This window comes from Rhipicephalus microplus, chromosome 3 (genome assembly GCF_043290135.1).
Source record: "Rhipicephalus microplus isolate Deutch F79 chromosome 3, USDA_Rmic, whole genome shotgun sequence".
NCBI classification, from domain to species: domain Eukaryota; kingdom Metazoa; phylum Arthropoda; class Arachnida; order Ixodida; family Ixodidae; genus Rhipicephalus; species Rhipicephalus microplus.
The window spans coordinates 291,823,057-291,895,145 of NC_134702.1; positions in this window are offsets into that span (position 1 = coordinate 291,823,057).

Genomic DNA, 72,089 nt, shown 5'->3' on the forward strand with positions numbered 1-72,089 from the left:
GAAAAAAAAGCGCCATACCACCACAGGGTGGGCTCGAACTTCCGACCTTTTGGTTAACAGCCAATCGCGCTAGCCAATTGCGCCATGTAGACAGTCCTGCTCCACTCTCACCACCATCAGAACATATCTTCAAAGCTATCAGCCCAAAGAAAAAAAAGCACCGCACCACCACCGGGTGGGCTCGAACCTCCAACTTTTCGGTTAACAGCCGATCACGCTAGCCAATTGCGCCACGGAGACAGCCCTGCTCCACTCTCACCACCATCAGAACATATCTTCAAAGCTATCAGCCCACAGAAAAAAAAGCGCCGCACAACCACCGGGTAGGCTCGAACCACCAACTTTTCGGTTAACAGCAGATGGCGCTAGCCAATTGCGCCACGGAGACAGTCCTGCTCCACTCTCACCACCATAAGAACATATCTTCAAAGCTATCAGCCCAAAGAAAAAAAGCGCCGCACCACCACTGGGTGGGCTCGAACCTCCGACCTTTTGGTTAACAGCCGATCGCGGTAGCCAATTGCGCCACGGAGACAGTCCTGCTCCACTCTCACCACCATCAGAACATATTTTCAAAGCTATCAGCCCACAGAAAAAAAAGCGCCGCACAACCACCGGGTAGGCTCGAACCTCCAACTTTTCGGTTAACAGCCGATCGCGCTAGCCAATCGCGCCACGGAGACAGACCTGCTCCGCTCTCACCACCATAAGAACATATCATCAAAGCTATCAGCCCGAAGAAAAAAAAGCGCCACACCACCACTGGGTGGGCTCGAACCTCCGACCTTTTGGTTAACAGCCGATCGCGCTAGCCAATTGCGCCACGGAGACAGTCCTGCTCCACTCTCACCACCGTCAGAACATTTCTTCAGAGCTATCAGCCCAAAGAAAAAAAAGCGCTGCACCACCACCGGATGGGCTCGAACCTCCAACCTTACGGTTAACAGCCGATCGCGCTAGCCTATTGCGCCACGGAGACAGTCTTGCTCCACTCTCACCACCATCAGAACATATCTTCAAAGCTATCAGCGCAAAGAAAAAAGCAACACACCACTCCCGGGAGGGCTCGAAACTCCAACCTTTCGGTCAACAGCCGATCGCGCTAGCCCATTGCGCCACGGAGACAGTCTTGCTCCCTTCTCACCACCATCAGAACATAACTTCAAAGCTATCAGCCGAAGAAAAAAAAGCACCGCACCACCACCGTGTGGGCTCGAACCTCCAACCTTTTGGTTAACAGCCGATCGCGCTAGCCAATTGCGCCACGGAGACAGTCATGCTTCACTCTCACCACCATCAGAACATATTTTCAAAGCTATCAGCAAAGAAAAAAGCAAAACACCACTCCCGGGAGGGCTCGAACCTCCAACTTTCCGGTTAACAGCCAATCAAGCTAGCCAATTGCGCCACGGAGAAAGTCCTGCTCCACTCTCACCACCGTCAGACCATTTCTTCAGAGCTATCACCCCAAAGAAAAAAAAAGCGCCGCACCACCACCGGGTGGGCTCGAACCACCAAACCTTTCGGTTAACAGCCGATCGTGCTAGCCAACTGACCCACGGTGACAGTCGTGCTCCACTCTCACCACCATCAGAACATATCTTCAAAGCTATCAGCCCATAGAAAAAAAAGCGCCGCACCACCACCGGGTGGGCTCGAACCTCCAACTTTTCGGTTAACAGCCGATTGCGCTAGCCAATTGCGCCACGGGGACCGTCCTTGTCCACTCTCACCAACGTCAGACCATTTATTCAGAGCTATCGCCCCAAAGAAAAAAAAGCGCCGCACCACCACCGGGTGGGCTCGAACCTCTGACCTTTCGGGTAACAGCCGATCGCGCTAGCCAATTGCCCCACGGAGACAGTCGTGCTCCACTCTCACCACCGTCAGAACATTTCTTCAGAGCTATCACCCCAAAGAAAAAAAAGCGCCGCACCACCACCGGTTGGGCTAGAACCTCCAACCTTTCCGTTAACAGCCGATCGCGCTAGCCCATTGCGCCACGAAGACAGTCCTGCTCCACTCTCACCACCATCAGAACATATCTTCAAAGCTACTACCGCAAAGAAAAAAGCAACACACCACTCCCGGGAGGGCTCAAAACTTCAACCTTTCGGTTAACAGCCGATTGCGCTAGCCCATTGCGCCACGGAGACAGTCTTGCTCCACTCTCACCACCATCAGAACATATCTTCAAAGCTATCATCGCAAAGAAAAAAGCAACACACCACTCCCGGGAGGGCTCGAAACTCCAACCTTTCGGTCAACAGCCGATCGCGCTAGCCCATTGCGCCACGGAGACAGTCTTGCTCATCTCTCACCACCATCAGATCATATCATCAAAGCTATCAGCCCAAAGAAAAAAAAGCACCGCACCACCACCGGGTGGGATCGAACCTCCAACTTTTCGGTTAACAGCCGATCACGCTGGCCAATTGCGCCACGGAGACAGTCCTGCTGCACTCTCACCACCATAACAACATATCTTCAAAGCTATCAGCCCAAAAAAAAAAGCGCCGCACCACCACTGGGTGGGCTCGAACCTCCGACCTTTTGGTTAGCAGCCGATCGCGGTAGCCAATTGCGCCACGGAGACAGTCGTGCTCCACTCTCACTACCATCAGAACATATCTTCAAAGCTATCAGCCCATAGAAAAAAAAGCGCCGCACCACCACCGGGTGGGCTCGAACCTCCAACTTTTCGGTTAACAGCCGATTGCGCTAGCCAATTGCGCCAAGGGGACCGTCCTGCTCCACTCTCACCACCGTCAGACCATTTTTTCAGAGCTATCACCCCAAAGAAAAAAAAAGCGCCGCACCACCACCGGGTGGGCTCGAACCTCCAACCTTTCGGGTAACAGCCGATCGCGCTAGCCAATTGCCCCACGGAGACAACTCGTGCTCCACTCTCACCACCGTCAGAACATTTCTTCAGAGCTATCACCCCAAAGAAAAAAAAGCGCCGCACCACCACCGGTTGGGCTAGAACCTCCAACCTTTCGGTTAACAGCCGATCGCGCTAGCCAATTGCGCCACGAAGACAGTCCTGCTCCACTCTCACCACCATCAGAACATATCTTCAAAGCTATTACCGCAAAGAAAAAAGCAACACACCACTCCCGGGAGGGCTTATAACTCCAACCTTTCGGTTAACAGCCGATCGCGCTAGCCCATTGCGCCACGGAGACAGTCCTGCTCCACTCTCCCCACAATTAGAACATATCTTCAAAGCTATCAGCCCAAAGAAAAAAAAGCGCCGCACCACCACCGGGTGGGCTCGAACCTCCAACCTTTCTGTTAACAGCAGATTGCGCTAGCCAATTGCGCCACGGAGACAATCGTGCTCCACTCTCACCACCATCAGAACATATCTTCAAAGCTATCAGCGCAAAGAAAAAAATGCGCCGCACCACCACCGAGTGGGCTCGAACCTCCAACCTTTCGGTTAACAGCCGATCGCGCAAGCCAATTTCGCCATGGAGACAGTTTTGCTCCACTCTCACCACCATCAGAACATATCTTCAAAGGTATCAGCCCAAAGAAAAAAAAGCGCCGCACCACCACTGGGTGGGCTCGAACCTCCGACTTTTCGGTTAACAGCCGATCGCGCTAGCCAATTGCGCCAGGGAGACAGTCCTGCTCCACTCTCACCACCATATCTTCAAAACTATCAGCCCAAAGAAAAAAACCACCGCACCACCACCGGGTGGGCTCGAACCTCCAACCTTTCGGTTAACAGGCAATCGCGCTAGCCAATTGCGCCACAGAGACAGTCCTGCTCCACTCTCACCACCATCAGAACATATCTTCAAAGGTATCAGCCCAAAGAAAAAAAAGCGCCGCACCACCACTGGGTGGGCTCGAACCTCCGACTTTTCGGTTAACAGCCGATCGCGCTAGCCAATTGCGCCACGGAGACAGTCCTGCTGTACTCTCACCACCATATCTTCAAAGCTATCAGCCCAAAGAAAAAAACCACCGCACCACAACCGGGTGGGCTCGAACCTCCAACCTTTCGGTTAACAGGCAATCGCGCTAGCCAATTGCGCCACGGAGACAGTCCTGCTCCACTCTCACCACCATCAGAACATATCTTCAAAGCTATCAGCACAAAGAAAAAAAGCGCCGCACCACCACCGGGTGGGCTCGAACCTCCAACCTTTCGGTTAACAGCCGATTGCGCTAGCCAATTGCGCCACGGAGACAGTCCTGCTTCACTCTCACCACCATAAGAACATATCTTCAAAGCTATCAGCCCAAAGAAAAAAAAGCGCCATACCACCACAGGGTGGGCTCGAACCTCCGACCTTTTGGTTAACAGCCGATCGCGCTAGCCAATTGCGCCATGGAGACAGTCCTGCTCCACTCTCACCACCATCAGAACATATCTTCAAAGCTATCAGCCCAAAGAAAAAAAAGCACCGCACCACCACCGGGTGGGCTCGAACCTCCAACTTTTCGGTTAACAGCCGATCACGCTAGCCAATTGCGCCACGGAGACAGTCCTGCTCCACTCTCACCACCATCAGAACATGTCTTCAAAGGTATCAGCCCAAAGAAAAAAAGCGCCGCACCACCACTGGGTGGGCTCGAACCTCCGACTTTTCGGTTAACAGCCGATCGCACTAGCCAATTGCGCCACGGAGACAGTCCTGCTCCACTCTCACCACCATATCTTCAAAGCTATCAGCCCAAAGAAAAAAACCACCGCACCACCACCGGGTGGGCTCGAACCTCCAACCTTTCGGTTAACAGGCAATCGCGCTAGCCAATTGCGCCACGGAGACAGTCCTGCTCCACTCTCACCACCATCAGAACATATCTTCAAAGCTATCAGCCCACAGACAAAAAAGCGCCGCACAACCACCGGGTAGGCTCGAACCTCCAACTTTTCGGTTAACAGCCGATCGCGCTAGCCAATTGCGCCACGGAGACAGACCTGCTCCACTCTCACCGCCATAAGAACATATCATCAAAGCTATCAGCCCGAAGAAAAAAAAGCGCCACACCACCACTGGGTGGGCTCGAACCGCCGACCTTTTGGTTAACAGCCGATCGTGCTATAGCCAATTGCGCCACGGAGACAGTCCTGCTCCACTCTCACCACCGTCAGAACATTTCTTCAGAGCTATCAGCCCAAAGAAAAAAAAAGCGCTGCACCACCACCGGGTGTGCTCGAACCTCCAATCTTACGGTTAACAGCCGATCGCGCTAGCCCATTGCGCCACGGAGACAGTCTTGCTCCACTCTCACCACCATCAGAACATATCTTCAAAGCTATCTGCGCAAAGAAAAAAGCAACACACCACTCCCGGGAGGGCTCGAAACTCCAACCTTTCGGTCAACAGCCGATCGCGCTAGCCAATTGCGCCACGGAGACAGTCCTGCTTCACTCTCACCACCATAAGAACATATCTTCAAAGCTATCAGCCCAAAGAAAAAAAAGCGCCATACCACCACAGGGTGGGCTCGAATCTCCGACCTTTTGGTTAACAGCCGATCGCGCTAGCCAATTGCGCCATGGAGACAGTCCTGCTCCACTCTCACCACCATCAGAACATATCTTCAAAGCTATCAGCCCAAAGAAAAAAAAGCACCGCACCACCACCGGGTGGGCTCGAACCTCCAACTTTTCGGTTAACAGCCGATCACGCTAGCCAATTGCGCCACGGAGACAGTCCTGCTCCACTCTCACCACCATCAGAACATATCTTCAAAGGTATCAGCCCAAAGAAAAAAAGCGCCGCACCACCACTGGGTGGGCTCGAACCTCCGACTTTTCGGTTAACAGCCGATCGCGCTAGCCAATTGCGCCACGGAGACAGTCCTGCTCCACTCTCACCACCATATCTTCAAAGCTATCAGCCCAAAGAAAAAAACCACCGCACCACCACCGGGTGGGCTCGAACCTCCAACCTTTCGGTTAACAGGCAATCGCGCTAGCCAATTGCGCCACGGAGACAGTCCTGCTCCACTCTCACCACCATCAGAACATATCTTCAAAGCTATCAGCCCACAGACAAAAAAGCGCCGCACAACCACCGGGTAGGCTCGAACCTCCAACTTTTCGGTTAACAGCCGATCGCGCTAGCCAATTGCGCCACGGAGACAGACCTGCTCCACTCTCACCGCCATAAGAACATATCATCAAAGCTATCAGCCCGAAGAAAAAAAAGCGCCACACCACCACTGGGTGGGCTCGAACCGCCGACCTTTTGGTTAACAGCCGATCGTGCTATAGCCAATTGCGCCACGGAGACAGTCCTGCTCCACTCTCACCACCGTCAGAACATTTCTTCAGAGCTATCAGCCCAAAGAAAAAAAAAGCGCTGCACCACCACCGGGTGTGCTCGAACCTCCAACCTTACGGTTAACAGCCGATCGCGCTAGCCCATTGCGCCACGGAGACAGTCTTGCTCCACTCTCACCACCATCAGAACATATCTTCAAAGCTATCTGCGCAAAGAAAAAAGCAACACACCACTCCCGGGAGGGCTCGAAACTCCAACCTTTCGGTCAACAGCCGATCGCGCTAGCCCATTGCGCCACGGAGACAGTCTTGCTCCCTTCTCACCACCATCAGAACATAACTTCAAAGCTATCAGCCCAAAGAAAAAAAAGCACCGCACCACCATCGTGTGGGCTCGAACCTCCAACCTTTTGGTTAACAGCCGATCGCGCTAGCCAATTGCGCCACGGAGACAGTCGTGCTTCACTCTCACCACCATCAGAACATATCTTCAAAGCTATCAGCGCAAAGAAAAAAGCAAAACACCATTCCCGGGAGGGCTCGAACCTCCAACTTTTCGGTTAACAGCCGATCGCGCTGGCCAATTGCGCCACGGAGAAAGTCCTGCTCCACTCTCACCACCGTCAGACCATTTCTTCAGAGCTATCACCCCAAAGAAAAAAAAGCGCCGCACCACCACCGGGTGGGCTCGAACCTCCAACCTTTCGGTTAACAGCCGATCGTGCTAGCCAATTGCCCCACGGTGCCAGTCGTGCTCCACTCTCACCACCATCAGAACATAACCTCAAAGCTATCAGCCCATAGAAAAAAAAGCGCCGCACCACCACCGGGTGGGCTCGAACCTCCAACTTTTCGGTTAACAGCCGATTGCGCTAGCCAATTGCGCCACGGGGACCGTCCTGCTCCACTCTCACCACCGTCAGACCATTTTTTCAGAGCTATCACCCCAAAGAAAAAAAAAGCGCCGCACCACCACCGGGTGGGCTCGAACCTCCAACCTTTCGGGTAACAGCCGATCGTGCTAGCCAATTGCCCCACGGAGACAACTCGTGCTCCACTCTCACCACCGTCAGAACATTTCTTCATAGCTATCACCCCAAAGAAAAAAAAGCGCCGCACCACCACCGGTTGGGCTAGAACCTCCAACCTTTCGGTTAACAGTCGATCGCGCTAGCCAGTTGCGCCACGAAGACAGTCCTGCTCCACTCTCACCACCATCAGAACATATCTTCAAAGCTATCAGCCCAAAGAAAAAAAAGCGCCGCACCACCACTGGGTGGGCTCGAACCTCCGACCTTTTGGTTAACACTGATCGCGCTCACCAATTGCGCCTTGGAGACAGTCCTGCTCCACTCTCACCACCATCAGAACATATCTTCAAAGCTATCAGCCCACAGAAAAAAAGCGCCGCACAACCACCGGGTAGGCTCGAACGTCCGACTTTCCGGTTAACAGCCGATCGCGCTAGCCCATTGCGCCACGGAGACAGTCCTGCTCCACTCTCACCACCATAAGAAGCTATCTTCAAAGCTATCAGCCCAAAGAAAAAAAAGCGCCGCACCACCACTGGGTGGGCTCGAACCTCCGACCTTTTGGTTAACAGCCGATCGCGCTAGCCAATTGCGCCACGGAGACAATCCTGCTCCACTCTCACCACCATCAGAACATATCTTCAAAGCTATCAGCCCAAAGAAAAAAAAGCGCCGCACCACCACCGGGTGGGCTCGAACCTCCAACTTTCCGGTTAACAGCCGATCACGCTAGCTAATTGCGCCACGGAGACAGTCCTGCTCCACTCTCACCACCACCAGAACATATCTTCAAAGCTATCAGCCCACAGAAAAAAAAGCGCCGCACAACCACCGGGTAGGCTCGAGCCTCCGACTTTTCGGTTAACAGCCGATCGCGCTAGCCAATTGCGCCACGGAGACAGTCCTGCTCCACTCTCACCACCATAAGAACATATCTTCAAAGCTATCAGCCCAAAGAAAAAAAAGCGCCGCACCACCACTGGGTGGGCTCGAACCTCCGACCTTTTGGTTAACAGCCGATCGCGCTAGCCAATTGCGCCACGGAGACAATCCTGCTCCACTCTCACCACCATAAGAACATACCTTCAAAGCTATCAGCCCGAAGAAAAAAGCAACACACCACACACGGGAGGGCTCAAAACTCCAACCTTTCGGTCAACAGCCGATCGCGCTAGCCAATTGCCCCACGGAGACAGTCGTGCTCCACTCTCACCACCGTCAGAACATTTCTTCAGAGCTATCACCCCAAAGAAAAAAAAAGCGCCGCACCACCACCGGTTGGGCTAGAACCTCCAACCTTTCGGTTAACAGCCGATCGCGCTAGCCAATTGCGAAACGAAGACAGTCCTGCTCCACTCTCACCACCATCAGAACATATCATCAAAGCTATTACCGCAAAGAAAAAAGCAACACACCACTCCCGGGAGGGCTCAAAACTCCAACCTTTCGGTTAACAGCCGATCGCGCGAGCCCATTGCGCCACGGAGACAGTCTTGCTTCACTCTCACCACCATCAGAACATATCTTCAAAGCTATCATCGCAAAGAAAAAAGCAACACACCACTCCCGGAAGGGCTCGAAACTCCAACCTTTCGGTCAACAGCCGATCGCGCTAGCCCATTGCGCCACGGAGACAGTCTTGCTCATCTCTCAACACTATCAGATCATATCATCAAGGCTATCAGCTCAAAGAAAAAAAAGCACCGCACCACCACTGGGTGGGCTCGAACCTCCAACTTTTCGGTTAACAGCCGATCGCGCTGGCCAATTGCGCCACGGAGACAGTCCTGCTCCACTCTCCCCACAATTAGAACATATCTTCAAAGCTATCAGCCCAAAGAAAAAAAAGCGCCGCACCACCACCGGGTGGGCTCGAACCTCCAACCTTTCGGCTAACAGCAGATCGCACTAGCCAATTGCGCCACGGAGACAATCGTGCTCCACTCTCACCACCATCAGAACATATCTTCAAAGCTATCAGCACAAAGAAAAAAAGCGCCGCACCACCAACGGGTGGGCTCGAACCTCCAACCTTTCGGTTAACAGCCGATCGCGCTAGCCAATTGCGCCACGGAGACAGTCCTGCTTCACTCTCACCACCATAAGAACATATCTTCAAAGCTATCACCCAAAAGAAAAAAAAGCGCCATACCACCACAGGGTGGGCTCGAACTTCCGACCTTTTGGTTAACAGCCGATCGCGCTAGCCAATTGCGCCATGGAGACAGTCCTGCTCCACTCTCACCACCATCAGAACATATCTTCAAAGCTATCAGCCCAAAGAAAAAAAAGCACCGCACCACCACCGGGTGGGCTCGAACCTCCAACTTTTCGGTTAACAGCCGATCACGCTAGCCAATTGCGCCACGGAGACAGCCCTGCTCCACTCTCACCACCATCAGAACATATCTTCAAAGCTATCAGCCCACAGAAAAAAAAGCGCCGCACAACCACCGGGTAGGCTCGAACCACCAACTTTTCGGTTAACAGCAGATCGCGCTAGCCAATTGCGCCACGGAGACAGTCCTGCTCCACTCTCACCACCATAAGAACATATCTTCAAAGCTATCAGCCCAAAGAAAAAAAGCGCCGCACCACCACTGGGTGGGCTCGAACCTCCGACCTTTTGGTTAACAGCCGATCGCGGTAGCCAATTGCGCCACGGAGACAGTCCTGCTCCACTCTCACCACCATCAGAACATATTTTCAAAGCTATCAGCCCAATGAAAAAAAAGCGCCGCACCACCACCGGGTGGGCTCGAACCTCCAACTTTCCGGTTAACAGCCGATCAAGCTAGCCAATTGCGCCACGGAGACAGTCCTGCTCCACACTCACCACCATCAGAACATATCTTCAAAGCTATCAGCCCACAGAAAAAAAAGCGCCGCACAACCACCGGGTAGGCTCGAACCTCCAACTTTTCGGTTAACAGCCGATCGCGCTAGCCAATCGCGCCACGGAGACAGACCTGCTCCGCTCTCACCACCATAAGAACATATCATCAAAGCTATCAGCCCGAAGAAAAAAAAGCGCCACACCACCACTGGGTGGGCTCGAACCTCCGACCTTTTGGTTAACAGCCGATCGCGCTAGCCAATTGCGCCACGGAGACAGTCCTGCTCCACTCTCACCACCGTCCCGTCAGAACATTTCTTCAGAGCTATCAGCCCAAAGAAAAAAAAGCGCTGCACCACCACCGGATGGGCTCGAACCTCCAACCTTACGGTTAACAGCCGATCGCGCTAGCCTATTGCGCCACGGAGACAGTCTTGCTCCACTCTCACCACCATCAGAACATATCTTCAAAGCTATCAGCGCAAAGAAAAAAGCAACACACCACTCCCGGGAGGGCTCGAAACTTCAACCTTTCGGTCAACAGCCGATCGCGCTAGCTAATTGCGCCACGGAGACAGTCTTGCTCCCTTCTCACCACCATCAGAACATAACTTCAAAGCTATCAGCCGAAGAAAAGAAAGCACCGCACCACCACCGTGTGGGCTCGAACCTCCAACCTTTTGGTTAACAGCCGATCGCGCTAACCAATTGCGCCACGGAGACAGTCATGCTTCACTCTCACCACCATCAGAACATATTTTCAAAGCTATCAGCAAAGAAAAAAGCAAAACACCACTCCCGGGAGGGCTCGAACCTCCAACTTTCCGGTTAACAGCCAATCAAGCTAGCCAATTGCGCCACGGAGAAAGTCCTGCTCCACTCTCACCACCGTCAGACCATTTCTTCAGAGCTATCACCCCAAAGAAAAAAAAGCGCCGCACCACCACCGGGTGGGCTCGAACCACCAAACCTTTCGGTTAACAGCCGATCGTGCTAGCCAACTGCCCCACGGTGACAGTCGTGCTCCACTCTCACCACCATCAGAACATTCAGAACATATCTTCAAAGCTATCAGCCCATAGAAAAAAAAGCGCCGCACCACCACCGGGTGGGCTCGAACCTCCAACTTTTCGGTTAACAGCCGATTGCGCTAGCCAATTGCGCCACGGGGACCGTCCTTCTCCACTCTCACCACCGTCAGACCATTTATTCAGAGCTATCGCCCCAAAGAAAAAAAAGCGCCGCACCACCACCGGGTGGGCTCGAACCTCTGACCTTTCGGGTAACAGCCGATCGCGCTAGCCAATTGCCCCACGGAGACAGTCGTGCTCCACTCTCACCACCGTCAGAACATTTCTTCAGAGCTATCACCCCAAAGAAAAAAAAGCGCCGCACCACCACCGGTTGGGCTAGAACCTCCAACCTTTCCGTTAACAGCCGATCGCGCTAGCCAATTGCGCCACGAAGACAGTCCTGCTCCACTCTCACCACCATCAGAACATATCTTCAAAGCTATTACCGCAAAGAAAAAAGCAACACACCACTCCCGGGAGGGCTCAAAACTTCAACCTTTCGGTTAACAGCCGATTGCGCTAGCCCAATGAACCACGGAGACAGTCTTGCTCCATTCTCACCACCATCAGAACATATCTTCAAAGCTATCATCGCAAAGAAAAAAGCAACACACCACTCCCGGGAGGGCTCGAAACTCCAACCTTTCGGTCAACAGCCGATCGCGCTAGCCCATTGCGCCACGGAGACAGTCTTGCTCATCTCTCACCACCATCAGATCATATCGTCAAAGCTATCAGCCCAAAGAAAAAAAAGCACCGCACCACCACCGGGTGGGATCGAACCTCCAACTTTTCGGTTAACAGCCGATCACGCTGGCCAATTGCGCCACGGAGACAGTCATGCTCCACTCTCACCACCATAACAACATATCTTCAAAGCTATCAGCCCAAAGAAAAAAAGCGCCGCACCACCACTGGGTGGGCTCGAACCTCCGACCTTTTGGTTAACAGCCGATCGCGGTAGCCAATTGCGCCACGGAGACAGTCCTGCTCCACTCTCACCACCATCAGAACATATTTTCAAAGCTATCAGCCCAATGAAAAAAAAGCGCTGCACCACCACCGGGTGGGCTCGAACCTCCAACTTTCCGGTTAACAGCCGATCAAGCTAGCCAATTGCGCCACGGAGACAGTCCTGCTCCACTCTCACCACCATCAGAACATATCTTCAAAGCTATCAGCCCACAGAAAAAAAAGCGCCACACAACCACCGGGTAGGCTCGAACCTCCAACTTTTCGGTTAACAGCCGATCGCGCTAGCCAATCGCGCCACGGAGACAGACCTGCTCCGCTCTCACCACCATAAGAACATATCATCAAAGCTATCAGCCCGAAGAAAAAAAAGCGCCACACCACCACTGGGTGGGCTCGAACCTCCGACCTTTTGGTTAACAGCCGATCGCGCTAGCCAATTGCGCCACGGAGACAGTCCTGCTCCACTCTCACCACCGTCAGAACATTTCTTCAGAGCTATCAGCCCAAAGAAAAAAAAAGCGCTGCACCACCACCGGGTGGGCTCGAACCTCCAACCTTACGGTTAACAGCCGATCGCGCTAGCCCATTGCGCCACGGAGACAGTCTTGCTCCACTCTCACCACCATCAGAACATATCTTCAAAGCTATCAGCGCAAAGAAAAAAGCAACACACCACTCCCGGGAGGGCTCGAAACTCCAACCTTTCGGTCAACAGCCGATCGCGCTAGCCCATTGCGCCACGGAGACAGTCTTGCTCCCTTCTCACCACCATCAGAACATAACTTCAAAGCTATCAGCCGAAGAAAAAAAAGCACCGCACCACCACCGTGTGGGCTCGAACCTCCAAACTTTTGGTTAACAGCCGATCGCGCTAGCCAATTGCGCCACGGAGACAGTCATGCTTCACTCTCACCACCATCAGAACATATTTTCAAAGCTATCAGCAAAGAAAAAAGCAAAACACCACTCCCGGGAGGGCTCGAACCTCCAACTTTCCGGTTAACAGCCAATCAAGCTAGCCAATTGCGCCACGGAGAAAGTCTTGCTCCACTCTCACCACCGTCAGACCATTTCTTCAGAGCTATCACCCCAAAGAAAAAAAAAGCGCCGCACCACCACCGGGTGGGCTCGAACCTCCAACCTTTCGGTTAACAGCCGATCGTGCTAGCCAACTGCCCCACGGTGACAGTCGTGCTCCACTCTCACCACCATCAGAACATATCTTCAAAGCTATCAGCCCATAGAAAAAAAAGCGCCGCACCACCACCGGGTGGGCTCGAACCTCCAACTTTTCGGTTAACAGCCGATTGCGCTAGCCAATTGCGCCACGGGGACCGTCCTGCTCCACTCTCACCACTGTCAGACCATTTATTCAGAGCTATCACCCCAAAGAAAAAAAAGCGCCGCACCACCACCGGGTGGGCTCGAACCTCTGACCTTTCGGGTAACAGCCGATCGCGCTAGCCAATTGCCCCACGGAGACAGTCGTGCTCCACTCTCACCACCGTCAGAACATTTCTTCAGAGCTATCACCCCAAAGAAAAAAAAGCGCCGCACCACCACCGGTTGGGCTAGAACCTCCAACCTTTCGGTTAACAGCCGATCGCGCTAGCCAATTGCGCCACGAAGACAGTCCTGCTCCACTCTCACCACCATCAGAACATATCTTCAAAGCTATTACCGCAAAGAAAAAAGCAACACACCACTCCCGGGAGGGCTCAAAACTTCAACCTTTCGGTTAACAGCCGATTGCGCTAGCCCATTGCGCCACGGAGACAGTCTTGCTCCACTCTCACCACCATCAGAACATATCTTCAAAGCTATCATCGCAAAGAAAAAAGCAACACACCACTCCCGGGAGGGCTCGAAACTCCAACCTTTCGGTCAACAGCCGATCGCGCTAGCCCATTGCGCCACGGAGACAGTCTTGCTCATCTCTCACCACCATCAGATCATATCATCAAAGCTATCAGCCCAAAGAAAAAAAAGCACCGCACCACCACCGGGTGGGATCGAACCTCCAACTTTTCGGTTAACAGCCGATCGCGCTGGCCAGTTGCGCCACGGAGACAGTCCTGCTACACTCTCACCACAATTAGAACATATCTTAAAAGCTATCACCCAAAGAAAAAAAAGCGCCGCACCACCACCGGGTGGGCTGGAACCTCCAACCATTTGGTTAACAGCAGATCGCGCTAGCCAATTGCGCCACGGAGAGAATCGTGCTCCACTCTCACCACCATCAGAACATATCTTCAAAGCTATCAGCGCAAAGAAAAAAAAGCGCCGCACCACCACTGGGTGGGCTCGAACCTCCAACCTTTCGGTTAACAGCCGATCGCGCAAGCCAATTTTGCCATGGAGACAGTCCTGCTCCACTCTCACCACCATCAGAACATATCTTCAAAGGTATCAGCTCAAAAAAAAGCGCCGCACCACCACTGGGTGGGCTCGAACCTCCGACTTTTCGGTTAACAGCCGATCGCGCTAGCCAATTGCGCCACGGAGACAGTCCTGCTCCACTCTCACCACCATCAGAACATATCTTCAAAGCTATCAGCCCAAAGAAAAAAAACCACCGCACCACCACCAGGTGGGCTCGAACCTCCAAAATTTCGGTTAACAGCCAATCGCGCTAGCCAATTGCGCAACGGAGACAGTCCTTCTCCACTCTCACCACCATCAGAACATATCTTCAAAGCTATCAGCCCAAAGAAAAAAAGCACCGCACCACCACCGGGTGGGCTCGAACCTCCAACTTTTAGGTTAACAGCCGATCACGCTAGCCAATTGCGCCACGGAGACAGTCCTGCTTCACTCTCACCACCATCAGAACATATCTTCAAAGCTATCAACCCACAGAAAAAAAAGCGCCACACAACCACCGGGTAGGCTCCAACCTCCGAATTTTCGGTTAACAGCCGATCGCGCTAGCCAATTGCGCCACGGAGACAGTCCTGCTCCACTCTCACCACCATAAGAACATATCTTCAAAGCTATCAGCCCAAAGAAAAAAAAGCGCCACACCACCACTGGGTGGGCTCGAACGGCCGACCTTTTGGTTAACAGTCGTTCGCGCTAGCCATTGCGCCACGGAGACAATCCTGCTCCACTCTCACCACCATCAGAACATATCTTCAAAGCTATCAGCCCGAAGAAGAAAAAGCGACGCACCACCACAGGGTGGGCTCGAACCTCCAACTTTCCGGTTAACAGCCGATCACGCAAGCCAATTGCGCCACGGAGACAGTCCTGCTCCACTCTCACCACCATCAGAACATATCTTCAAAGCTATCAGCCCACAGAAAAAAAGCGCCGCACAACCACCGGGTAGGCTCGAAGCTCCAACTTTTCGGTTAACAGCCGATCGCGGTAGCCAATTGCGCCACGGAGACAGTCCTGCTCCACTCTCACCACCATAAGAACATATCTTCAAAGCTATCAGCCCGAAGAAAAAAGCAACACACCGCTCCCGGGAGGGCTCGAAACTCCAACCTTTCGGTCAACAGCCGATCGCGCTAGCCCATTGCGCCACGGAGACAGTCTTGCTCATCTCTCACCACCATCAGATCATATCATCAAAGCTATCAGCCCAAAGAAAAAAAAGCACCGCACCACCACCGGGTGGGCTCGAACCTCCAACTTTTCGGTTAACAGCCGATCGCGCTAGCCAATTGCGCCATGGAGACAGTCTTGCTCCGCTCTCACCACCATCAGAACATATCTTCAAAGCTATCATCGCAAAGAAAAAAGCAACACACCACTCCCGGGAGGGCTCGAAACTCCAACCTTTCGGTCAACAGCCGATCGCGCTAGCCCATTGCGCCACGGAGACAGTCTTGCTCATCTCTCACCACCATCAGATCATATCATCAAAGCTATCAGCCCAAAGAAAAAAAAGCACCGCACCACCACCGGGTGGGCTGGAACCTCCAACCTTTCGGTTAACAGCAGATCGCGCTAGCCAATTGCGCCACGGAGACAATCGTGCTCCACTCTCACCACCATCAGAACATATCTTTAAAGCTATCAGCACAAAGAAAAAAAAGCGCCGCACCACCACTGGGTGGGCTCGAACCTCCAACCTTTCGGTTAACAGCCGATCACGCAAGCCAATTTTGCCATGGAGACAGTCCTGCTCCACTCTCACCACCATCAGAACATATCTTCAAACCTATCAGCCCAAAGAAAAAAAAGCGCCGCACCACCACTGGGTGGGCTCGAACCTCCGACCTTTTGGTTAACAGCCGATCGCGCTAGCCAATTGCGCCACGGAGACAATCCTGCTCCATTCTCACCACCATCAGAACATATCTTCAAAGCTATCAGCCCAAAGAAAAAAAAGCGCCGCACCACCACCGGGTGGGCTCGAACCTCCAACTTTCCGGTTAACAGCCGATCACGCTAGCTAATTGCGCCACGAAGACAGTCCTGCTCCACTCTCACCACCACCAGAACATATCTTCAAAGCTATCAGCCCACAGAAAAAAAAGCGCCGCACAACCACCGGGTAGGCTCGAGCCTCCGACTTTTCGGTTAACAGCCGATCGCTCTAGCCAATTGCGCCACGGAGACAGTCCTGCTCCACTCTCACCACCATAAAAACATATCTTCAAAGCTATCAGCCCAAAGGAAAAAAAGCGCCGCACCACCACTGGGTGGGCTCGAACCTCCGACCTTTTGGTTAACAGCCGATCGCGCTAGCCAATTGCGCCACGGAGACAATCCTGCTCCACTCTCACCACCATAAGAACATACCTTCAAAGCTATCAGCCCGAAGAAAAAAGCAACACACCACTCCCGGGAGGGCTCAAAACTCCAACCTTTCGGTCAACAGCCGATCGCGCTAGCCAATTGCGCCACGGAGACAGTCCTGCTCCACTCTCACCACCATAAGAACATATCTTCAAAGCTATCAGCCCAAAGGAAAAAAGCGCCGCACCACCACCGGGTGGGCTCGAACCTCCAACCTTTCGGTTAACAGCCGATCGCGCTAGCCAATTGCACCACGGAGACAGTCGTGCTCCACTCTCACCACCATCAGAACATATCTTCAAAGCTATCAGCGCAAAGAAAAAAGCAAAACACCACTCCCGGGAGGGCTCGAAACTCCAACCTTTCGGTCAACAGCCGATCGCGCTAGCCAATTGCCCCACGGAGACAGTCGTGCTCCACTCTCACCACCGTCAGAACATTTCTTCAGAGCTATCACCCCAAAGAAAAAAAAAGCGCGGCACCACCACCGGTTGGGCTAGAACTTAAAACCTTTCGGTTAACAGCCGATCGCGCTAGCCAATTGCGCAACGAAGACAGTCCTGCTCCACTCCCACAACCATCAGAACATATCATCAAAGCTCTTACCGCAAAGAAAAAAGCAACACACCACTCCCGGGAGGGCTCAAAACTCCAACCTTTCGGTTAACAGCCGATCGCGCGAGCCCATTGCGCCACGGAGACAGTCTTGCTCCACTCTCACCACCACCAGAACCTATCTTCAAAGCTATCATCGCAAAGAAAAAAGCAACACACCACTCCCGGAAGGGCTCGAAACTCCAACCTTTCGGTCAACAGCCGATCGCGCTAGCCCATTGCGCCACGGAGACAGTCTTGCTCCACTCTCACCACCATCAGAACATATCTTCAAAGCTATCAGCGCAAAGAAAAAAGCAACACACCACTCCCGGGAGGGCTCGAAACTCCAACCTTTCGGTCAACAGCCGATCGCGCTAGCCCATTGCGCCACGGAGACAGTCTTGCTCCCTTCTCACCACCATCAGAACATAACTTCAAAGCTATCAGCCGAAGAAAAAAAAGCACCGCACCACCACCGGGTGGGCTCGAACCTCCAACCTTACGGTTAACAGCCGATCGCGCTAGCCCATTGCGCCACGGAGACAGTCTTGCTCCACTCTCACCACCATCAGAACATATCTTCAAAGCTATCAGCGCAAAGAAAAAAGCAACACACCACTCCCGGGAGGGCTCGAAACTCCAACCTTTCGGTCAACAGCCGATCGCGCTAGCCCATTGCGCCACGGAGACAGTCTTGCTCCCTTCTCACCACCATCAGAACATAACTTCAAAGCTATCAGCCGAAGAAAAAAAAGCACCGCACCACCACCGTGTGGGCTCGAACCTCCAAACTTTTGGTTAACAGCCGATCGCGCTAGCCAATTGCGCCACGGAGACAGACATGCTTCACTCTCACCACCATCAGAACATATTTTCAAAGCTATCAGCAAAGAAAAAAGCAAAACACCACTCCCGGGAGGGCTCGAACCTCCAACTTTCCGGTTAACAGCCAATCAAGCTAGCCAATTGCGCCACGGAGAAAGTCCTGCTCCACTCTCACCACCGTCAGACCATTTCTTCAGAGCTATCACCCCAAAGAAAAAAAAAGCGCCGCACCACCACCGGGTGGGCTCGAACCTCCAACCTTTCGGTTAACAGCCGATCGTGCTAGCCAACTGCCCCACGGTGACAGTCGTGCTCCACTCTCACCACCATCAGAACATATCTTCAAAGCTATCAGCCCATAGAAAAATAAGCGCCGCACCACCACCGGGTGGGCTCGAACCTCCAACTTTTCGGTTAACAGCCGATTGCGCTAGCCAATTGCGCCACGGGGACCGTCCTGCTCCACTCTCACCACCGTCAGACCATTTATTCAGAGCTATCACCCCAAAGAAAAAAAGCGCCGCACCACCACCGGGTGGGCTCGAACCTCTGACCTTTCGGGTAACAGCCGATCGCGCTAGCCAATTGCCCCACGGAGACAGTCGTGCTCCACTCTCACCACCGTCAGAACATTTCTTCAGAGCTATCACCCCAAAGAAAAAAAAGCGCCGCACCACCACCGGTTGGGCTAGAACCTCCAACCTTTCGGTTAACAGCCGATCGCGCTAGCCAATTGCGCCACGAAGACAACTGCTCCACTCTCACCACCATTAGAACATATCTTCAAAGCTATTACCGCAAAGAAAAAAGCAACACACCACTCCCAGGAGGGCTCAAAACTTCAACCTTTCGGTTAACAGCCGATTGCGCTAGCCCATTGCGCCACGGAGACAGTCTTGCTCCACTCTCACCACCATCAGAACATATCTTCAAAGCTATCATCGCAAAGAAAAAAGCAACACACCACTCCCGGGAGGGCTCGAAACTCCAACCTTTCGGTCAACAGCCGATCGCGCTAGCCCATTGCGCCACGGAGACAGTCTTGCTCATCTCTCACCACCATCAGATCATATCATCAAAGCTATCAGCCCAAAGAAAAAAAAGCACCGCACCACCACCGGGTGGGATCGAACCTCCAACTTTTCGGTTAACAGCCGATCGCGCTGGCCAGTTGCGCCACGGAGACAGTCCTGCTACACTCTCACCACAATTAGAACATATCTTAAAAGCTATCACCCAAAGAAAAAAAAGCGCCGCACCACCACCGGGTGGGCTGGAACCTCCAACCATTTGGTTAACAGCAGATCGCGCTAGCCAATTGCGCCACGGAGAGAATCGTGCTCCACTCTCACCACCATCAGAACATATCTTCAAAGCTATCAGCGCAAAGAAAAAAAAGCGCCGCACCACCACTGGGTGGGCTCGAACCTCCAACCTTTCGGTTAACAGCCGATCGCGCAAGCCAATTTTGCCATGGAGACAGTCCTGCTCCACTCTCACCACCATCAGAACATATCTTCAAAGGTATCAGCCCAAAAAAAAGCGCCGCACCACCACTGGGTGGGCTCGAACCTCCGACTTTTCGGTTAACAGCCGATCGCGCTAGCCAATTGCGCCACGGAGACAGTCCTGCTCCACTCTCACCACCATCAGAACATATCTTCAAAGCTATCAGCCCAAAGAAAAAAAACCACTGCACCACCCCCGGGTGGGCTCGAACCTCCAACCTTTCGGTTAACAGCCGATCGCGCTAGCCAACTGCGCCACGGAGACAGTCGTGCTCCACTCTCACCACCATCAGAACATATCTTCAAAGCTATCAGCGCAAAGAAAAAAGCAACACACCACTCGCGGGAGGGATCGAAACTCCAACCTTTCGGTTAACAGCCGATCGCGCTAGCCAATTGCGCCACGGAGACAGTCCTGCTCTACTCTCACCACCATCAGAACATAACTTCAAAGCCATCAGCCCAAAGAAAAAAAAGCGCCGCACCACCGCCGGGTGGGCTCGAAACTCCTACCTTTCGGTTAACAGCCGATCGCGCTAGCCAATTGCGCCACGGAGACAGTCCTGCTTCACTCTCACCACCATCAGAACATATCTTCAAAGCTATCAGCCCAAAGAAAAAAAAGCGCCATACCACCACCGGGTGGGCTCGAACCTCCGACCTTTTGGTTAACACCGATCGCGCTCGCCAATTGCGCCATGGAGACAGTCCTGCTCCACTCTCACCACCATCAGAAGATATCTTCAAAGCTATCAGCCCAAAGAAAAAAAGCACCGCACCACCACCGGGTGGGCTCGAACCTCCAACTTTTAGGTTAACAGCCGATCACGCTAGCCAATTGCGCCACGGAGACAGTCCTGCTCCACTCTCACCACCATCAGAACATATCTTCAAAGCTATCAACCCACAGAAAAAAAAGCGCCACACAACCACCGGGTAGGCTCCAACCTCCGAATTTTCGGTTAACAGCCGATCGCGCTAGCCAATTGCGCCACGGAGACAGTCCTGCTCCACTCTCACCACCATAAGAACATATCTTCAAAGCTATCAGCCCAAAGAAAAAAAAGCGCCGCACCACCACTGGGTGGGCTCGAACGGCCGACCTTTTGGTTAACAGCCGTTCGCGCTAGCCATTGCGCCACGGAGACAATCCTGCTCCACTCTCACCACCATCAGAACATATCTTCAAAGCTATCAGCCCGAAGAAGAAAAAGCGACGCACCACCACAGGGTGGGCTCGAACCTCCAACTTTCCGGTTAACAGCCGATCACGCAAGCCAATTGCGCCACGGAGACAGTCCTGCTCCACTCTCACCACCATCAGAACATATCTTCAAAGCTATCAGCCCACAGAAAAAAAGCGCCGCACAACCACCGGGTAGGCTCGAAGCTCCAACTTTTCGGTTAACAGCCGATCGCGGTAGCCAATTGCGCCACGGAGACAGTCCTGCTCCACTCTCACCACCATAAGAACATATCTTCAAAGCTATCAGCCCGAAGAAAAAAGCAACACACCGCTCCCGGGAGGGCTCGAAACTCCAACCTTTCGGTCAACAGCCGATCGCGCTAGCCCATTGCGCCACGGAGACAGTCTTGCTCATCTCTCACCACCATCAGATCATATCATCAAAGCTATCAGCCCAAAGAAAAAAAAGCACCGCACCACACCGGGTGGGCTCGAACCTCCAACTTTTCGGTTAACAGCCGATCGCGCTAGCCAATTGCGCCATGGAGACAGTCTTGCTCCGCTCTCACCACCATCAGAACATATCTTCAAAGCTATCATCGCAAAGAAAAAAGCAACACACCACTCCCGGGAGGGCTCGAAACTCCAACCTTTCGGTCAACAGCCGATCGCGCTAGCCCATTGCGCCACGGAGACAGTCTTGCTCATCTCTCACCACCATCAGATCATATCATCAAAGCTATCAGCCCAAAGAAAAAAGCAACACACCACTCCCGGGAGGGCTCGAAACTCCAACCTTTCGGTCAACAGCCGATCGCGCCTGCCCATTGCGCCACGGAGACAGTCTTGCTCCCCTCTCACCACCGTCAGACCATTTCTTCAGAGCTATCACCCCAAAGAAAAAAAAAGCGCCGCACCACCACCGGGTGGGCTCGAACCTCCAACCTTTCGGTTAACAGCCGATCGTGCTAGCCAACTGCCCCACGGTGACAGTCGTGCTCCACTCTCACCACCATCAGAACATATCTTCAAAGCTATCAGCCCATAGAAAAATAAGCGCCGCACCACCACCGGGTGGGCTCGAACCTCCAACTTTTCGGTTAACAGCCGATTGCGCTAGCCAATTGCGCCACGGGGACCGTCCTGCTCCACTCTCACCACCGTCAGACCATTTATTCAGAGCTATCACCCCAAAGAAAAAAAGCGCCGCACCACCACCGGGTGGGCTCGAACCTCTGACCTTTCGGGTAACAGCCGATCGCGCTAGCCAATTGCCCCACGGAGACAGTCGTGCTCCACTCTCACCACCGTCAGAACATTTCTTCAGAGCTATCACCCCAAAGAAAAAAAAGCGCCGCACCACCACCGGTTGGGCTAGAACCTCCAACCTTTCGGTTAACAGCCGATCGCGCTAGCCAATTGCGCCACGAAGACAACTGCTCCACTCTCACCACCATTAGAACATATCTTCAAAGCTATTACCGCAAAGAAAAAAGCAACACACCACTCCCAGGAGGGCTCAAAACTTCAACCTTTCGGTTAACAGCCGATTGCGCTAGCCCATTGCGCCACGGAGACAGTCTTGCTCCACTCTCACCACCATCAGAACATATCTTCAAAGCTATCATCGCAAAGAAAAAAGCAACACACCACTCCCGGGAGGGCTCGAAACTCCAACCTTTCGGTCAACAGCCGATCGCGCTAGCCCATTGCGCCACGGAGACAGTCTTGCTCATCTCTCACCACCATCAGATCATATCATCAAAGCTATCAGCCCAAAGAAAAAAAAGCACCGCACCACCACCGGGTGGGATCGAACCTCCAACTTTTCGGTTAACAGCCGATCGCGCTGGCCAGTTGCGCCACGGAGACAGTCCTGCTACACTCTCACCACAATTAGAACATATCTTAAAAGCTATCACCCAAAGAAAAAAAAGCGCCGCACCACCACCGGGTGGGCTGGAACCTCCAACCATTTGGTTAACAGCAGATCGCGCTAGCCAATTGCGCCACGGAGAGAATCGTGCTCCACTCTCACCACCATCAGAACATATCTTCAAAGCTATCAGCGCAAAGAAAAAAAAGCGCCGCACCACCACTGGGTGGGCTCGAACCTCCAACCTTTCGGTTAACAGCCGATCGCGCAAGCCAATTTTGCCATGGAGACAGTCCTGCTCCACTCTCACCACCATCAGAACATATCTTCAAAGGTATCAGCCCAAAAAAAAGCGCCGCACCACCACTGGGTGGGCTCGAACCTCCGACTTTTCGGTTAACAGCCGATCGCGCTAGCCAATTGCGCCACGGAGACAGTCCTGCTCCACTCTCACCACCATCAGAACATATCTTCAAAGCTATCAGCCCAAAGAAAAAAAACCACTGCACCACCCCCGGGTGGGCTCGAACCTCCAACCTTTCGGTTAACAGCCGATCGCGCTAGCCAACTGCGCCACGGAGACAGTCGTGCTCCACTCTCACCACCATCAGAACATATCTTCAAAGCTATCAGCGCAAAGAAAAAAGCAACACACCACTCGCGGGAGGGATCGAAACTCCAACCTTTCGGTTAACAGCCGATCGCGCTAGCCAATTGCGCCACGGAGACAGTCCTGCTCTACTCTCACCACCATCAGAACATAACTTCAAAGCCATCAGCCCAAAGAAAAAAAAGCGCCGCACCACCGCCGGGTGGGCTCGAAACTCCTACCTTTCGGTTAACAGCCGATCGCGCTAGCCAATTGCGCCACGGAGACAGTCCTGCTTCACTCTCACCACCATCAGAACATATCTTCAAAGCTATCAGCCCAAAGAAAAAAAAGCGCCATACCACCACCGGGTGGGCTCGAACCTCCGACCTTTTGGTTAACACCGATCGCGCTCGCCAATTGCGCCATGGAGACAGTCCTGCTCCACTCTCACCACCATCAGAAGATATCTTCAAAGCTATCAGCCCAAAGAAAAAAAGCACCGCACCACCACCGGGTGGGCTCGAACCTCCAACTTTTAGGTTAACAGCCGATCACGCTAGCCAATTGCGCCACGGAGACAGTCCTGCTCCACTCTCACCACCATCAGAACATATCTTCAAAGCTATCAACCCACAGAAAAAAAAGCGCCACACAACCACCGGGTAGGCTCCAACCTCCGAATTTTCGGTTAACAGCCGATCGCGCTAGCCAATTGCGCCACGGAGACAGTCCTGCTCCACTCTCACCACCATAAGAACATATCTTCAAAGCTATCAGCCCAAAGAAAAAAAAGCGCCGCACCACCACTGGGTGGGCTCGAACGGCCGACCTTTTGGTTAACAGCCGTTCGCGCTAGCCATTGCGCCACGGAGACAATCCTGCTCCACTCTCACCACCATCAGAACATATCTTCAAAGCTATCAGCCCGAAGAAGAAAAAGCGACGCACCACCACAGGGTGGGCTCGAACCTCCAACTTTCCGGTTAACAGCCGATCACGCAAGCCAATTGCGCCACGGAGACAGTCCTGCTCCACTCTCACCACCATCAGAACATATCTTCAAAGCTATCAGCCCACAGAAAAAAAGCGCCGCACAACCACCGGGTAGGCTCGAAGCTCCAACTTTTCGGTTAACAGCCGATCGCGGTAGCCAATTGCGCCACGGAGACAGTCCTGCTCCACTCTCACCACCATAAGAACATATCTTCAAAGCTATCAGCCCGAAGAAAAAAGCAACACACCGCTCCCGGGAGGGCTCGAAACTCCAACCTTTCGGTCAACAGCCGATCGCGCTAGCCCATTGCGCCACGGAGACAGTCTTGCTCATCTCTCACCACCATCAGATCATATCATCAAAGCTATCAGCCCAAAGAAAAAAAAGCACCGCACCACACCGGGTGGGCTCGAACCTCCAACTTTTCGGTTAACAGCCGATCGCGCTAGCCAATTGCGCCATGGAGACAGTCTTGCTCCGCTCTCACCACCATCAGAACATATCTTCAAAGCTATCATCGCAAAGAAAAAAGCAACACACCACTCCCGGGAGGGCTCGAAACTCCAACCTTTCGGTCAACAGCCGATCGCGCTAGCCCATTGCGCCACGGAGACAGTCTTGCTCATCTCTCACCACCATCAGATCATATCATCAAAGCTATCAGCCCAAAGAAAAAAAAGCACCACACCACCACCGGGTGGGCTGGAACCTCCAACCTTTCGGTTAACAGCAGATCGCGCTAGCCAATTGCGCCACGGAGACAATCGTGCTCCACTCTCACCACCATCAGAACATATCTTTAAAGCTATCAGCACAAAGAAAAAAAAGCGCCGCACCACCACTGGGTGGGCTCGAACCTCCAACCTTTCGGTTAACAGCCGATCACGCAAGCCAATTTTGCCATGGAGACAGTCCTGCTCCACTCTCACCACCATCAGAACATATCTTCAAAGCTATCAGCCCAAAGAAAAAAAAGCGCCGCACCACCACTGGGTGGGCTCGAACCTCCGACCTTTTGGTTAACAGCCGATCGCGCTAGCCAATTGCGCCACGGAGACAATCCTGCTCCATTCTCACCACCATCAGAACATATCTTCAAAGCTATCAGCCCAAAGAAAAAAAAGCGCCGCACCACCACCGGGTGGGCTCGAACCTCCAACTTTCCGGTTAACAGCCGATCACGCTAGCTAATTGCGCCACGAAGACAGTCCTGCTCCACTCTCACCACCACCAGAACATATCTTCAAAGCTATCAGCCCACAGAAAAAAAAGCGCCGCACAACCACCGGGTAGGCTCGAGCCTCCGACTTTTCGGTTAACAGCCGATCGCTCTAGCCAATTGCGCCACGGAGACACTCCTGCTCCACTCTCACCACCATAAGAACATATCTTCAAAGCTATCAGCCCAAAGGAAAAAAAGCGCCGCACCACCACTGGGTGGGCTCGAACCTCCGACCTTTTGGTTAACAGCCGATCGCGCTAGCCAATTGCGCCACGGAGACAATCCTGCTCCACTCTCACCACCATAAGAACATACCTTCAAAGCTATCAGCCCGAAGAAAAAAGCAACACACCACTCCCGGGAGGGCTCAAAACTCCAACCTTTCGGTCAACAGCCGATCGCGCTAGCCAATTGCGCCACGGAGACAGTCCTGCTCCACTCTCACCACCATAAGAACATATCTTCAAAGCTATCAGCCCAAAGGAAAAAAAGCGCCGCACCACCACCGGGTGGGCTCGAACCTCCAACCTTTCGGTTAACAGCCGATCGCGCTAGCCAATTGCACCACGGAGACAGTCGTGCTCCACTCTCACCACCATCAGAACATATCTTCAAAGCTATCAGCGCAAAGAAAAAAGCAAAACACCACTCCCGGGAGGGCTCGAAACTCCAACCTTTCGGTCAACAGCCGATCGCGCTAGCCAATTGCCCCACGGAGACAGTCGTGCTCCACTCTCACCACCGTCAGAACATTTCTTCAGAGCTATCACCCCAAAGAAAAAAAAAGCGCGGCACCACCACCGGTTGGGCTAGAACTTACAACCTTTCGGTTAACAGCCGATCGCGCTAGCCAATTGCGCAACGAAGACAGTCCTGCTCCACTCTCACAACCATCAGAACATATCATCAAAGCTCTTACCGCAAAGAAAAAAGCAACACACCACTCCCGGGAGGGCTCAAAACTCCAACCTTTCGGTTAACAGCCGATCGCGCGAGCCCATTGCGCCACGGAGACAGTCTTGCTCCACTCTCACCACCACCAGAACCTATCTTCAAAGCTATCATCGCAAAGAAAAAAGCAACACACCACTCCCGGAAGGGCTCGAAACTCCAACCTTTCGGTCAACAGCCGATCGCGCTAGCCCATTGCGCCACGGAGACAGTCTTGCTCATCTCTCACCACTATCAGATCATATCATCAAGGCTATCAGCTCAAAGAAAAAAAAGCACCGCACCACCACCGGGTGGGCTCGAACCTCCAACTTTTCGGTTAACAGCCGATCGCGCTGGCCAATTGCGCCACGGAGACAGTACTGCTCCACTCTCCCCACAATTAGAACATATCTTCAAAGCTATCAGCCCAAAGAAAAAAAAAGCGCCGCACCACCACCGGGTGGGCTCGAACCTCCAACCTTTCGGCTAACAGCAGATCGCGCTAGCCAATTGCGCCACGGAGACAATCGTGCTCCACTCTCACCACCATCAGAACATATCTTCAAAGCTATCAGCACAAAGAAAAAAAGCGCCGCAACACCACCGGGTGGGCTCGAACCTCCAACCTTTCGGTTAACAGCTGATCGCGCTAGCCAATTGCGCCACGGAGACAGTCCTGCTTCGCTCTCACCACCATAAGAACATATCTTCAAAGCTATCAGCCCAAAGAAAAAACCCGCCATACCTCCACAGGGTGGGCTCGAACTTCCGACCTTTTGGTTAACAGCCGATCGCGCTAGCCAATTGCGCCATGGAGACAGTCCTGCTCCACTCTCACCACCATCAGAACATATCTTCAAAGCTATCAGCCCACAGAAAAAAAAGCGCCGCACAACCACCGGGTAGGCTCGAACCTCCGACTTTTCGGTTAACAGCAGATCGCGCTAGCCAATTGCGCCACGGAGACAGTCCTGCTCCACTCTCACCACCATAAGAACATATCTTCAAAGCTATCAGCCCAAAGAAAAAAAGCGCCGCACCACCACTGGGTGGGCTCGAACCTCCGACCTTTTGGTTATCAGCCGATCGCGCTAGCCAATTGCGCCACGGAGACAGTCCTGCTCCACTCTCACCACCATCAGAACATATTTTCAAAGCTATCAGCCCAAAGAAAAAAAAGCGCCGCACCACCACCGGGTGGGCTCGAACCTCAAACTTTCCGGTTAACAGCCGATCAAGCTAGCCAATTGCGCCACGGAGACTGTCCTGCTCCACTCTCACCACCATCAGAACATATCTTCAAAGCTATCAGCCCACAGAAAAAAAAGCGCCGCACAACCACCGGGTAGGCTCGAACCTCCAACTTTTCGGTTAACAGCCGATCGCGCTGGCCAATTGCGCCACGGAGATAGACCTGCTCCACTCTCACCACCATAAGAACATATCATCAAAGCTATCAGCCCGAAGAAAAAAAAGCGCCACACCACCACTGGGTGGGCTCGAACCTCCGACCTTTTGGTTAACAGCCGATCGCGCTAGCCAATTGCGCCACGGAGACAGTCCTGCTCCACTCTCACCACCGTCAGAACATTTCTTCAGAGCTATCAGCCCAAAGAAAAAAAAAGCGCTGCACCACCACCGGGTGGGCTCGAACCTCCAACCTTATGGTTAACAGCCGATCGCGCTAGCCCATTGCGCCACGGAGACAGTCTTGCTCCACTCTCACCACCATCAGAACATATCTTCAAAGCTATCAGCGCAAAGACAAAAGCAACACACCACTCCCGGGAGGGCTCGAAACTCCAACCTTTTGGTCAACAGCCGATCGCGCTAGCCCATTGCGCCACGGAGACAGTCTTGCTCCCTTCTCACCACCATCAGAACATAACTTCAAAGCTATCAGCACAAAGAAAAAAAGCACCGCACCACCATCGTGTGGGCTCGAACCTCCAACCTTTTGGTTACCAGCCGATCGCGCTAGCCAATTGCGCCACGGAGACAGTCGTGCTTCACTCTCACCACCATCAGAACATATCTTCAAAGCTATCAGCGCAAAGAAAAAAGCAAAACACCACTCCCGGGAGGGCTCGAACCTCCAACTTTTCGGTTAACAGCCGATCGCGCTGGCCAATTGCGCCACGGAGAAAGTCCTGCTCCACTCTCACCACCGTCAGACCATTTCTTCAGAGCTATCACCCCAAAGAAAAAAAAAGCGCCGCACCACCACCGGGTGGGCTCGAACCTCCAACCTTTCGGTTAACAGCCGATCGTGCTAGCCAATTGCCTCACGGTGACAGTCGTGCTCCACTCTCACCACCATCAGAACATATCTTCAAAGCTATCAGCCCATAGAAAAAAAAGCGCCGCACCACCACCGGGTGGGCTCGAACCTCCAACTTTTCGGTTAACAGCCGATTGCGCCAGCCAATTGCGCCACGGGGACCGTCCTTCTGCACTCTCACCACCGTCAGACCATTTCTTCAGAGCTATCACCCCAAAGAAAAAAAAAGCGCCGCACCACCACCGGGTGGGCTCGAACCTCCAACCTTTCGGGTAACAGCCGATTGCGCTAGCCAATTGCCCCACGGAGACAGTCCTGCTCCACTCTCACCACCATCAGAACATATCTTCAAAGCTATTACCGCAAAGAAAAAAGCAACACACCACTCCCGGGAGGGCTCAAAACTCCAACCTTTCGGTTAACAGCCGATCGCGCTAGCCTATTGCGCCACGGAGACAGTCTTGCTCCACTCTCACCACCATCAGAACATATCTTCAAAGCTATCATCGCAAAGAAAAAAGCAACACACCACTCCCGGGAGGGCTCGAAACTCCAACGTTTCGGTCAACAGCCGATCGCGCTAGCCCATTGCGCCACGGAGACAGTCTTGATCATCTCTCACCACCATCAGATCATATCATCAAAGCTATCAGCTCAAAGAAAAAAAGCACCGCACCAACACCGGGTGAGATCGAACCTCCAAATTTTCGGTTAACAGCCGATCGCGCTGGCCAATTGCGCCACGGAGACAGTCCTGCTCCACTCTCACCACAATTAGAACATATCTTCAAAGCTATCAGCCCAAAGAAAAAAAAGCGCCGCACCACCACCGGGTGGGCTGGAACCTTCAACCTTTCAGTTAACAGGAGATCGCGCTAGCCAATTGCGCCACGGAGACAATCGTGCTCCACTCTCACCACCATCAGAACATATCTTCAAAGCTATCAGCGCAAAGAAAAAAAAAGCGCCGCACCACCACTGGGTGGGCTCGAACCTCCAACTATTCGGTTAACAGCCGATCGCGCAAGCCAATTTTGCCATGGAGACAGTCCTGCTCCACTCTCACCACCATCAGAACATTTCTTCAAAGCTATCAGCCCAAAGAAAAAAAAGCGCCATACCACCGCAGGGTGGGCTCGAACCTCCGACCTTTTGGTTAACAGCCGATCGCGCTAGCCAATTGCGCCATGGAGACAGTCCTGCTCCACTCCCACCACCATCAGAACATATCTTCAAAGCTATCAGCCCAAAGAAAAAAAAGCACCGCACCACCACCGGGTGGGCTCGAACCTCCAACTTTCCGGTTAACAGCCGATCACGCTAGCCAATTGCGCCACGAAGACAGTCCTGCTCCACTCTCACCACCATCAGAACATATCTTCAAAGCTATCAGCCCACAGAAAAAAAAGCGCCGCACAACCAACGGGTAGGCTCGAACCACCGACTTTTCGGTTAACAGCCGATCGCGCTAGCCAATTGCGCCACGAAGACAGTCCTGCTCCACTCTCACCACCATAAGAACATATCTTCAAAGCTATCAGCCCAAAGAAAAAAAGCGCCGCACCACCACTCGGTGGGCTCGAACCTCCGCCCTTTTGGTTAACAGCCGATCGCGCTAGCCAATTGCGCCACGGAGACAGTCCTGCTCCACTCTCACCACCATCAGAACATATTTTCAAAGCTATCAGCCCAAAGAAAAAAAAGCGCCGCACCACCACCGGGTGGGCTCGAACCTCCAACTTTCCGGTTAACAGCCGATCAAGCTAGCCAATTGCGCCACGGAGACAGTCCTGCTCCACTCTCACCACCATCAGAACATATCTTCAAAGCTATCATCGCAAAGAAAAAAGCAACACACCACTCCCGGAAGGGCTCGAAACTCCAACCTTTCGGTCAACAGCCGATCGCGCTAGCCCATTGCGCCACGGAGACAGTCTTGCTCATCTCTCACCACTATCAGATCATATCATCAAGGCTATCAGCTCAAAGAAAAAAAAGCACCGCACCACCACCGGGTGGGCTCGAACCTCCAACTTTTCGGTTAACAGCCGATCGCGCTGGCCAATTGCGCCACGGAGACAGTACTGCTCCACTCTCCCCACAATTAGAACATATCTTCAAAGCTATCAGCCCAAAGAAAAAAAAAGCGCCGCACCACCACCGGGTGGGCTCGAACCTCCAACCTTTCGGCTAACAGCAGATCGCGCTAGCCAATTGCGCCACGGAGACAATCGTGCTCCACTCTCACCACCATCAGAACATATCTTCAAAGCTATCAGCACAAAGAAAAAAAGCGCCGCAACACCACCGGGTGGGCTCGAACCTCCAACCTTTCGGTTAACAGCTGATCGCGCTAGCCAATTGCGCCACGGAGACAGTCCTGCTTCGCTCTCACCACCATAAGAACATATCTTCAAAGCTATCAGCCCAAAGAAAAAACCCGCCATACCACCACAGGGTGGATTCGAACTTCCGACCTTTTGGTTAACAGCCGATCGCGCTAGCCAATTGCGCCATGGAGACAGTCCTGCTCCACTCTCACCACCATCAGAACATATCTTCAAAGCTATCAGCCCACAGAAAAAAAAGCGCCGCACAACCACCGGGTAGGCTCGAACCTCCGACTTTTCGGTTAACAGCAGATCGCGCTAGCCAATTGCGCCACGGAGACCGTGCTGCTCCACTCTCACCACCATAAGAACATATCTTCAAAGCTATCAGCCCAAAGAAAAAAAGCGCCGCACCACCACTGGGTGGGCTCGAACCTCCGACCTTTTGGTTATCAGCCGATCGCGCTAGCCAATTGCGCCACGGAGACAGTCCTGCTCCACTCTCACCACCATCAGAACATATTTTCAAAGTTATCAGCCCAAAGAAAAAAAAGCGCCGCACCACCACCGGGTGGGCTCGAACCTCAAACTTTCCGGTTAACAGCCGATCAAGCTAGCCAATTGCGCCACGGAGACAGTCCTGCTCCACTCTCACCACCATCAGAACATATCTTCAAAGCTATCAGCCCACAGAAAAAAAAGCGCCGCACAACCACCGGGTAGGCTCGAACCTCCAACTTTTCGGTTAACAGCCGATGGCGCTGGCCAATTGCGCCACGGAGACAGACCTGCTCCACTCTCACCACCATAAGAACATATCATCAAAGCTATCAGCCCGAAGAAAAAAAAGCGCCACACCACCACTGGGTGGGCTCGAACCTCCGACCTTTTGGTTAACAGCCGATCGCGCTAGCCAATTGCGCCACGGAGACAGTCCTGCTCCACTCTCACCACCGTCAGAACATTTCTTCAGAGCTATCAGCCCAAAGAAAAAAAAAGCGCTGCACCACCACCGGGTGGGCTCGAACCTCCAACCTTATGGTTAACAGCCGATCGCGCTAGCCCATTGCGCCACGGAGACAGTCTTGCTCCACTCTCACCACCATCAGAACATATCTTCAAAGCTATCAGCGCAAAGACAAAAGCAACACACCACTCCCGGGAGGGCTCGAAACTCCAACCTTTTGGTCAACAGCCGATCGCGCTAGCCCATTGCACCACGGAGACAGTCTTGCTCCCTTCTCACCACCATCAGAACATAACTTCAAAGCTATCAGCACAAAGAAAAAAAGCACCGCACCACCATCGTGTGGGCTCGAACCTCCAACCTTTTGGTTACCAGCCGATCGCGCTAGCCAATTGCGCCACGGAGACAGTCGTGCTTCACTCTCACCACCATCAGAACATATCTTCAAAGCTATCAGCGCAAAGAAAAAAGCAAAACACCACTCCCGGGAGGGCTCGAACCTCCAACTTTTCGGTTAACAGCCGATCGCGCTGGCCAATTGCGCCACGGAGAAAGTCCTGCTCCACTCTCACCACCGTCAGACCATTTCTTCAGAGCTATCACCCAAAAGAAAAAAAAAGCGCCGCACCACCACCGGGTGGGCTCGAACCTCCAACCTTTCGGTTAACAGCCGATCGTGCTAGCCAATTGCCTCACGGTGACAGTCGTGCTCCACTCTCACCACCATCAGAACATATCTTCAAAGCTATCAGCCCATAGAAAAAAAAGCGCCGCACCACCACCGGGTGGGCTCGAACCTCCAACTTTTCGGTTAACAGCCGATTGCGCCAGCCAATTGCGCCACGGGGACCGTCCTTCTCCACTCTCACCACCGTCAGACCATTTCTTCAGAGCTATCACCCCAAAGAAAAAAAAAGCGCCGCACCACCACCGGGTGGGCTCGAACCTCCAACCTTTCGGGTAACAGCCGATTGCGCTAGCCAATTGCCCCACGGAGACAGTCCTGCTCCACTCTCACCACCATCAGAACATATCTTCAAAGCTATTACCGCAAAGAAAAAAGCAACACACCACTCCCGGGAGGGCTCAAAACTCCAACCTTTCGGTTAACAGCCGATCGCGCTAGCCTATTGCGCCACGGAGACAGTCTTGCTCCACTCTCACCACCATCAGAACATATCTTCAAAGCTATCATCGCAAAGAAAAAAGCAACACACCACTCCCGGGAGGGCTCGAAACTCCAACGTTTCGGTCAACAGCCGATCGCGCTAGCCCATTGCGCCACGGAGACAGTCTTGCTCATCTCTCACCACCATCAGATCATATCATCAAAGCTATCAGCTCAAAGAAAAAAAGCACCGCACCAACACCGGGTGAGATCGAACCTCCAACTTTTCGGTTAACAGCCGATCGCGCTGGCCAATTGCGCCACGGAGACAGTCCTGCTCCACTCTCACCACAATTAGAACATATCTTCAAAGCTATCAGCCCTAAGAAAAAAAAGCGCCGCACCACCACCGGGTGGGCTGGAACCTTCAACCTTTCAGTTAACAGGAGATCGCGCTAGCCAATTGCGCCACGGAGACAATCGTGCTCCACTCTCACCACCATCAGAACATATCTTCAAAGCTATCAGCGCAAAGAAAAAAAAAGCGCCGCACCACCACTGGGTGGGCTCGAACCTCCAACCTTTCGGTTAACAGCCGATCGCGCAAGCCAATTTTGCCATGGAGACAGTCCTGCTCCACTCTCACCACCATCAGAACATTTCTTCAAAGCTATCAGCCCAAAGAAAAAAAAGCGCCATACCACCGCAGGGTGGGCTCGAACCTCCGACCTTTTGGTTAACAGCCGATCGCGCTAGCCAATTGCGCCATGGAGACAGTCCTGCTCCACTCCCACCACCATCAGAACATATCTTCAAAGCTATCAGCCCAAAGAAAAAAAAGCACCGCACCACCACCGGGTGGGCTCGAACCTCCAACTTTCCGGTTAACAGCCGATCACGCTAGCCAATTGCGCCACGAAGACAGTCCTGCTCCACTCTCACCACCATCAGAACATATCTTCAAAGCTATCAGCCCACAGAAAAAAAAGCGCCGCACAACCAACGGGTAGGCTCGAACCACCGACTTTTCGGTTAACAGCCGATCGCGCTAGCCAATTGCGCCACGAAGACAGTCCTGCTCCACTCTCACCACCATAAGAACATATCTTCAAAGCTATCAGCCCAAAGAAAAAAAGCGCCGCACCACCACTCGGTGGGCTCGAACCTCCGCCCTTTTGGTTAACAGCCGATCGCGCTAGCCAATTGCGCCACGGAGACAGTCCTGCTCCACTCTCACCACCATCAGAACATATTTTCAAAGCTATCAGCCCAAAGAAAAAAAAGCGCCGCACCACCACCGGGTGGGCTCGAACCTCCAACTTTGCGGTTAACAGCCGATCAAGCTAGCCAATTGCGCCACGGAGACAGTCCTGCTCCACTCTCACCACCATCAGAACATATCTTCAAAGCTATCAGCCCACAGAAAAAAAGCGCCGCACAACCACCGGGTAGGCTCGAACCTCCAACTTTTCGGTTAACAGCCGATCGCGCTAGCCAATTGCGCCACGGAGCCAGACCTGCTCCACTCTCACCACCATAAGAACATATCATCAAAGCTATCAGCCCGAAGAAAAAAAAGCGCCACACCACCACTGGGTGGGCTCGAACCTCCGACATTTTGGTTAACAGCCAATCGCGCTAGCCAATTGCGCCACGGAGACAGTCCTGCTCCACTCTCACCACCGTCAGAACATTTCTTCAGAGCTATCAGCCCAAAGAAAAAAAGAGCGCTGCACCACCACCGGGTGGGCTCGAACCTCCAACCTTACGGTTAACAGCCGATCGCGCTAGCCCATTGCGCCACGGAGACAGTCTTGCTCCACTCTCACCACCATCAGAACATTTCTTCAAAGCTATCAGCGCAAAGAAAAAAGCAACACACCACTCCCGGGAGGGCTCGAAACTCCAACCTTTCGGTCAACAGCCGATCGCGCTAGCCCATTGCGCCACGGAGACAGTCTTGCTCCCTTCTCACCACCATCAGAACATACCTTCAAAGCTATCAGCCGAAGAAAAAAAAGCACCGCACCACCAACGTGTGGGCTCGAACCTCCAACCTTTTGGTTAACAGCCGATCGCGCTAGCCAATTGCGCCACGGAGACAGTCATGCTTCACTCTCACCACCATCAGAACATATTTTCAAAGCTATCAGCGCAAAGAAAAAAGCAAAACACCACTCCCGGGAGGGCTCGAACCTCCAAATTTCCGGTTAACAGCCAATCAAGCTAGCCAATTGCGCCACGGAGAAAGTCCTGCTCCACTCTCACCACCGTCAGACCATTTCTTCAGAGCTATCACCCCAAAGAAAAAAAAAGCGCCGCACCACCACCGGGTGGGCTCGAACCTCCAACCTTTCGGTTAACAGCCGATCGTGCTAGCCAATTGCCCCACGGTGACAGTCGTGCTCCACTCTCACCACCATCAGAACATATCTTCAAAGCTATCAGCCCATAGAAAAAAAAGCGCCGCACCACCACCGGGTGGGCTCGAACCTCCAACTTTTCGGTTAACAGCCGATTGCGCAAGCCAATTGCGCCACGGGGACCGTCCTGCTCCACTCTCACCACCGTCAGACCATTTATTCAGAGCTATCACCCCAAAGAAAAAAAAGCGCCGCACCACCACCAGGTGGGCTCGAACCTCTGACCTTTCGGTTAACAGCCGATCGCGCTAGCGCATTGCGCCACGGAGACAGTCTTGCTCCACTCTCACCACCATCAGAACATATCTTCAAAGCTATCATCGCAAAGAAAAAAGCAACACACCACTCCCGGGAGGGCTCGAAACTCCAACCTTTCGGTCAACAGCCGATCGCGCTAGCCCATTGCGCCACGGAGACAGTCTTGCTCATCTCTCACCACCATCAGATCATATCATCAAAGCTATCAGCCCAAAGAAAAAAAAGCACCGCACCACCACCGGGTGGGATCGAACCTCCAACTTTTCGGTTAACAGCCGATCGCGCTGGCCAGTTGCGCCACGGAGACAGTCCTGCTCCACTCTCACCACAATTAGAACATATCTTAAAAGCTATCAGCCCAAAGAAAAAAAAGCGCCGCACCACCACCGGGTGGGCTGGAACCTCCAACCTTTCGGTTAACAGCAGATCGCGCTAGCCAATTGCGCCACGGAGACAATCGTGCTCCACTCTCACCACCATCAGAACATATCTTCAAAGCTATCAGCGCAAAGAAAAAAAAGCGCCGCACCACCACTGGGTGGGCTCGAACCTCCAACCTTTCGGTTAACAGCCGATCGCGCAAGCCAATTTTGCCATGGAGACAGTCCTGCTCCACTCTCACCACCATCAGAACATATCTTCAAAGGTATCAGCCCAAAAAAAAGCGCCGCACCACCACTGGGTGGGCTCGAACCTCCGACTTTTCGGTTAACAGCTGATCGCGCTAGCCAATTGCGCCACGGAGACAGTCCTGCTCCACTCTCACCACCATCAGAACATATCTTCAAAGCTATCAGCCCAAAAAAAAAAACCACCGCATCACCACCAGGTGGGCTCGAACCTCCAACCTTTCGGATAACAGCCAATCGCGCTAGCCAATTGCGCCACGGAGACAGTCCTGCTCCACTCTCACCACCATCAGAACATATCTTCAAAGCTATCAGCACAAAGAAAAAAAGCGCCGCACCACCCCCGGGTGGGCTCGAACCTCCAACCTTTCGGTTAAAAGCCGATCGCGCTAGCCAACTGCGCCACGGAGACAGTCGTGCTCCACTCTCACCACCATCAGAACATATCTTCAAAGCTATCAGCGCAAAGAAAAAAGCAACACACCACTCCCGGGAGGGATCGAAACTCCAACCTTTCGGTTAACAGCCGATCGCGCTAGCCAATTGCGCCACGGAGACAGTCCTGCTCTGCTCTCACCACCATCAGAACATATCTTCAAAGCTATCAGCCCAAAGAAAAAAAAACGCCGCACCACCGCCGGGTGGGCTCGAAACTCCTACCTTTCGGTTAACAGCCGATCGCGCTAGCCAATTGCGCCACGGAGACAGTCCTGCTTCACTCTCACCACCATCAGAACATATCTTCAAAGCTATCAACCCAAAGAAAAAAAAGCGCCATACCACCACCGGGTGGGCTCGAACCTCCGACCTTTTGGTTAACACCGATCGCGCTCGCCAATTGCGCCATGGAGACAGTCCTGCTCCACTCTCACCACCATCAGAAGATATCTTCAAAGCTATCAGCCCAAAGAAAAAAAGCACCGCACCACCACCGGGTGGGCTCGAACCTCCAACTTTTCGGTTAACAGCCAATCACGCTAGCCAATTGCGCCACGGAGACAGTCCTGCTCCACTCTCACCACCATCAGAACATATCTTCAAAGCTATCAACCCACAGAAAAAAAAAAGCGCCGCACAACCACCGGGTAGGCTCCAACCTCCGAATTTTCGGTTAACAGCCGATCGCGCTAGCCAATTGCGCCACGGAGACAGTCCTGCTCCACTCTCACCACCATAAGAACATATCTTCAAAGCTATCAGCCCACAGAAAAAAAAGCGCCGCACCACCACTGGGTGGGCTCGAACCGCCGACCTTTTGGTTAACAGCCGTTCGCGCTAGCCATTGCGCCACGGAGACAATCCTGCTCCACTCTCACCACCATCAGAACATATCTTCAAAGCTATCAGCCCAAAGAAAAAAAAGCGACGCACCACCACAGGGTGGGCTCGAACCTCCGACTTTCCGGTTAACAGCCGATCACGCTAGGCAATTGCGCCACGGAGACAGTCCTGCTCCACTCTCACCACCATCAGAACATATCTTCAAAGCTATCAGCCCACAGAAAAAAAAGCGCCGCACAACCACCGGGTAGGCTCGAACCTCCAACTTTTCGGTTAACAACCGATCGCGCTAGCCAATTGCGCCACGGAGACAGTCCTGCTCCACTCTCACCACCATAAGAACATATCTTCAAAGCTATCAGCCCGAAGAAAAAAGCAACACACCACTCCCAGGAGGGCTCGAAACTCCAACCTTTCGGTCAACAGCCGATCGGGCTAGCCCATTGCGCCACGGAGACAGTCTTGCTCATCTCTCACCCCCATCAGATCATATCATCAAAGCTATCAGCCCAAAGAAAAAAAAGCACCGCACCACCACCGGGTGGGCTCGAACCTCCAACTTTTCGGTTAACAGCCGATCGCGCTAGCCAATTGCGCCATGGAGACAGTCTTGCTCCGCTCTCACCACCATCAGAACATATCTTCAAAGCTATCATCGCAAAGAAAAAAAAGCACCGCACCACCACCGGGTGGGTTGGAACCTCCAACCTTTCGGTTAACAGCAGATCGCGCTAGCCAATTGCGCCACGGAGACAATCGTGCTCCACTCTCACCACCATCAGAACATATCTTTAAAGCTATCAGCGCAAAGAAAAAAAAGCGCCGCACCACCACTGGGTGGGCTCGAACCTCCAACCTTTCGGTTAACAGCCGATCACGCAAGCCAATTTTGCCATGCAGACAGTCCTGCTCCACTCTCACCACCATCAGAACATATCTTCAAAGCTATCAGCCCATAGAAAAAAAAGCGCCGCACCACCACCGGGTGGGCTCGAACCTCCAACTTTTCGGTTAACAGCCGATTGCGCAAGCCAATTGCGCCACGGGGACCGTCCTGCTGCACTCTCACCACCGTCAGACCATTTATTCAGAGCTATCACCCCAAAGAAAAAAAAGCGCCGCACCACCACCAGGTGGGCTCGAACCTCTGACCTTTCGGTTAACAGCCGATCGCGCTAGCGCATTGCGCCACGGAGACAGTCTTGCTCCACTCTCACCACCATCAGAACATATCTTCAAAGCTATCATCGCAAAGAAAAAAGCAACACACCACTCCCGGGAGGGCTCGAAACTCCAACCTTTCGGTCAACAGCCGATCGCGCTAGCCCATTGCGCCACGGAGACAGTCTTGCTCATCTCTCACCACCATCAGATCATATCATCAAAGCTATCAGCCCAAAGAAAAAAAAGCACCGCACCACCACCGGGTGGGATCGAACCTCCAACTTTTCGGTTAACAGCCGATCGCGCTGGCCAGTTGCGCCACGGAGACAGTCCTGCTCCACTCTCACCACAATTAGAACATATCTTAAAAGCTATCAGCCCAAAGAAAAAAAAGCGCCGCACCACCACCGGGTGGGCTGGAACCTCCAACCTTTCGGTTAACAGCAGATCGCGCTAGCCAATTGCGCCACGGAGACAATCGTGCTCCACTCTCACCACCATCAGAACATATCTTCAAAGCTATCAGCGCAAAGAAAAAAAAGCGCCGCACCACCACTGGGTGGGCTCGAACCTCCAACCTTTCGGTTAACAGCCGATCGCGCAAGCCAATTTTGCCATGGAGACAGTCCTGCTCCACTCTCACCACCATCAGAACATATCTTCAAAGGTATCAGCCCAAAAAAAAGCGCCGCACCACCACTGGGTGGGCTCGAACCTCCGACTTTTCGGTTAACAGCTGATCGCGCTAGCCAATTGCGCCACGGAGACAGTCCTGCTCCACTCTCACCACCATCAGAACATATCTTCAAAGCTATCAGCCCAAAAAAAAAAACCACCGCATCACCACCAGGTGGGCTCGAACCTCCAACCTTTCGGATAACAGCCAATCGCGCTAGCCAATTGCGCCACGGAGACAGTCCTGCTCCACTCTCACCACCATCAGAACATATCTTCAAAGCTATCAGCACAAAGAAAAAAAGCGCCGCACCACCCCCGGGTGGGCTCGAACCTCCAACCTTTCGGTTAAAAGCCGATCGCGCTAGCCAACTGCGCCACGGAGACAGTCGTGCTCCACTCTCACCACCATCAGAACATATCTTCAAAGCTATCAGCGCAAAGAAAAAAGCAACACACCACTCCCGGGAGGGATCGAAACTCCAACCTTTCGGTTAACAGCCGATCGCGCTAGCCAATTGCGCCACGGAGACAGTCCTGCTCTACTCTCACCACCATCAGAACATATCTTCAAAGCTATCAGCCCAAAGAAAAAAAAACGCCGCACCACCGCCGGGTGGGCTCGAAACTCCTACCTTTCGGTTAACAGCCGATCGCGCTAGCCAATTGCGCCACGGAGACAGTCCTGCTTCACTCTCACCACCATCAGAACATATCTTCAAAGCTATCAACCCAAAGAAAAAAAAGCGCCATACCACCACCGGGTGGGCTCGAACCTCCGACCTTTTGGTTAACACCGATCGCGCTCGCCAATTGCGCCATGGAGACAGTCCTGCTCCACTCTCACCACCATCAGAAGATATCTTCAAAGCTATCAGCCCAAAGAAAAAAAGCACCGCACCACCACCGGGTGGGCTCGAACCTCCAACTTTTCGGTTAACAGCCAATCACGCTAGCCAATTGCGCCACGGAGACAGTCCTGCTCCACTCTCACCACCATCAGAACATATCTTCAAAGCTATCAACCCACAGAAAAAAAAAGCGCCGCACAACCACCGGGTAGGCTCCAACCTCCGAATTTTCGGTTAACAGCCGATCGCGCTAGCCAATTGCGCCACGGAGACAGTCCTGCTCCACTCTCACCACCATAAGAACATATCTTCAAAGCTATCAGCCCGAAGAAAAAAGCAACACACCACTCCCAGGAGGGCTCGAAACTCCAACCTTTCGGTCAACAGCCGATCGGGCTAGCCCATTGCGCCACGGAGACAGTCTTGCTCATCTCTCACCCCCATCAGATCATATCATCAAAGCTATCAGCCCAAAGAAAAAAAAGCACCGCACCACCACCGGGTGGGCTCGAACCTCCAACTTTTCGGTTAACAGCCGATCGCGCTAGCCAATTGCGCCATGGAGACAGTCTTGCTCCGCTCTCACCACCATCAGAACATATCTTCAAAGCTATCATCGCAAAGAAAAAAAAGCACCGCACCACCACCGGGTGGGTTGGAACCTCCAACCTTTCGGTTAACAGCAGATCGCGCTAGCCAATTGCGCCACGGAGACAATCGTGCTCCACTCTCACCACCATCAGAACATATCTTTAAAGCTATCAGCGCAAAGAAAAAAAAGCGCCGCACCACCACTGGGTGGGCTCGAACCTCCAACCTTTCGGTTAACAGCCGATCACGCAAGCCAATTTTGCCATGCAGACAGTCCTGCTCCACTCTCACCACCATCAGAACATATCTTCAAAGCTATCAGCCCATAGAAAAAAAAGCGCCGCACCACCACCGGGTGGGCTCGAACCTCCAACTTTTCGGTTAACAGCCGATTGCGCAAGCCAATTGCGCCACGGGGACCGTCCTGCTCCACTCTCACCACCGTCAGACCATTTATTCAGAGCTATCACCCCAAAGAAAAAAAAGCGCCGCACCACCACCAGGTGGGCTCGAACCTCTGACCTTTCGGTTAACAGCCGATCGCGCTAGCGCATTGCGCCACGGAGACAGTCTTGCTCCACTCTCACCACCATCAGAACATATCTTCAAAGCTATCATCGCAAAGAAAAAAGCAACACACCACTCCCGGGAGGGCTCGAAACTCCAACCTTTCGGTCAACAGCCGATCGCGCTAGCCCATTGCGCCACGGAGACAGTCTTGCTCATCTCTCACCACCATCAGATCATATCATCAAAGCTATCAGCCCAAAGAAAAAAAAGCACCGCACCACCACCGGGTGGGATCGAACCTCCAACTTTTCGGTTAACAGCCGATCGCGCTGGCCAGTTGCGCCACGGAGACAGTCCTGCTCCACTCTCACCACAATTAGAACATATCTTAAAAGCTATCAGCCCAAAGAAAAAAAAGCGCCGCACCACCACCGGGTGGGCTGGAACCTCCAACCTTTCGGTTAACAGCAGATCGCGCTAGCCAATTGCGCCACGGAGACAATCGTGCTCCACTCTCACCACCATCAGAACATATCTTCAAAGCTATCAGCGCAAAGAAAAAAAAGCGCCGCACCACCACTGGGTGGGCTCGAACCTCCAACCTTTCGGTTAACAGCCGATCGCGCAAGCCAATTTTGCCATGGAGACAGTCCTGCTCCACTCTCACCACCATCAGAACATATCTTCAAAGGTATCAGCCCAAAAAAAAGCGCCGCACCACCACTGGGTGGGCTCGAACCTCCGACTTTTCGGTTAACAGCTGATCGCGCTAGCCAATTGCGCCACGGAGACAGTCCTGCTCCACTCTCACCACCATCAGAACATATCTTCAAAGCTATCAGCCCAAAAAAAAAAACCACCGCATCACCACCAGGTGGGCTCGAACCTCCAACCTTTCGGATAACAGCCAATCGCGCTAGCCAATTGCGCCACGGAGACAGTCCTGCTCCACTCTCACCACCATCAGAACATATCTTCAAAGCTATCAGCACAAAGAAAAAAAGCGCCGCACCACCCCCGGGTGGGCTCGAACCTCCAACCTTTCGGTTAAAAGCCGATCGCGCTAGCCAACTGCGCCACGGAGACAGTCGTGCTCCACTCTCACCACCATCAGAACATATCTTCAAAGCTATCAGCGCAAAGAAAAAAGCAACACACCACTCCCGGGAGGGATCGAAACTCCAACCTTTCGGTTAACAGCCGATCGCGCTAGCCAATTGCGCCACGGAGACAGTCCTGCTCTACTCTCACCACCATCAGAACATATCTTCAAAGCTATCAGCCCAAAGAAAAAAAAACGCCGCACCACCGCCGGGTGGGCTCGAAACTCCTACCTTTCGGTTAACAGCCGATCGCGCTAGCCAATTGCGCCACGGAGACAGTCCTGCTTCACTCTCACCACCATCAGAACATATCTTCAAAGCTATCAACCCAAAGAAAAAAAAGCGCCATACCACCACCGGGTGGGCTCGAACCTCCGACCTTTTGGTTAACACCGATCGCGCTCGCCAATTGCGCCATGGAGACAGTCCTGCTCCACTCTCACCACCATCAGAAGATATCTTCAAAGCTATCAGCCCAAAGAAAAAAAGCACCGCACCACCACCGGGTGGGCTCGAACCTCCAACTTTTCGGTTAACAGCCAATCACGCTAGCCAATTGCGCCACGGAGACAGTCCTGCTCCACTCTCACCACCATCAGAACATATCTTCAAAGCTATCAACCCACAGAAAAAAAAAAGCGCCGCACAACCACCGGGTAGGCTCCAACCTCCGAATTTTCGGTTAACAGCCGATCGCGCTAGCCAATTGCGCCACGGAGACAGTCCTGCTCCACTCTCACCACCATAAGAACATATCTTCAAAGCTATCAGCCCACAGAAAAAAAAGCGCCGCACCACCACTGGGTGGGCTCGAACCGCCGACCTTTTGGTTAACAGCCGTTCGCGCTAGCCATTGCGCCACGGAGACAATCCTGCTCCACTCTCACCACCATCAGAACATATCTTCAAAGCTATCAGCCCAAAGAAAAAAAAGCGACGCACCACCACAGGGTGGGCTCGAACCTCCGACTTTCCGGTTAACAGCCGATCACGCTAGGCAATTGCGCCACGGAGACAGTCCTGCTCCACTCTCACCACCATCAGAACATATCTTCAAAGCTATCAGCCCACAGAAAAAAAAGCGCCGCACAACCACCGGGTAGGCTCGAACCTCCAACTTTTCGGTTAACAACCGATCGCGCTAGCCAATTGCGCCACGGAGACAGTCCTGCTCCACTCTCACCACCATAAGAACATATCTTCAAAGCTATCAGCCCGAAGAAAAAAGCAACACACCACTCCCAGGAGGGCTCGAAACTCCAACCTTTCGGTCAACAGCCGATCGGGCTAGCCCATTGCGCCACGGAGACAGTCTTGCTCATCTCTCACCCCCATCAGATCATATCATCAAAGCTATCAGCCCAAAGAAAAAAAAGCACCGCACCACCACCGGGTGGGCTCGAACCTCCAACTTTTCGGTTAACAGCCGATCGCGCTAGCCAATTGCGCCATGGAGACAGTCTTGCTCCGCTCTCACCACCATCAGAACATATCTTCAAAGCTATCATCGCAAAGAAAAAAAAGCACCGCACCACCACCGGGTGGGTTGGAACCTCCAACCTTTCGGTTAACAGCAGATCGCGCTAGCCAATTGCGCCACGGAGACAATCGTGCTCCACTCTCACCACCATCAGAACATATCTTTAAAGCTATCAGCGCAAAGAAAAAAAAGCGCCGCACCACCACTGGGTGGGCTCGAACCTCCAACCTTTCGGTTAACAGCCGATCACGCAAGCCAATTTTGCCATGCAGACAGTCCTGCTCCACTCTCACCACCATCAGAACATATCTTCAAAGCTATCAGCCCAAAGAAAAAAAAGCGTCATACCACCACAGGGTGGGCTCGAACCTCCGACCTTTTGGTTAACAGCCGATCGCGCTAGCCAAGTGCGCCATGGAGACAGTCCTGCTCCACTCTCACCACCATCAGAACATATCTTCAAAGCTATCAGCCCAAAGAAAAAAAAGCTCCGCACCACCACCGGGTTGGCTCGAACCTCCAACTTTTCGGTTAACAGCCGATCACGCTAGCCAATTGCGCCACGGAGACAGTCCTGCTCCACTCTGCCACCATCAGAACATATCTTCAAAGCTATCAGCCCACAGAAACAAAAGCGCCACACAACCACCGGGTAGGCTCGAACCTCCGACTTTTCGGTTAACAGCCGATCGCGCTAGCCAATTGCGCCACGGAGACAGTCCTGCTCCACTCTCACCACCATAAGAATATATCTTGAAAGCTATCAGCCCAAAGAAAAAAAAGTGCCGCACCACCACTGGGCGGGCTCGAACCTCCGACCTTTTGGTTAACAGCCGATCGCGCTAGCCAATTGCGCCACGGAGACAGTCCTGCTCCACTCTCACCACCATCAGAACATATTTTCAAAGCTATCAGCCCAAAGAAAAAAAAGCGCCGCACCACCACCGGGTGGGCTCGAACCTCCAACTTTCCGGTTAACAGCCGATCAAGCTAGCCAATTGCGCCACGGAGATAGTCCTGCTCCACTCTCACCACCATCAGAACATATCTTCAAAGCTATCAGCCCACAGAAAAAAAAAGCGCCGCACAACCATAGGGTAGGCTCGAACCTCCAACTTTTCGGTTAACAGCCGATCGCGCTAGCCAATTGCGCCACGGAGACAGACCTGCTCCACTCTCACCACCATAAGAACATATCATCAAAGCTATCAGCCCGAAGTAAAAAAAGCGCCACACCACCACTGGGTGGGCTCGAACCTCCGACCTTTTGGTTAACAGCCGATCGCGCTAGCCAATCGCGCCACGGAGACAGTCCTGCTCTACTCTCACCACCATCAGAACATATCTTCAAAGCTATCAGCCCACAGAAAAAAAAGCGCCACATAACCACCGGGTAGGCTCGAACCTCCGAATTTTCGGTTAACAGCCGATCGCGCTAGCCCAGTGCGCCACGGAGACAGTCTTGCTCGACTCTCACCACCATCAGAACATATCTTCAAAGCTATCAGCGCAAAGAAAAAAGCAACACACCACTCCCGGGAGAGCTCGAAACTCCAACCTTTCGGTCAACAGCCGATCGCGCTAGCCCATTGCGCCACGGAGACAGTCTTGCTCCCTTCTCACCACCATCAGAACATAACTTCAAAGCTATCAGCCCAAAGAAAAAAAAGCACCGCACCACCACCGTGTGGGCTCGAACCTCCAAACTTTGGTTAACAGCCGATCGCGCTAGCCAATTGCGCCACGGAGACAGTCGTGCTTCACTCTCACCACCATCAGAACATATCTTCAAAGCTACCAGCGCAAAGAAAAAAGCAAAACACCACTCCCGGGAGGGCTCGAACCTCCAACTTTTCGGTTAACAGCCGATTGCGCTGGCCAATTGCGCCACGGAGAAAGTCCTGCTCCACTCTCACCACCGTCAGACCATTTCTTCAGAGCTATCACCCCAAAGAAAAAAAAGCGCCGCACCACCATAGGGTGGGCTCGAACCTCCAACATTTCGGTTAACAGCCGATCGTGCTAGCCAATTGCCCCACGGTGACAGTCGTGCTCCACTCTCACCACCATCAGAACATATCTTCAAAGCTATCAGCCCATAGAAAAAAAAGCGCCGCACTACCACCGGGTGGGCTCGAACCTCCAACTTTTCGGTTAACAGCCGATTGCGCTAGCCAATTGCGCCACGGGGACCGTCCTGCTCCACTCTCACCACCGTCAGACCATTTCTTCAGAGCTATCACCCCAAAGAAAAAAAAAGCGCCGCACCACCACCGGGTGGGCTCGAACCTCCAACCTTTCGGGTAACAGCCGATCGCGCTAGCCAATTGCGCCACGAAGACAGTCCTGCTCCACTCTCACCACCATCAGAACATATCTTCAAAGCTATTACCGCAAAGAAAAAAGCAACACACCACTCCCGGGAGGGCTCAAAACTCCAACCTTTCGGTTAACAGCCGATCGCGCTAGCCCATTGCGCCACGGAGACAGTCTTGCTCTACTCTCACCGCCATCATAACATATCTTCAAAGCTATCATCGCAAAGTAAAAAGCAACACACCACTCCCGGGAGGGCTCGAACCTCCAACTTTTCGGTTAACAGCCGATCGCGCTGGCCAATTGCGCCACGGAGACAGTCCTGCTCCACTCTCACCACAATTAGAACATATCTTCAAAGCTATCAGCCCAAAGAAAAAAAAAGCGCCGCACCACCACCGGTTGGGCTGGAACCTCCAACCTTTCGGTTAACAGCAGATCGCGCTAGCCAATTGCGCCACGGAGACAATCGTGCTCCACTCTCACCACCATCAGAACATATCTTCAAAGCTATCAGCCCAAAGAAAAAAAAGCGCCATACCACCACCGGGTGGGCTCGAACCTCCGACCTTTTGGTTAACACCGATCGCGCTCGCCAATTGCGCCATGGAGACAGTCCTGCTCCACTCTCACCACCATCAGAACATATCTTCAAAGCTATCAACCCACAGAAAAAAAAGCGCCGCACAACCACCGGGTAGGCTCCAACCTCCGAATTTTCGGTTAACAGCCGATCGCGCTAGCCAATTGCGCCACGGAGACAGTCCTGCTCCACTCTCACCACCATAAGAACATATCTTCAAAGCTATCAGCCCAAAGAGAAAAAAGCGCCGCACCACCACTGGGTGGGCTCGAACCGCCGACCTTTTGGTTAACAGCCGTTCGCGCTAGCCATTGCGCCACGGAGACAATCCTGCTCCACTCTCACCACCATCAGAACATATCTTCAAAGCTATCAGCCCAAAGAAAAAAAAACGACGCACCACCACAGGGTGGGCTCGAACCTCCGACTTTCCGGTTAACAGCCGATCACGCTAGCCAATTGCGCCATGGAGACATTCCTGCTCCACTCTCACCACCATCAGAACATATCTTCAAAGCTATCAGCCCACAGAAAAAAAAGCGCCGCACAACCACCGGGTAGGCTCGAACCTCCAACTTTTCGGTTAACAGCCGATCGCGCTAGCCAATTGCGCCACGGAGACAGTCCTGCTCCACTCTCACCACCATAAGAACATATCTTCAAAGCTATCAGCCCGAAGAAAAAAGCAACACACCACTCCCGGGAGGGCTCGAAACTCCAACCTTTCGGTCAACAGCCGATCGCGCTAGCCCATTGCGCCACGGAGACAGTCTTGCTCATCTCTCACCACCATCAGAACATATCTTCAAAGCTATCATCGCAAAGAAAAAAGCAACACACCACTCCCGGGAGGGCTCGAAACTCCAACCTTTCGGTCAACAGCCGATCGCGCTAGCCCATTGCGCCACGGAGACAGTCTTGCTCATCTCTCACCACCATCAGATCATATCATCAAAGCTATCAGCCCAAAGAAAAAAAAGCACCGCACCACCACCGGGTGGGCTGGAACCTCCAACCTTTCGGTTAACAGCAGATCACGCTAGCCAATTGCGCCACGGAGACAATCGTGCTCCACTCTCACCACCATCAGAACATATCTTTAAAGCTATCAGCCCAAAGAAAAAAAAGCGACGCACCACCACAGGGTGGGCTCGAACCTCCGACTTTCCGGTTAACAGCCGATCACGCTAGGCAATTGCGCCACGGAGACAGTCCTGCTCCACTCTCACCACCATCAGAACATATCTTCAAAGCTATCAGCCCACAGAAAAAAAAGCGCCGCACAACCACCGGGTAGGCTCCAACCTCCGAATTTTCGGTTAACAGCCGATCGCGCTAGCCAATTGCGCCACGGAGACAGTCCTGCTCCACTCTCACCACCATAAGAACATATCTTCAAAGCTATCAGCCCACAGAAAAAAAAGCGCCGCACCACCACTGGGTGGGCTCGAACCGCCGACCTTTTGGTTAACAGCCGTTCGCGCTAGCCATTGCGCCACGGAGACAATCCTGCTCCACTCTCACCACCATCAGAACATATCTTCAAAGCTATCAGCCCAAAGAAAAAAAAGCGACGCACCACCACAGGGTGGGCTGGAACCTCCGACTTTCCGGTTAACAGCCGATCACGCTAGGCAATTGCGCCACGGAGACAGTCCTGCTCCACTCTCACCACCATCAGAACATATCTTCAAAGCTATCAGCCCACAGAAAAAAAAGCGCCGCACAACCACCGGGTAGGCTCGAACCTCCAACTTTTCGGTTAACAACCGATCGCGCTAGCCAATTGCGCCACGGAGACAGTCCTGCTCCACTCTCACCACCATAAGAACATATCTTCAAAGCTATCAGCCCGAAGAAAAAAGCAACACACCACTCCCAGGTGGGCTCGAAACTCCAACCTTTCGGTCAACAGCCGATCGGGCTAGCCCATTGCGCCACGGAGACAGTCTTGCTCATCTCTCACCCCCATCAGATCATATCATCAAAGCTATCAGCCCAAAGAAAAAAAAGCACCGCACCACCACCGGGTGGGCTCGAACCTCCAACTTTTCGGTTAACAGCCGATCGCGCTAGCCAATTGCGCCATGGAGACAGTCTTGCTCCGCTCTCACCACCATCAGAACATATCTTCAAAGCTATCATCGCAAAGAAAAAAAAGCACCGCACCACCACCGGGTGGGTTGGAACCTCCAACCTTTCGGTTAACAGCAGATCGCGCTAGCCAATTGCGCCACGGAGACAATCGTGCTCCACTCTCACCACCATCAGAACATATCTTTAAAGCTATCAGCGCAAAGAAAAAAAAGCGCCGCACCACCACTGGGTGGGCTCGAACCTCCAACCTTTCGGTTAACAGCCGATCACGCAAGCCAATTTTGCCATGCAGACAGTCCTGCTCCACTCTCACCACCATCAGAACATATCTTCAAAGCTATCAGCCCAAAGAAAAAAAAGCGTCATACCACCACAGGGTGGGCTCGAACCTCCGACCTTTTGGTTAACAGCCGATCGCGCTAGCCAAGTGCGCCATGGAGACAGTCCTGCTCCACTCTCACCACCATCAGAACATATCTTCAAAGCTATCAGCCCAAAGAAAAAAAAGCTCCGCACCACCACCGGGTTGGCTCGAACCTCCAACTTTTCGGTTAACAGCCGATCACGCTAGCCAATTGCGCCACGGAGACAGTCCTGCTCCACTCTGCCACCATCAGAACATATCTTCAAAGCTATCAGCCCACAGAAACAAAAGCGCCACACAACCACCGGGTAGGCTCGAACCTCCGACTTTTCGGTTAACAGCCGATCGCGCTAGCCAATTGCGCCACGGAGACAGTCCTGCTCCACTCTCACCACCATAAGAATATATCTTGAAAGCTATCAGCCCAAAGAAAAAAAAGTGCCGCACCACCACTGGGCGGGCTCGAACCTCCGACCTTTTGGTTAACAGCCGATCGCGCTAGCCAATTGCGCCACGGAGACAGTCCTGCTCCACTCTCACCACCATCAGAACATATTTTCAAAGCTATCAGCCCAAAGAAAAAAAAGCGCCGCACCACCACCGGGTGGGCTCGAACCTCCAACTTTCCGGTTAACAGCCGATCAAGCTAGCCAATTGCGCCACGGAGATAGTCCTGCTCCACTCTCACCACCATCAGAACATATCTTCAAAGCTATCAGCCCACAGAAAAAAAAAGCGCCGCACAACCATAGGGTAGGCTCGAACCTCCAACTTTTCGGTTAACAGCCGATCGCGCTAGCCAATTGCGCCACGGAGACAGACCTGCTCCACTCTCACCACCATAAGAACATATCATCAAAGCTATCAGCCCGAAGTAAAAAAAGCGCCACACCACCACTGGGTGGGCTCGAACCTCCGACCTTTTGGTTAACAGCCGATCGCGCTAGCCAATCGCGCCACGGAGACAGTCCTGCTCTACTCTCACCACCATCAGAACATATCTTCAAAGCTATCAGCCCACAGAAAAAAAAGCGCCACATAACCACCGGGTAGGCTCGAACCTCCGAATTTTCGGTTAACAGCCGATCGCGCTAGCCCAGTGCGCCACGGAGACAGTCTTGCTCGACTCTCACCACCATCAGAACATATCTTCAAAGCTATCAGCGCAAAGAAAAAAGCAACACACCACTCCCGGGAGAGCTCGAAACTCCAACCTTTCGGTCAACAGCCGATCGCGCTAGCCCATTGCGCCACGGAGACAGTCTTGCTCCCTTCTCACCACCATCAGAACATAACTTCAAAGCTATCAGCCCAAAGAAAAAAAAGCACCGCACCACCACCGTGTGGGCTCGAACCTCCAAACTTTGGTTAACAGCCGATCGCGCTAGCCAATTGCGCCACGGAGACAGTCGTGCTTCACTCTCACCACCATCAGAACATATCTTCAAAGCTACCAGCGCAAAGAAAAAAGCAAAACACCACTCCCGGGAGGGCTCGAACCTCCAACTTTTCGGTTAACAGCCGATTGCGCTGGCCAATTGCGCCACGGAGAAAGTCCTGCTCCACTCTCACCACCGTCAGACCATTTCTTCAGAGCTATCACCCCAAAGAAAAAAAAGCGCCGCACCACCATAGGGTGGGCTCGAACCTCCAACATTTCGGTTAACAGCCGATCGTGCTAGCCAATTGCCCCACGGTGACAGTCGTGCTCCACTCTCACCACCATCAGAACATATCTTCAAAGCTATCAGCCCATAGAAAAAAAAGCGCCGCACTACCACCGGGTGGGCTCGAACCTCCAACTTTTCGGTTAACAGCCGATTGCGCTAGCCAATTGCGCCACGGGGACCGTCCTGCTCCACTCTCACCACCGTCAGACCATTTCTTCAGAGCTATCACCCCAAAGAAAAAAAAAGCGCCGCACCACCACCGGGTGGGCTCGAACCTCCAACCTTTCGGGTAACAGCCGATCGCGCTAGCCAATTGCGCCACGAAGACAGTCCTGCTCCACTCTCACCACCATCAGAACATATCTTCAAAGCTATTACCGCAAAGAAAAAAGCAACACACCACTCCCGGGAGGGCTCAAAACTCCAACCTTTCGGTTAACAGCCGATCGCGCTAGCCCATTGCGCCACGGAGACAGTCTTGCTCTACTCTCACCGCCATCATAACATATCTTCAAAGCTATCATCGCAAAGTAAAAAGCAACACACCACTCCCGGGAGGGCTCGAACCTCCAACTTTTTGGTTAACAGCCGATCGCGCTGGCCAATTGCGCCACGGAGACAGTCCTGCTCCACTCTCACCACAATTAGAACATATCTTCAAAGCTATCAGCCCAAAGAAAAAAAAAGCGCCGCACCACCACCGGTTGGGCTGGAACCTCCAACCTTTCGGTTAACAGCAGATCGCGCTAGCCAATTGCGCCACGGAGACAATCGTGCTCCACTCTCACCACCATCAGAACATATCTTCAAAGCTATCAGCCCAAAGAAAAAAAAGCGCCATACCACCACCGGGTGGGCTCGAACCTCCGACCTTTTGGTTAACACCGATCGCGCTCGCCAATTGCGCCCTGGAGACAGTCCTGCTCCACTCTCACCACCATCAGAACATATCTTCAAAGCTATCAACCCACAGAAAAAAAAGCGCCGCACAACCACCGGGTAGGCTCCAACCTCCGAATTTTCGGTTAACAGCCGATCGCGCTAGCCAATTGCGCCACGGAGACAGTCCTGCTCCACTCTCACCACCATAAGAACATATCTTCAAAGCTATCAGCCCAAAGAGAAAAAAGCGCCGCACCACCACTGGGTGGGCTCGAACCGCCGACCTTTTGGTTAACAGCCGTTCGCGCTAGCCATTGCGCCACGGAGACAATCCTGCTCCACTCTCACCACCATCAGAACATATCTTCAAAGCTATCAGCCCAAAGAAAAAAAAACGACGCACCACCACAGGGTGGGCTCGAACCTCCGACTTTCCGGTTAACAGCCGATCACGCTAGCCAATTGCGCCATGGAGACATTCCTGCTCCACTCTCACCACCATCAGAACATATCTTCAAAGCTATCAGCCCACAGAAAAAAAAGCGCCGCACAACCACCGGGTAGGCTCGAACCTCCAACTTTTCGGTTAACAGCCGATCGCGCTAGCCAATTGCGCCACGGAGACAGTCCTGCTCCACTCTCACCACCATAAGAACATATCTTCAAAGCTATCAGCCCGAAGAAAAAAGCAACACACCACTCCCGGGAGGGCTCGAAACTCCAACCTTTCGGTCAACAGCCGATCGCGCTAGCCCATTGCGCCACGGAGACAGTCTTGCTCATCTCTCACCACCATCAGAACATATCTTCAAAGCTATCATCGCAAAGAAAAAAGCAACACACCACTCCCGGGAGGGCTCGAAACTCCAACCTTTCGGTCAACAGCCGATCGCGCTAGCCCATTGCGCCACGGAGACAGTCTTGCTCATCTCTCACCACCATCAGATCATATCATCAAAGCTATCAGCCCAAAGAAAAAAAAGCACCGCACCACCACCGGGTGGGCTGGAACCTCCAACCTTTCGGTTAACAGCAGATCACGCTAGCCAATTGCGCCACGGAGACAATCGTGCTCCACTCTCACCACCATCAGAACATATCTTTAAAGCTATCAGCGCAAAGAAAAAAAAGCGCCGCACCACCACTGGGTGGGCTCGAACCTCCAACCTTTCGGTTAACAGCCGATCACGCAAGCCAATTTTGCCATGGAGACAGTCCTGCTCCACTCTCACCACCATCAGAACATATCTTCAAAGCTATCAGCCCAAAGAAAAAGAAGCGTCATACCACCACAGGGTGGGCTCGAACCTCCGACCTTTTGGTTAACAGCCGATCGCGCTAGCCAAGTGCGCCATGGAGACAGTCCTGCTCCACTCTCACCACCATCAGAACATATCTTCAAAGCTATCAGCCCAAAGAAAAAAAAGCACCGCACCACCACCGGGTTGGCTCGAACCTCCAACTTTTCGGTTAACAGCCGATCACGCTAGCCAATTGCGCCAGGGAGACAGTCCTGCTCCCCTCTCACCACCATCAGAACATATCTTCAAAGCTATCAGCCCACAGAAAAAAAAGCGCCACACAACCACCGGGTAGGCTCGAACATCCGACTTTTCGGTTAACAGCCGATCGCGCTAGCCAATTGCGCCACGGAGACAGTCCTGCTCCACTCTCACCACCATAAGAACATATCTTCAAAGCTATCAGCCCAAAGAAAAAAAAGTGCCGCACCACCACTGGGCGGGCTCGAACCTCCGACCTTTTGGTTAACAGCCGATCGCGCTAGCCAATTGCGCCACGGAGACAGTCCTGCTCCACTCTCACCACCATCAGAACATATTTTCAAAGCTATCAGCCCAAAGAAAAAAAAGCGCCGCACCACCACCGGGTGGGCTCGAACCTCCAACTTTCCGGTTAACAGCCGATCAAGCTAGCCAATTGCGCCACGGAGATAGTCCTGCTCCACTCTCACCACCATCAGAACATAGCTTCAAAGCTATCAGCCCACAGAAAAAAAAAGCGCCGCACAACCATAGGGTAGGCTCGAACCTCCAACTTTTCGGTTAACAGCCGATCGCGCTAGCCAATTGCGCCACGGAGACAGACCTGCTCCACTCTCACCACCATAAGAACATATCATCAAAGCTATCAGCCCGAAGAAAAAAAAGCGCCACACCACCACTGGGTGGGCTCGAACCTCCGACCTTTTGGTTAACAGCCGATCGCGCTAGCCAATCGCGCCACGGAGACAGTCCTGCTCCACTCTCACCACCATCAGAACATATCTTCAAAGCTATCAGCCCACAGAAAAAAAAGCGCCACATAACCACCGGGTAGGCTCGAACCTCCGACTTTTCGGTTAACAGCCGATCGCGCTAGCCCAGTGCGCCACGGAGACAGTCTTGCTCGACTCTCACCACCATCAGAACATATCTTCAAAGCTATCAGCGCAAAGAAAAAAGCAACACACCACTCCCGGGAGAGCTCGAAACTCCAACCTTTCGGTCAACAGCCGATCGCGCTAGCCCATTGCGCCACGGAGACAGTCTTGCTCCCTTCTCACCACCATCAGAACATAACTTCAAAGCTATCAGCCCAAAGAAAAAAAAGCACCGCACCACCACCGTGTGGGCTCGAACCTCCAAACTTTTGGTTAACAGCCGATCGCGCTAGCCAATTGCGCCACGGAGACAGTCGTGCTTCACTCTCACCACCATCAGAACATATCTTCAAAGCTATCAGCGCAAAGAAAAAAGCAAAACACCACTCCCGGAAGGGCTCGAACCTCCAACTTTTCGGTTAACAGCCGATCGCGCTGGCCAATTGCGCCACGGAGAAAGTCCTGCTCCACTCTCACCACCATCAGAACATATCTTTAAAGCTATTACCGCAAAGAAAAAAGCAACACACCATTCCCGGGAGGGCTCAAAACTCCAACCTTTCGGTTAACAGCCGATCGCGCTAGCCCATTGCGCCACGGAGACAGTCTTGCTCCACTCTCACCACCATCATAACATATCTTCAAAGCTATCATCGCAAAGTAAAAAGCAACACACCACTCCCGGGTAGGCTCGAACCTCCAACTTTTCGGTTAACAGCCGATCGCGCTAGCCAATTGCGCCACGGAGACAGACCTGCTCCACACTCACCACCATCAGAACATATCTTCAAAGCTATCAGCCCACAGAAAAAAAAGCGCCGCACAACCACCGGGTAGGCTCGAACCTCCAACTTTTCGGTTAACAGCCGATCGCGCTAGCCAATTGCGGCACGGGGACCGTCCTGCTCCACTCTCACCACCGTCAGACCATTTCTTCAGAGCTATCACCCCAAAGAAAAAAAAAGCGCCGCACCACCACCGGGTGGGCTCGAACCTCCAACCTTTCGGGTAACAGCCGATCGCGCTAGCCAATTGCCCCACGGAGACAGTCGTGCTCCACTCTCACCACCGTCAGACCATTTCTTCAGAGCTATCACCCCAAAGAAAAAAAAGCGCCGCACCACCACCGGGTGGGCTCGAACCTCCAACCTTTCGGGTAACAGCCGATCGCGCTAGCTAATTGCCCCACGGAGACAGTCGTGCTCCACTCTCACCACCGTCAGAACATTTCATCAGAGCTATCACCCCAAAGAAAAAAAAGCGCCGCACCACCACCGGTTGGGCTAGAACCTCCAACCTTTCGGTTAACAGCCGATCGCGCTAGCCAATTGCGCCACGAAGACAGTCCTGCTCCACTCTCACCACCATCAGAACATATCTTTAAAGCTATTACCGCAAAGAAAAAAGCAACACACCATTCCCGGGAGGGCTCAAAACTCCAACCTTTCGGTTAACAGCCGATCGCGCTAGCCCATTGCGCCACGGAGACAGTCTTGCTCCACTCTCACCACCATCATAACATATCTTCAAAGCTATCATCGCAAAGTAAAAAGCAACACACCACTCCCGGGAGGGCTCGAAACTCCAACCTTTCGGTCAACAGCCGATCGCGCTAGCCCATTGCGCCACGGAGACAGTCTTGCTCATCTCTCACCACCTTCAGATCATATCATCAAAGCTATCAGCCCGAAGAAGAAAAAGCACCGCACCACCACCGGGTGGGATCGAACCTCCAACTTTTCGGTTAACAGCCGATCGCGCTGGCCAATTGCGCCACGGAGACAGTCCTGCTCCAATCTCACCACAATTATAACATATCTTCAAAGCTATCAGCCCAAAGAAAAAAAAAGCGCCGCACCACCACCGGGTGGGCTGGAACCTCCAACCTTTCGGTTAACAGCAGATCGCGCTAGCCAATTGCGCCACGGAGACAATCGTGCTCCACTCTCACCACCATCAGAACATATCTTCAAAGCTATCAGCCCAAAGAAAAAAAAAGCGCCGCACCACCGCCGGGTGGGCTCCAAACTCCTACCTTTCGGTTAACAGCCGATCGCGCTAGCCAATTGCGCCACGGAGACAGTCCTGCTCCACTCTCACCACCATCAGAAGACATCTTCAAAGCTATCAGCCCAAAGAAAAAAAGCACCGCACCACCACCAGGTGCGCTCGAACCTCCAACTTTTCAGTTAACAGCCGATCACGCTAGCCAATTGCGCCACAGAGACAGTCCTGCTCCACTCTCACCACAATTATAACATATCTTCAAAGCTATCAGCCCAAAGAAAAAAAAAGCGCCGCACCACCACCGGGTGGGCTGGAACCTCCAACCTTTCGGTTAACAGCAGATCGCGCTAGCCAATTGCGCCACGGAGACAATCGTGCTCCACTCTCACCACCATCAGTACATATCTTCAAAGCTATCAGCCCAAAGAAAAAAAAAGCGCCGCACCACCGCCGGGTGGGCTCCAAACTCCTACCTTTCGGTTAACAGCCGATCGCGCTAGCCAATTGCGCCACGGAGACAGTCCTGCTCCACTCTCACCACCATCAGAAGACATCTTCAAAGCTATCAGCCCAAAGAAAAAAAGCACCGCACCACCACCGGGTGCACTCGAACCTCCAACTTTTCGGTTAACAGCCGATCACGCTAGCCAATTGCGCCACAGAGACAGTCCTGCTCCACTCTCACCACCATCAGAACATATCTTCAAAGCTATCAGCCCAAAGAAAAAAAAGCGCCGCACCACCACTGGGTGGGCTCGAACCGCCGACCTTTTGGTTAACAGCTGATCGCGCTAGCCATTGCGCCACGGAGACAATCTTGCTCCACTCTCACCACCATCAGAACATATCTTCAAAGCTATCAGCCCAAAGAAAAAAAGCGACGCACCACCACAGGGTGGGCTAGAACCTCGAACTTTCCGGTTAACAGCCGATCACGCTAGCCAATTGCGCCACGGAGACAGTCCTGCTCCACACTCACCACCATCAGAACATATCTTCAAAGCTATCAGCCCACAGAAAAAAAAGCGCCGCACAACCACCGGGTAGGCTCGAACCTCCAACTTTTCGGTTAACAGCCGATCGCGCTAGCCAATTGCACCACGGAGACAGTCCTGCTCCACTCTCACCACCATAAGAACATATCTTAAAAGCTATCAGCCCGAAGAAAAAAGCAACACACCACTCCCGGGAGGGCTCGAAACTCCAACCTTTCGGTCAGCAGCCGATCGCGCTAGCCCATTGCGCCACGGAGACAGTCTTGCTCATCTCTCACCACCATCAAAACATATCTTCAAAGCTATCAGCCCAAAGAAAAAAAAGCGCCATACCACCACAGGGTGGGCTCGAACCTCCGACCTTTTGGTTAACAGCCGATCGCGCTAGCCAATTGTGCCACGGAGACAGTCCTGCTCCACTCTCACCACCATAGGAACATATCTTCAAAGCTATCAGCCCAAAGAAAAAAAAGCGCCGCACCACCACTGGGTGGGCTCGAACCTCCGACCTTTTGGTTAACAGCCGATCGCGCTAGCCAATTGCGCCACGGAGACAGTCCTGCTCCACTCTCACCACCATCAGAACATATTTTCAAAGCTATCAGCCCAAAGAAAAAAAAGCGCCGCACCACCACCTGGTGGGCTCGAACCTCCAACTTTCCGGTTAACAGCCGATCAAGCTAGCCAATTGCGCCACGGAGATAGTCCTGCTCCACTCTCACCACCATCAGAACATATCTTCAAAGCTATCAGCCCACAGAAAAAAAAGCGCCGCACATCCACCGGGTAGGCTCGAACCTCCAACTTTTCGGTTAACAGCCGATCGCGCTAGCCAATTGCGCCACGGAGACAGACCTGCTCCACTCTCACCACCATAAGAACATATCATCAAAGCTATCAGCCCGAAGAAAAAAAGCGCCACACCACCACTGGGTGGGCTCGAACCTCCGACCTTTTGGTTAACAGCCGATCGCGCTAGCCAATTGCGCCAAGGAGACAGTCCTGCTCCACTCTCACCACCGTCAGAACATTTCTTCAGAGCTATCAGCCCAAAGAAAAAAAAAAGCGCTGCACCACCACCGGGTGGGCTCGAACCTCCAACCTTACGGTTAACAGCCGATCGCGCTAGCCCATTGCGCCACGGAGACAGTCTTGCTCCACTCTCACCACCATCAGAATATATCTTCAAAGCTATCAGCGCAAAGAAAAAAGCAACACACCACTCCCGGGAGGGCTCGAAACTCCAACCTTTCGGTCAACAGCCGATCGCGCTAGCCCATTGCGCCACGGAGACAGTCTCTCTCCCTTCTCACCACCATCAGAACATAACTTCAAAGCCATCAGCCCAAAGAAAAAAAAGCACCGCACCACCACCGTGTGGGCTCGAACCTCCAAACTTTTGGTTAACAGCCGATCGCGCTAGCCAATTGCGCCACGGAGACAGTCGTGCTTCACTCTCACCACCATCAGAACATATCTTCAAAGCTATCAGCGCAAAGAAAAAAGCAAAACACCACTCCCGGAAGGGCTTGAACCTCCAACTTTTCGGTTAACAGCCGATCGCGCTGGCCAATTGCGCCACGGAGAAAGTCCTGCTCCACTCTCACCACCGTCAGACCATTTCTTCAGAGCTATCACCCCAAAGAAAAAAAAAGCGCCGCACCACCACCGGGTGGGCTCGAACCTCCAACATTTCGGTTAACAGCCGATCGTGCTAGCCAATTGCCCCACGGTGACAGTCGTGCTCCACTCTCACCACCATCAGAACATATCTTCAAAGCTATCAGCCCATAGAAAAAAAAGCGCCGCACCACCACCGGGTGGGCTCGAACCTCCAACTTTTCGGTTAACAGCCGATTGCGCTAGCCAATTGCGCCACGGGGACCGTCCTGCTCCACTCTCACCACCGTCAGACCATTTCTTCAGAGCTATCACCCCAAAGAAAAAAAAAGCGCCGCACCACCACCGGGTGGGCTCGAACCTCCAACCTTTCGGGTAACAGCCGATCGCGCTAGCCAATTGCCCCACGGAGACAGTCGTGCTCCACTCTCACCACCGTCAGAACATTTCATCAGAGCTATCACCCCAAAGAAAAAAAAGCGCCGCACCACCACCGGTTGGGCTAGAACCTCCAACCTTTCGGTTAACAGCCGATCGCGCTAGCCAATTGCGCCACGAAGACAGTCCTGCTCCACTCTCACCACCATCAGAACATATCTTCAAAGCTATTACCGCAAAGAAAAAAGCAACACACCACTCCCGGGAGGGCTCAAAACTCCAACCTTTCGGCTAACAGCCGATCGCGCTCGCCCATTGCGCCACGGAGACAGTCTTGCTCCACTCTCACCACCATCATAACATATCTTCAAAGCTATCATCGCAAAGTAAAAAGCAACACACCACCGCCGGGTGGGCTCCAAACTCCTACCTTTCGGTTAACAGCCGATCGCGCTAGCCAATTGCGCCACGGAGACAGTCCTGCTCCACTCTCACCACCATCAGAAGACATCTTCAAAGCTATCAGCCCAAAGAAAAAAAGCACCGCACCACCACCGGGTGCGCTCGAACCTCCAACTTTTCGGTTAACAGCCGATCACGCTAGCCAATTGCGCCACAGAGACAGTCCTGCTCCACTCTCACCACAATTATAACATATCTTCAAAGCTATCAGCCCAAAGAAAAAAAAAGCGCCGCACCACCACCGGGTGGGCTGGAACCTCCAACCTTTCGGTTAACAGCAGATCGCGCTAGCCAATTGCGCCACGGAGACAATCGTGCTCCACTCTCACCACCATCAGAACATATCTTCAAAGCTATCAGCCCACAGAAAAAAAAGCGCCGCACAACCACCGGGTAGGCTCGAACCTCCAACGTTTCGGTTAACAGCCGATCGCGCTAGCCAATTGCACCACGGAGACAGTCCTGCTCCACTCTCACCACCATAAGAACATATCTTAAAAGCTATCAGCCCGAAGAAAAAAGCAACACACCACTCCCGGGAGGGCTCGAAACTCCAACCTTTCGGTCAGCAGCCGATCGCGCTAGCCCATTGCGCCACGGAGACAGTCTTGCTCATCTCTCACCACCATCAGAACATATCTTCAAAGCTATCAGCCCAAAGAAAAAAAAGCGCCATACCACCACAGGGTGGGCTCGAACCTCCGACCTTTTGGTTAACAGCCGATCGCGCTAGCCAATTGTGCCACGGAGACAGTCCTGCTCCACTCTCACCACCATAGGAACATATCTTCAAAGCTATCAGCCCAAAGAAAAAAAGCGCCGCACCACCACTGGGTGGGCTCGAACCTCCGACCTTTTGGTTAACAGCCGATCGCGCTAGCCAATTGCGCCACGGAGACAGTCCTGCTCCACTCTCACCACCATCAGAACATATTTTCAAAGCTATCAGCCCAAAGAAAAAAAAGCGCCGCACCACCACCTGGTGGGCTCGAACCTCCAACTTTCCGGTTAACAGCCGATCAAGCTAGCCAATTGCGCCACGGAGATAGTCCTGCTCCACTCTCACCACCATCAGAACATATCTTCAAAGCTATCAGCCCACAGAAAAAAAAGCGCCGCACATCCACCGGGTAGGCTCGAACCTCCAACTTTTCGGTTAACAGCCGATCGCGCTAGCCAATTGCGCCACGGAGACAGACCTGCTCCACTCTCACCACCATAAGAACATATCATCAAAGCTATCAGCCCGAAGAAAAAAAGCGCCACACCACCACTGGGTGGGCTCGAACCTCCGACCTTTTGGTTAACAGCCGATCGCGCTAGCCAATTGTGCCAAGGAGACAGTCCTGCTCCACTCTCACCACCGTCAGAACATTTCTTCAGAGCTATCAGCCCAAAGAAAAAAAAAGCGCTGCACCACCACCGGGTGGGCTCGAACCTCCAACCTTACGGTTAACAGCCGATCGCGCTAGCCCATTGCGCCACGGAGACAGTCTTGCTCCACTCTCACCACCATCAGAATATATCTTCAAAGCTATCAGCGCAAAGAAAAAAGCAACACACCACTCCCGGGAGGGCTCGAAACTCCAACCTTTCGGTCAACAGCCGATCGCGCTAGCCCATTGCGCCACGGAGACAGTCTCTCTCCCTTCTCACCACCATCAGAACATAACTTCAAAGCCATCAGCCCAAAGAAAAAAAAGCACCGCACCACCACCGTGTGGGCTCGAACCTCCAAACTTTTGGTTAACAGCCGATCGCGCTAGCCAATTGCGCCACGGAGACAGTCGTGCTTCACTCTCACCACCATCAGAACATATCTTCAAAGCTATCAGCGCAAAGAAAAAAGCAAAACACCACTCCCGGAAGGGCTCGAACCTCCAACTTTTCGGTTAACAGCCGATCGCGCTGGCCAATTGCGCCACGGAGAAAGTCCTGCTCCACTCTCACCACCGTCAGACCATTTCTTCAGAGCTATCACCCCAAAGAAAAAAAAAGCGCCGCACCACCACCGGGTGGGCTCGAACCTCCAACATTTCGGTTAACAGCCGATCGTGCTAGCCAATTGCCCCACGGTGACAGTCGTGCTCCACTCTCACCACCATCAGAACATATCTTCAAAGCTATCAGCCCATAGAAAAAAAAGCGCCGCACCACCACCGGGTGGGCTCGAACCTCCAACTTTTCGGTTAACAGCCGATTGCGCTAGCCAATTGCGCCACGGGGACCGTCCTGCTCCACTCTCACCACCGTCAGACCATTTCTTCAGAGCTATCACCCCAAAGAAAAAAAAGCGCCGCACCACCACCGGGTGGGCTCGAACCTCCAACCTTTCGGGTAACAGCCGATCGCGCTAGCCAATTGCCCCACGGAGACTGTCGTGCTCCACTCTCACCACCGTCAGAACATTTCATCAGAGCTATCACCCCAAAGAAAAAAAAGCGCCGCACCACCACCGGTTGGGCTAGAACCTCCAACCTTTCGGTTAACAGCCGATCGCGCTAGCCAATTGCGCCACGAAGACAGTCCTGCTCCACTCTCACCACCATCAGAACATATCTTCAAAGCTATTACCGCAAAGAAAAAAGCAACACACCACTCCCGGGAGGGCTCAAAACTCCAACCTTTCGGCTAACAGCCGATCGCGCTCGCCCATTGCGCCACGGAGACAGTCTTGCTCCACTCTCACCACCATCATAACATATCTTCAAAGCTATCATCGCAAAGTAAAAAGCAACACACCACTCCCGGGAGGGCTCGAAACTCCAACCTTTCGGTCAACAGCCGATCGCGCTAGCCCATTGCGCCATGGAGACAGTCTTGCTCATCTCTCACCACCATCAGATCATATCATCAAAGCTATCAGCCCGAAGAAGAAAAAGCACCGCACCACCACCGGGTGGGATCGAACCTCCAACTTTTCGGTTAACAGCCGATCGCGCTGGCCAATTGCGCCACGGAGACAGTCCTGCTCCACTCTCACCACAATTATAACATATCTTCAAAGCTATCAGCCCAAAGAAAAAAAAAGCGCCGCACCACCACCGGGTGGGCTGGAACCTCCAACCTTTCGGTTAACAGCAGATCGCGCTAGCCAATTGCGCCACGGAGACAATCGTGCTCCACTCTCACCACCATCAGAACATATCTTCAAAGCTATCAGCCCAAAGAAAAAAAAAGCGCCGCACCACCGCCGGGTGGGCTCCAAACTCCTACCTTTCGGTTAACAGCCGATCGCGCTAGCCAATTGCGCCACGGAGACAGTCCTGCTCCACTCTTACCACCATCAGAAGACATCTTCAAAGCTATCAGCCCAAAGAAAAAAAGCACCGCACCACCACCGGGTGCGCTCGAACCTCGAACTTTTCGGTTAACAGCCGATCACGCTAGCCAATTGGGCCACAGAGACAGTCCTGCTCCACTCTCACCACCATCAGAACATATCTTCAAAGCTATCAACCCACAGAAAAAAAAGCGCCGCACAACCACCGGGTAGGCTCCAACCTCCGAATTTTCGGTTAACAGCCGATCGCGCTAGCCAATTGTGCCACGGAGACAGTCCTGCTCCACTCTCACCACCATAAAAACATATCTTCAAAGCTATCAGCCCAAAGAAAAAAAAGCGCCGCACCACCACTGGGTGGGCTCGAACCGCCGACCTTTTGGTTAACAGCTGATCGCGCTAGCCATTGCGCCACGGAGACAATCCTGCTCCACTCTCACCACCATCAGAACATATCTTCAAAGCTATCAGCCCAAAGAAAAAAAGCGACGCACCACCACAGGGTGGGCTAGAACCTCCAACTTTCCGGTTAACAGCCGATCACGCTAGCCAATTGCGCCACGGAGACAGTCCTGCTCCACACTCACCACCATCAGAACATATCTTCAAAGCTATCAGCCCACAGAAAAAAAAGCGCCGCACAACCACCGGGTAGGCTCGAACCTCCAACTTTTCGGTTAACAGCCGATCGCGCTAGCCAATTGCACCACGGAGACAGTCCTGCACACTCTCACCACCATAAGAACATATCTTAAAAGCTATCAGCCCGAAGAAAAAAGCAACACACCACTCCCGGGAGGGCTCGAAACTCCAACCTTTCGGTCAGCAGCCGATCGCGCTAGCCCATTGCGCCACGGAGACAGTCTTGCTCATCTCTCACCACCATCAGAACATATCTTCAAAGCTATCAGCCCAAAGAAAAAAAAGCGCCATACCACCACAGGGTGGGCTCGAACCTCCGACCTTTTGGTTAACAGCCGATCGCGCTAGCCAATTGTGCCACGGAGACAGTCCTGCTCCACTCTCACCACCATAGGAACATATCTTCAAAGCTATCAGCCCAAAGAAAAAAAAGCGCCGCACCACCACTGGGTGGGCTCGAACCTCCGACCTTTTGGTTAACAGCCGATCGCGCTAGCCAATTGCACCACGGAGACAATCCTGCTCCACTCTCACCACCATCAGAACATATTTTCAAAGCTATCAGCCCAAAGAAAAAAAAGCGCCGCACCACCACCTGATGGGCTCGAACCTCCAACTTTCCGGTTAACAGCCGATCAAGCTAGCCAATTGCGCCACGGAGATAGTCCTGCTCCACTCTCACCACCATCAGAACATATCTTCAAAGCTATCAGCCCACAGAAAAAAAAGCGCCGCACATCCACCGGGTAGGCTCGAACCTCCAACTTTTCGGTTAACAGCCGATCGCGCTAGCCAATTGCGCCACGGAGACAGACCTGCTCCACTCTCACCACCATAAGAACATATCATCAAAGCTATCAGCCCGAAGAAAAAAAAGCGCCACACCACCACTGGGTGGGCTCGAACCTCCGACCTTTTGGTTAACAGCCGATCGCGCTAGCCAATTGCGCCAAGGAGACAGTCCTGCTCCACTCTCACCACCGTCAGAACATTTCTTCAGAGCTATCAGCCCAAAGAAAAAAAAAGCGCTGCACCACCACCGGGTGGGCTCGAACCTCCAACCTTACGGTTAACAGCCGATCGCGCTAGCCCATTGCGCCACGGAGACAGTCTTGCTCCACTCTCACCACCATCAGAATATATCTTCAAAGCTATCAGCGCAAAGAAAAAAGCAACACACCACTCCCGGGAGGGCTCGAAACTCCAACCTTTCGGTCAACAGCCGATCGCGCTAGCCCATTGCGCCACGGAGACAGTCTCTCTCCCTTCTCACCACCATCAGAACATAACTTCAAAGCCATCAGCCCAAAGAAAAAAAAGCACCGCACCACCACCGTGTGGGCTCGAACCTCCAAACTTTTGGTTAACAGCCGATCGCGCTAGCCAATTGCGCCACGGAGACAGTCGTGCTTCACTCTCACCACCATCAGAACATATCTTCAAAGCTATCAGCGCAAAGAAAAAAGCAAAACACCACTCCCGGAAGGGATCGAACCTCCAACTTTTCGGTTAACAGCCGATCGCGCTGGCCAATTGCGCCACGGAGAAAGTCCTGCTCCACTCTCACCACCGTCAGACCATTTCTTCAGAGCTATCACCCCAAAGAAAAAAAAAAGCGCCGCACCACCACCGGGTGGGCTCGAACCTCCAACATTTCGGTTAACAGCCGATCGTGCTAGCCAATTGCCCCACGGTGACAGTCGTGCTCCACTCTCACCACCATCAGAACATATCTTCAAAGCTATCAGCCCATAGAAAAAAAAACGCCGCACCACCACCGGGTGGGCTCGAACCTCCAACTTTTCGGTTAACAGCTGATTGCGCTAGCCAATTGCGCCACGGGGACCGTCCTGCTCCACTCTCACCACCGTCAGACCATTTCTTCAGAGCTATCACCCCAAAGAAAAAAAAAGCGCCGCACCACCACCGGGTGGGCTCGAACCTCCAACCTTTCGGGTAACAGCCGATCGCGCTAGCCAATTGCCCCACGGAGACAGTCGTGCTCCACTCTCACCACCGTCAGAACATTTCATCAGAGCTATCACCCCAAAGAAAAAAAAGCGCCGCACCACCACCGGTTGGGCTAGAACCTCCAACCTTTCGGTTAACAGCCGATCGCGCTAGCCAATTGCGCCACGAAGACAGTCCTGCTCCACTCTCACCACCATCAGAACATATCTTCAAAGCTATTACCGCAAAGAAAAAAGCAACACACCACTCCCGGGAGGGCTCAAAACTCCAACCTTTCGGTTAACAGCCGATCGCGCTCGCCCATTGCGCCACGGAGACAGTCTTGCTCCACTCTCACCACCATCATAACATATCTTCAAAGCTATCATCGCAAAGTAAAAAGCAACACACCACTCCCGGGAGGGCTCGAAACTCCAATCTTTCGGTCAACAGCCGATCGCGCTAGCCCATTGCGCCATGGAGACAGTCCTGCTCCACTCTCACCACCATCAGAAGACATCTTCAAAGCTATCAGCCCAAAGAAAAAAAGCACCGCACCACCACCGGGTGGGCTCGAACCTCCGAATTTTTGGTTAACAGCCGATCGCGCTAGCCAATTGTGCCACGGAGACAGTCCTGCTCCACTCTCACCACCATAAAAACATATCTTCAAAGCTATCAGCCCAAAGAAAAAAAAGCGCCGCACCACCACTGGGTGGGCTCGAACCGCCGACCTTTTGGTTAACAGCCGATCGCGCTAGCCATTGCGCCACGGAGACAATCCTGCTCCACTCTCACCACCATCAGAACATATCTTCAAAGCTATCAGCCCAAAAAAAAAGCGACGCACCACCACAGGGTGGGCTCGAACCTCCAACTTTCCGGTTAACAGCCGATCACGCTAGCCAATTGCGCCACGGAGACAGTCCTGCTCCACACTCACCACCATCAGAACATATCTTCAAAGCTATCAGCCCACAGAAAAAAAAGCGCCGCACAACCACCGGGTAGGCTCGAACCTCCAACTTTTCGGTTAACAGCCGATCGCGCTAGCCAATTGCGGCACGGGGACCGTCCTGCTCCACTCTCACCACCGTCAGACCATTTCTTCAGAGCTATCACCCCAAAGAAAAAAAAAGCGCCGCACCACCACCGGGTGGGCTCGAACCTCCAACCTTTCGGGTAACAGCCGATCGCGCTAGCCAATTGCCCCACGGAGACAGTCGTGCTCCACTCTCACCACCGTCAGACCATTTCTTCAGAGCTATCACCCCAAAGAAAAAAAAGCGCCGCACCACCACCGGGTGGGCTCGAACCTCCAACCTTTCGGGTAACAGCCGATCGCGCTAGCTAATTGCCCCACGGAGACAGTCGTGCTCCACTCTCACCACCGTCAGAACATTTCATCAGAGCTATCACCCCAAAGAAAAAAAAGCGCCGCACCACCACCGGTTGGGCTAGAACCTCCAACCTTTCGGTTAACAGCCGATCGCGCTAGCCAATTGCGCCACGAAGACAGTCCTGCTCCACTCTCACCACCATCAGAACATATCTTTGAAGCTATTACCGCAAAGAAAAAAGCAACACACCATTCCCGGGAGGGCTCAAAACTCCAACCTTTCGGTTCACAGCCGATCGCGCTAGCCCATTGCGCCACGGAGACAGTCTTGCTCCACTCTCACCACCATCATAACATATCTTCAAAGCTATCATCGCAAAGTAAAAAGCAACACACCACTCCCGGGAGGGCTCGAAACTCCAACCTTTCGGTCAACAGCCGATCGCGCTAGCCCATTGCGCCACGGAGACAGTCTTGCTCATCTCTCACCACCATCAGATCATATCATCAAAGCTATCAGCCCGAAGAAGAAAAAGCACCGCACCACCACCGGGTGGGATCGAACCTCCAACTTTTCGGTTAACAGCCGATCGCGCTGGCCAATTGCGCCACGGAGACAGTCCTGCTCCACTCTCACCACAATTATAACATATCTTCAAAGCTATCAGCCCAAAGAAAAAAAAAAGCGCCGCACCACCACCGGGTGGGCTGGAACCTCCAACCTTTCGGTTAACAGCAGATCGCGCTAGCCAATTGCGCCACGGAGACAATCGTGCTCCACTCTCACCACCATCAGAACATATCTTCAAAGCTATCAGCCCAAAGAAAAAAAAGCGCCGCACCACCGCCGGGTGGGCTCCAAACTCCTACCTTTCGGTTAACAGCCGATCGCGCTAGCCAATTGCGCCACGGAGACAGTCCTGCTCCACTCTCACCACCATCAGAAGACATCTTCAAAGCTATCAGCCCAAAGAAAAAAAGCACCGCACCACCACCGGGTGCGCTCGAACCTCCAACTTTTCGGTTAACAGCCGATCACGCTAGCCAATTGCGCCACAGAGACAGTCCTGCTCCACTCTCACCACCATCAGAACATATCTTCAAAGCTATCAACCCACAGAAAAAAAAGCGCCGCACAACCACCGGGTAGGCTCCAACCTCGGAATTTTCGGTTAACAGCCGATCGCGCTAGCCAATTGTGCCACGGAGACAGTCCTGCTCCACTCTCACCACCATAAAAACATATCTTCAAAGCTATCAGCCCAAAGAAAAAAAAGCGCCGCACCACCACTGGGTGGGCTCGAACCGCCGACCTTTTGGTTAACAGCTGTTCGCGCTAGCCATTGCGCCACGGAGACAATCCTGCTCCACTCTCACCACCATCAGAACATATCTTCAAAGCTATCAGCCCAAAGAAAAAAAGCGACGCACCACCACAGGGTGGGCTAGAACCTCCAACTTTCCGCTTAACAGCCGATCACGCTAGCCAATTGCGCCACGGAGACAGTCCTGCTCCACACTCACCACCATCAGAACATATCTTCAAAGCTATCAGCCCACAGAAAAAAAAAAGCGCCGCACAACCACCGGGTAGGCTCGAACCTCCAACTTTTCGGTTAACAGCCGATCGCGCTAGCCAATTGCAGCACGGAGACAGTCCTGCTCCACCCTCACCACCATAAGAACATATCTTAAAAGCTATCAGCCCGAAGAAAAAAGCAACACACCACTCCCGGGAGGGCTCGAAACTCCAACCTTTCGGTCAGCAGCCGATCGCGCTAGCCCATTGCGCCACGGAGACAGTCTTGCTCATCTCTCAGCACCATCAGAACATATCTTCAAAGCTATCAGCCCAAAGAAAAAAAAAGCGCCATACCACCACAGGGTGGGCTCGAACCTCCGACCTTTTGGTTAACAGCCGATCGCGCTAGCCAATTGTGCCACGGAGACAGTCCTGCTCCACTCTCACCACCATTAGAACATATCTTCAAAGCTATCAGCCCAAAGAAAAAAAGCGCCGCACCACCACTGGGTGGGCTCGAACCTCCGACCTTTTGGTTAACAGCCGATCGCGCTAGCCAATTGCGCCACGGAGACAGTCCTGCTCCACTCTCACCACCATCAGAACATATTTTCAAAGCTATCAGCCCAAAGAAAAAAAAGCGCCGCACCACCACCTGGTGGGCTCGAACCTCCAACTTTCCGGTTAACAGCCGATCAAGCTAGCCAATTGCGCCACGGAGATAGTCCTGCTCCACTCTCACCACCATCAGAACATATCTTCAAAGCTATCAGCCCACAGAAAAAAAAGCGCCGCACATCCACCGGGTAGGCTCGAACCTCCAACTTTTCGGTTAACAGCCGATCGCGCTAGCCAATTGCGCCACAGAGACAGACCTCCTCCACTCTCACCACCATAAGAACATATCATCAAAGCTATCAGCCCGAAGAAAAAAAAGCGCCACACCACCACTGGGTGGGCTCGAACCTCCGACCTTTTGGTTAACAGCCGATCGCGCTAGCCAATTGCGCCAAGGAGACAGTCCTGCTCCACTCTCACCACCGTCAGAACATTTCTTCAGAGCTATCAGCCCAAAGAAAAAAAAAGCGCTGCACCACCACCGGGTGGGCTCGAACCTCCAACCTTACGGTTAACAGCCGATCGCGCTAGCCCATTGCGCCACGGAGACAGTCTTGCTCCACTCTCACCACCATCAGAATATATCTTCAAAGCTATCAGCGCAAAGAAAAAAGCAACACACCACTCCCGGGAGGGCTCGAAACTCCAACCTTTCGGTCAACAGCCGATCGCGCTAGCCCATTGCGCCACGAAGACAGTCTCTCTCCCTTCTCACCACCATCAGAACATAACTTCAAAGCCATCAGCCCAAAGAAAAAAAAGCACCGCACCACCACCGTGTGGGCTCGAACCTCCAAACTTTTGGTTAACAGCCGATCGCGCTAGCCAATGGCGCCACGGAGACAGTCGTGCTTCACTCTCACCACCAACAGAGCATATCTTCAAAGCTATCAGCGCAAAGAAAAAAGCAAAACACCACTCCCGGGAGGGCTCGAACCTCCAACTTTTCGGTTAACAGCCGATCGCGCTGGCCAATTGCGCCACGGAGAAAGTCCTGCTCCACTCTCACCACAGTCAGACCATTTCTTCAGAGCTATCACCCCAAAGAAAAAAAAGCGCCGCACCACCACCGGGTGGGCTCGAACCTCCAACATTTCGGTTAACAGCCGATCGTGCTAGCCAATTGCCCCACGGTGACAGTCGTGCTCCACTCTCACCACCATCAGAACATATCTTCAAAGCTATCAGCCCATAGAAAAAAGCGCCGCACCACCACCGATTGGGCTAGAACCTCCAACCTTTCGGTTAACAGCCGATCGCGCTAACCAATTGCGCCACGAAGACAGTCCTGCTCCACTCTCACCACCATCAGAACATATCTTCAAAGCTATCATCGCAAAGTAAAAAGCAACACACCACTCCCGGGAGGGCTCGAAACTCCAACCTTTCGGTCAACAGCCGATCGCGCTAGCCCATTGCGCCACGGAGACAGTCTTGCTCATCTCTCACCACCATCAGATCATATCATCAAAGCTATCAGCCCAAAGAAAAAAAAGCACCGCACCACCACCGGGTGGGCTCGAACCTCCAACTTTTCGGTTAACAGCCGATCGCGCTAGCCAATTGCGCCATGGAGACAGTCTTGCTCCGCTCTCACCACCATCACAACATATCTTCAAAGCTATCAGCCCACAGAAAAAAAAGCGCCACACAACCACCGGGTAGGCTCGAACCTCCGACTTTTCGGTTAACAGCCGATCGCGCTAGCCAATTGCGCCACGGAGACAGTCCTGCTCCACTCACACCACCATAAGAACATATCTTCAAAGCTATCAGCCCAAAGAAAAAAAAGTGCCGCACCACCACTGGGCGGGCTCGAACCTCCGACCTTTTGGTTAACAGCCGATCGCACTAGCCAATTGCGCCACGGAGACAGTCCTCCTCCACTCTCACCACCATCAGAACATATTTTCAAAGCTATCAGCCCAAAGAAAAAAAAGCGCCGCACCACCACCGGGTGGGCTCGAACCTCCAACTTTCCGGTTAACAGCCGATCAAGCCAGCCAATTGCGCCACGGAGATAGTCCTGCTCCACTCTCACCACCATCAGAACATATCACAAAGCTATCAGCCCGCAGAAAAAAAAAAGCGCCGCACAACCATAGGGTAGGCTCGAATCTCCAACTTTTCGGTTAACAGCCGATCGCGCTAGCCAATTGCGCCACGGAGACAGACCTGCTCCACTCTCACCACCATAAGAACATATCATCAAAGCTATCAGCCCGAAGAAAAAAAAGCGCCACACCACCACTGGGTGGGCTCGAACCTCCGACCTTTTGGTTAACAGCCGATCGCGCTAGCCAATCGCGCCACGGAGACAGTCCTGCTCCACTTTCACCACCATCAGAACATATCATCAAAGCTATCAGCCCGAAGAAAAAAAAGCGCCACACCACCACTGGGTGGGCTCGAACCTCCGACCTTTTGGTTAACAGCCGATCGCGCTAGCCAATTGCGCCAAGGAGACAGTCCTGCTCCACTCTCACCACCGTCAGAACATTTCTTCAGAGCTATCAGCCCAAAGAAAAAAAAAGCGCTGCACCACCACCGGGTGGGCTCGAACCTCCAACCTTACGGTTAACAGCCGATCGCGCTAGCCCATTGCGCCACGGAGACAGTCTTGCTCCACTCTCACCACCATCAGAATATATCTTCAAAGCTATCAGCGCAAAGAAAA